This window comes from Capra hircus, chromosome 15 (assembly GCF_001704415.2).
Source record: "Capra hircus breed San Clemente chromosome 15, ASM170441v1, whole genome shotgun sequence".
In the NCBI taxonomy this organism is placed as follows: domain Eukaryota; kingdom Metazoa; phylum Chordata; class Mammalia; order Artiodactyla; family Bovidae; genus Capra; species Capra hircus.
In genome coordinates this window covers 3,994,491-4,066,579 of record NC_030822.1, presented here as the reverse complement: position 1 = coordinate 4,066,579, position 72,089 = coordinate 3,994,491, and the positions used below count along the sequence as shown (strand labels likewise).

The window sequence follows — 72,089 nt, the reverse complement described above, 5'->3', positions numbered from 1 at the left end:
TGGAAAAGACTTTGATGCTGGGAGGGATTGGGGGCAGGAGGAGAAGGGGACAACACGATAGAGGATGAGATGGCTGGATGGCATCTTGGACTCGATGGACGTGAGTCTGAGTGAACTCCAGGAGTTGGTGATGGACTCGGAGGCCTGGTGTGCTGCAATTCATGGGGTCGCAAAGAGTTGGACACGACTGAGTGACTGAACTGAACTGACCCTATCTGTCAGATCATCGTCTTTCCAGGGAATTGTGATCTATGCTGCTACTGTGTACTGTTACTTAGGTCCCTAACTCCTTAGATATTCTTTCTGTGGAATCTGTTGGAATGAACTGGAAGGACTGGCCCCAAAAAACACGAGGTCAGAAATCACTTTTTCCACCCTGGCTAACCCTCACTGTCTCTTTGCTATTGCTTATATTGGTGTGGTGACGCTTGGAAGGAACATCTCAGTTTTATGTTCATACCAGTCTTATTGTGGCCAGGAATATACTCAGGATAGTTCACAGGCACTCAGGTAACAAATGTTTCCCCCAGCATTCTTAGCTTGGAAGGCATTCCAGAAGGTTACTCTGATTGTATCCTGGATAGCATCAGAGGCAAGCAAGGTTTTAATGGTGAGAAATTGGACATCAGTCTGGGATGCCATCAGGTCTACCCATGGAGCATCTCCATCCCATGGTAGAACTGGGAGGGACAAGTACGGCATCCGCATCGATAAGGGACAGGAGGAGAAAGGGATGACAGAGGATGAGCTGGCTGGATGGTATCACCGACTCCATGCACATGTGTTTGAGTGAACTCTGGGAGTTGGTGATGGACAGGGAGGCCTGGCATGGTTTGATTCACGGGGTCGCAAAGAGTCGGACGTGACTGAGTGACTGACCTGAACTGAAGTCTGATCAGGGAAGGAAAGCGTCAGTGTAAAGTTTGTCTACACCCCCATCTAAGGGCAGGGAGGCTTGCCTCTGGTAGAAAGATGTCGCTGGTGTCTTTTTTTCTCTCTCTTAGATAGGAGCTAACAATTCCAGCCTCACTCCTTTGAACTGTATCCTGAAAAACGGATAGATTTGATCCCCAGAGCTTAAAGAAGACACGCCTGTCTTCCTATGTGATACTGCATCGCCACAGTATCCATTGGAGGATGGCAAATGGTGGCCAGTTGGAGGGTCTCTTATTTATAATACTGTTTTACAATTAGACCGGTTCTGTAGAAAACAAAGGAAATGGGTAAAAGTAGCATGTGTGTTGCTCTTTTTCTCTCTGCAAAATATGCCAGACATATGTCCTAAGGGTATAGATTTGGGTGTGACACTTTCAGCTTCCTCCTGTCCTCCTATTTTGCCCCCATACCCAGGACTCCAAACTGAGCAAACTGAAAGTCAGGGACCAACCCCATCCCCCACCCCGGCCCCAGGAAGTGTTGCTTTTGTCTCAGTAGAAACCCAAACTGAGATTCAAACTGCCCAAGTAGAAGTCCAAACAATTCCTGTCTCAGTATGACTTCAGACTACTCTGGTTTCAATAGAAACTCAGACAATCAAAGTAAGAGAAACTCAGGCAGCAAAAACTAAAGGTGAACTATAGGATGAGATAGAGAACATGAAACAAAGAGATAGAGAAAAGCAGGTTTTTCCAATCTATCCCTGGGATCGTATGTGCAGAGCAGCCAGAGAGGCTGAGGAACAGCCACCCAAGCTATTGCCTCTTCATGAAGCACCCACTGGGAGACATAATCAGTCTATGAGAGTTAATAAGTCCTTTTCTTATCAAGAAATACAAAGAATCAATGAGGATCTGGGAGACTAGAAGCCTCAGAAAAATATATTAGAGCTTTTTAAGGTGTTACTCTGCATTATGACCTTCCTTGTAAGGATGTGATGTATATCTTGGGACAAACGCTGGCCCCCTACTCAAAATCTCAAGTTTTAGGGAAAGTTGTTGCTTAAGGAGATGAAAGTCTTGGTAATGCATCAGTAGGGAAGAGGGAAGACAAGATAGCCATCCTCCCCACTGGGAATCAGTTGGTCCCAACTATAGAACCAGACTGGGAGTATAACACGACTAAAGGAAGATGGGATGAGAGTTGTTTTGTCAGATGTATTCTTGAAGGACTCACATGCTAAGACTTTAAACTATGCCAAATTGGCAAAATCAGAACAGGAGGAGAAGGAAAGCCCCTGGTTAATTCCTAGACAGACAGAGAAACCCTTCCCAGATTCACTGAGACTGATCCCAAAGGTGAAGTGGGAAGAGTGATTTTAAAAGATAGATTTCTTACTCAATTGGTTCCAGATATCCACCATAAGGTATTAAAACAGGCATATGGACCAAATCAGTCTTTAGGTAATCTGCTTGAAATGGCTCAAACAGTCTATTATAGTTGGGAATATGAGGAAAAGAAAGAAAGGGAGAAAAAGAAAAAGGAACAGGTGGAAGCCCTTGTAATGGCTGTCACAACCGTTCTTAAGCAGCCTGAGAAAACTGCCCAGAGAGACCCAGGTAAAAAGGGATGGGCTTGCTATTACTGTAAAGGAGGACACCTCAGGCAGGATGGCCCACAGGCATCTAAGCTGCCCCTGGCTCCATGTCCGATCTGCAAAGGCCCACACTGGAGGAGAGACTGCCCTCAGAAGCATAGGTTTTAGGGGTCGAACTCTCAAGACAATCAGGGCTGAAGGTGCCCGGGAGTCCCCACACAAGCTCCCATCCTAATTACACCGGAGGAACCCCAGGTATTAATAACTGTGGGGGGCTAATCCATTGATTTCCTTTTAGACACTGGGGCAACTTTCTCTGTGCTTACTAAGGCCCCTGTCCCACTTTCTTTCTGATCCGCTTCTGTAGTGGGACTGTGTGGACAAGCCAAAAGGCATTACTTCAGTTCTTCTGTAAGTTATAACTGGGACTCTGTGCTATTTTCACACGAGTTTCTGATTGTGCCACAGTGTTCTTCACTCCTTTTGGGGAGGGATATACTGAGCAAGGTCTATGCCTCTGTTTTCATTAATATGGAGCTCTCCATTTCTCTCCCTTTAATTAAAGAAAACGTAAATCCTAGAGTGTGGGCTGATGGAAAATCTGTGGTTCGAGCACAAAATGCTATTCCTGTAGTTGTCAAACTCAAAGACCCACACTTATTTCCACATAAGAAGCAGTATCCACTGAAACCTGAGGTTAAGGAAGGGTTAAAACCCATCATTGAGAATTTAAAGGAGCAGGGGCTACTAATTCCCTGTAGCAGTCCATGCAACACTCCTATTTTGGGTATAAAGAAACCAAATGGTAAATGGAGACTAGCTCAAGATTTACAAATAATAAATGAGGCTGTAGTTCCTCTACATCACATGGTGCCTAATCCTTATACTCTATTGTCTGAAATTCCTGAACGAGCCAAATGTTTCTCAGTAATTGATTTAAAAGATGCTTTCTATTCAGTGGGCTTCCCTGGTCGTGCAGAGGTTAAAGCGTCTGCCTGCAATGTGGGAGACCTGGGTTCGAGACCTGGGTTGGCAAGATCCCCTGGAGAAGGAAATGGCAACCCACTCCAGTATTCTTGCCTGGAGAATCCTGTGGACGGAGGAGCTTGGTGGGGCCTTTGGTGGAGGAAAGTCAATTTCTATTTGTCTTTGTAGACTGTACACAGCAAGCTTCTCAGTTAACCTGGACAGTTTTGCCCCAGGGATTTTGTGACAGCCCTCACCTATTTGGGCAAAGTTTGTCACAGGATCTTCAAAACTTTAATAGCTCCAAAGCAGCAGTGTTACCATATGCAGATAATATTCTGCTCTGTGCTGAGACAGAGGAAGCTTGTTCACAAGCCTCAGAAGATTTCTTAAACTTTCTGGCATGCTGTGACTACAAGGCATCAAGAGATAAGCCTCAGCTTTGTTAACAATCTGTTAGATTTCTAGGCCCAATCATATCAGAAGGGACTAGGGCCATAGTCCCATAGAGAATTAAACCTATACTAAATCATCCCTTACCTATGACTTTAAGACAATTGAGAGGATTTTTAGGAATTACAGGTTACTGCCACATTTGGATTCCGGGTTATGGGAAACTTGCCCGGCCATTGCGTAAACTTATAACTGAGACCCAGCAGGCCCAAACTGACAAACTTGTTTGGTCTCCAAATACTCAAAAGGCTTCTAAGGCTCTTCAGACTGCTCTCCTGCTAGCCCCTGCTTTGAGCTTGCCCACAGGGTCAGAATTTAATTTGTTTGTCACTGAAATAAAAGGTATGGCCTTGGGAGTTTTGACACAACCCCAAGTGCCTCAGCAGCAACCTATTGCTTATTTAAGTAGAGAATTAGACATAATTTCACATAGGTGGTTACACTGCCTAACAGTAATTGGGAGAACTGCTTTATTAACACCTGAAGCCTTAGAATTAACTAATTATGTAACTCAGCTCTCAGCTTTTCAACAGGCATTAATAGAACTCCAAGAGCTGACTCCTGACCCAGCCCCTGCGTCAAGCAAGCATCTGTTTGAGCCAAGAACAGAGGTCCTGATAAAGACATTGGGATCTGGGGGCCAATCCCTCGAGCCCTTCTGGGAAGGCTCTTACCAGGTTATTCTTTCTTTTCCCACAGCTGTCAAGGTGCCAAGAATTGATTCGTGGGTGCATCACACTCAAGTTAAGAGGTGGCACCCTGACCAGAACTAAGTGACATCATTTTATGTCTTTACTTTCTATGCTCTGACTTTGTACTTTCCAGAAGGGCCTGATAATCTATGTGAGCCTACTTATTCTGACTCCAAAAGCCCTGAGTCTGCCTTTTGACCCTCAAGACAACGCCTGGGCTCACTCCTGCACCTCATTCCACAATCAGTCTAACTGATGGGTCTGCGGAGCACTCCCTTCCTCATCAATTGAAGACTTCCCATGGTGGGTTTCTCTACTTCAAGAAAAGGACTTTCTTCAACTCTGTGATGACATCTAACAATCCTAAGATGGACTGATGTAACTATGGATATAATGCGACTTTTAATTTTGATTTTAATTTGGTTTAATGACTATTTTGCCTTACATCTAGTAACTGTATAATGGGGTTTGTTTCTAACCATCTGAAAGCTTTTAAATTACAAATGACTGCCCAAGGTCCTACATCTGCAGCAGTTTCCTCCAACTACTACTTGGGATCCCTGGATCATAGACCCTCAATATGATGATTAGGAGAACATATTTCATCAACAATTTAGGGACCATGTCCCTCAACAACAGGAAGTAGTTATGGAACAAAAAAGATGACCATTTCCCTTGGAAACATCATTCTCCTAAAAGAAAAGGGGGGAATCAGAGAGTCAATAAATAGGCAGGTTGATAAGAAGTCCGGGGGTTCCCAAGGAGAGAGGGTTTTCGAATTCTCAAGGAGGAGGAAAGGACAAACATTTTTTTCCCACTACATTCCTTAGTCTTAGTCACATAAAACATTTTTATCTTTAAGCCTAGAAATGATGATTACACAAAAACCAACTCAGTTTAAACTCTGTACTAAGGTTTATATAATAGCAATGTATCCGACTTGAGGACAGTTTCTCCTTCCTGAAAACCTTCTGGCTAATCCTGATATGTTAAAATGTAAATTATGGGGGGGGGGTCTAGTAAGATCTTTGCAAACTCCAGACATAATTTTGATGCATTGTAATAACTAATTCAGTTCAGTTCAGTCACTCAGTCCTGTCCAACACTTCACAACCGCATGGACTGCAGCGCACCAGGCCTCTGTGGTCATCACCAACTCTTGGAATTTACTCAAACTTATGTCCACTGAGTCAGTGATCCATCCAGCAATCTCATCCTCTGTCATCCCCTTCTCCTCCCACCTTCAATCTTTCCCAGCACCAGGATCTTTTCAAATAAGTCAGCTCTTTGCATCAGGTGGCCAAAATATTGGAGTTTCAGCTTCTACATCAGTCCTTCCAATGAACTCTCAGGACCGATCTCTTTAGGATGGACTGGTTGGATCTCACAGTCCAAAGGACTCCTATAAGTCTTCTCCAAAACCACAGCCCAAAAGCATCAGTTCAGTGCTCAGCTTTCTTTATAGTCCAACTCTCATATCCATACATGACTACAGGAAAAAACATAGCCTTTACTAGAGGGACCTTTGTTGGCAAAGTAATGTCTCTGCTTTTAAATATGCTGTGTAGGTTGATCATAACTTTTCCTCCAAGGAGTAAGTGTCTTTATATTTCATGGCTATAGTCACCATCTACAGGGATTTGGAGACCCCCCCAAAATAAAGTCCATCACTGTTTCCACTGTTTCTCCATCTACTTGCCATGAAGTGATGAGGTCAGATGCCATGATCTTGGTTTCCTGAATCTTGAGCTTTAAGCCAACTTTTTTTACTCTCCTCTTTCACTTTCATCAAGAGGTTCTTTAGTTCTTCTTCATTTTCTGCCATAAGGGAGGTATCATCTGCATATCTAAGGTTATTGATATTTCTCCTGAAAACTTGATTATAGCTTGTGCTTCATCCAACCCAGGTTTTCTCCTGATGTACTCTGCACATAAGATAAATAGGCAGGGGGACAATATACAGCCATGACGTACTTCTTTTCCTATTTGGAACCAGTCTGTTGTTCCATGTACAGTACTAACTGTTGCTTCTTGACCTGCATACAGATTTCTCAAGAGTCAGGTTAGGTGGTCTGGTATTCCCATCTCTTGAAGAATTTTCCACAGTTTATTGTGATCCACACAGTCAAAGGCTTTGGCATAGTCAATAAAGCAGAAATAGATTTTTTTTGAACTCTCTTCCTTTTTCAATGATCCAGCAGATATTGGCAATTTGACCTTTGATTCCTTTGCCTTTTCTAAAACCACCTTGGACATTTGGAAGTTCATGGTTCATGTGTTGTTGAACCCTGGCTTGGAGAATTCTGAGCATTACTTTACTAGCATATGAGATGAGTGCAATTGTGCGGTAGTTTGAGCATTCTTTGGTATTGCCTTTCTTTGGGATTGGAATGAAAACTGACCTTTTCCAGTCCTGTGGCCACGGCTGAATTTTCCAAATTAGCTGGCATATTGAGCACAGCACTTTCACAGCATCATCTTTTAGGATTTGAAATAGCTCAGCTGAAATCCATCACCTCCACTAGCTTTGTTCACAGTTTTGCTTTGTAAGGCCCACTTGACCTAACATCCCAGGATACCTGGTCCAGGTGAGTGATCACACCATCCTGATTATCTGGGTCATGAAGATCTTTTTTGTACAGTTCTTCTGTGTATTTTTGCCACCTCTTCTTAATATCTTCTGTTTTTGTTAGGTCCATACCATTTCTGCCCTTTAGGGAGCCGATCTTTGAACGAAATATTCCCTCAGTATTTCTAATTTTCTTGAAGTGACCTCTCATCTTTCTCATTCTATTGTTTTCCTCTATTTCTTTGCACTGATCACTGAGGAAGTCTTCCTTATCTCTCCTTGCTATTCTTCGGAACTCTGTATTCAAATGGGTATATCTTTCCTTTTCTCCTTTGCTTTTTACTTCTCTTCTTTTCACAGCCATTTGTAAGGCATCCTAAGGGAGCCATTTTGCTTTTTTTGCATTTCTTTTTCTTGTGGATGATCTTGATTACTTTCTCCTGTACAATGTCATGAACCTCTGTCTACAGTTCATTAGGCACTCTGTCTATCAGATCTATTTCTCACTTCCACTGTATAATCATAAGGGATTTGATTTAGGTCATACTTGAATGGCCTAGTTGTTTTCCCTCCTTTCTTCAATTTAAGTCTGAATTTGGCAATAAGGAGTTCATGGTCTGAGCCACAGTCACCTCCCGGTCTTGTTTTGGCTGATTGTATAGAGCTTCTCCATCTTTGCTGCAAACAATACAATCAGTCTGATTTTGGTATTGCCCATCTGGTGATGTCCATGTGTAGAGTCTTCTAATGTGTTGTTAGAAGAGGGTGTTTGCTATGACCAATGTGTACTCTTGGCAGAATTCTATTAGCCTTTGTCCTGCTTCATTCTGTACTCCAAGGCCAAATTTGCCTATAATTCCAGGAGTTTCTTGACTTCTACTTTTGCATTCCTGTCCCGTATGATGAAAAGGACACCTTTTTTGGGTGTTAGTTCTAAAAGGTCTCTTAGGTCTTCATAGAATCTTTCAACTTCAGCTTCTTTATCATTACTGCTGGGGCATAGAGTTGGATTACTGTGATATTGAATGGTTTGCCTTGGAAATGAACGGAGATCATTCTGTCAGTTTTGAGACTGCATCCATGTACTGCATTTCAGACTGTTTTTTTGACTATGATGGCTACTCCATTTCTTCTAAGTGATTATTACCCACAGTAGTAGATATAATGATCATTTGAGTTAAATTCCCCCATTCTTGTTCATTTTAGTTCACTGATTCCTTAAATGTTGACATTCACACTTGGCATCTCCTGTTTGACCACTTCCAATTTGCCTTGATTCGTGGACCTAACATTTCAGGTTCCTATTTAATATTGCTGTTTACAGCATTGGACCTTGCTTCCATTACCAGTCAAATCCACAACTTTGTGTTCTTTTTGCTTTGCCTCTGTCTTTTCATACTTTTTAGACTTATTTTTCATTGATCTCCAGTAGCATATTAGGAATCTATCGACTTGGGTTGATCTTTCAGTGTCCTATCTTTTTGCCTTTTTTATGAGCCGTGAGACATGCTGTGTGGGGCCACCCAAGCAGATGGGTCATAGTGGAGAGTTCTGACAAAATGTGGTCCACTGGAGAAGGGAATGGCAAACCACTTCAGTATTCCTGCCTTGAGAACCCAATGAATAGTATGAACAGTAATAACTAATTGAAAAATATGTAACTACCCTGCTAACACTAACAAGGGGGCATTCTCCATCCCTCTTTTAATGTCTATGTCAGAAGCTTTCTCTATATCTCTTATACTTTAATAAAACATTATTACACAAAAGCTCTGAGTGATCAAGCCTCGTCTCTGGCCTGGATTGAATTCTTCTCCTTTGGAGACCAAGAATCCCAGCGTCTTTCATGGTTCAGCAACAATCTTTCACACTGGTCAATATATATTCATTATATTATAACTAGATTTATTTATCATGTCTTTAAATTAGACATGATCACAGGCAGCTAAGGCCCTGAAACTTTGGTATTCATTAAAATTGTTTTTGTGACAATTCTAGGCTTTTTATTTTTTCTTTCCAAATGGACTTGGTGTATGTTTTAGGGGAAAGGTGCACTATCACAGCTTTCTTCCATGTTAATTGTTCTTTAATCTCCTCTGTGTTCCCTTTTTGACAATCAATATTCTCTTAATAAAAAAAAAATCTAATTTCATTAAGTTCTCAAATACATTTGGATATTGTTGATATAAATGTTCTCTTATTTTAAATTTTCTTTGCTCCCCAGTATTATTTTTATTGATAAGCTGACAAATTATGTATCCATTTTGTTGTTATTTTTAGCTTTGGAGAATGAGTTCTTTCATTTATTATTTCTGTCATTTATGGGGTTTTCAACATCAATTAAAAATAATTACTACTCTCTTCTCCTTTGCTTAACATTATTTTCTTGTGCCTTGAAATGTATACTTACTTAATTTATCATTATTTCCTATTTATTAACTCAAGTAATTATGAAGTTATAAAATTTTATTTGAACACCCCTTGTAGTTTGTAATGTAATGGTTTGTAAAATATTATTCTATACATATTTGCCAATTTTGTTTTAATCAACCAAAAGGTTGTTTAAATGAGAATTTCAGTTTTAAGTGGTGGAATTTTAGGTGTTTTTGACTTCAAACTTTACTGTTAAATTCTAGATCTACTTCTTTAGATCAGAGAATATTTTCTACACTATTCCTGATTTTGGAGTCCATTGTATTTCTGTAATTCTTCCAGGAACATATAAAAAGGACATAGGAAAGAAGTTTTTGAAAAAAAGGAAAGAAAGAAGAAAGGGAGAGAAAGAGGAAGGAAAGAAAGAAAGAGAGAAAAAAAATGAGGAACAAAGAAAGATTTGTCTGATTTCAAGTTAATTCGAAGGGGAAAATCAGTTCTTTCAATAAATCAGGCTGTAATGTGTCTAATACAGTATCGATAACCACAAAAAACCAATAAGAAACAGTGTTTCTAACTGGACTCCCCCAGTCTGCAAGGAAACTATAAAAAGACTAAGAAATCTCTAACTATCTGCTACTTTCTCACTATAGGTTTTCCTACTTTATTCCTTGCACCTCTTGAGCACTGATTACTGAGATGCCCAGTTGCTGATCGTCTTTTTGCCAGTAACTAAATCTAGAGATAGTACCTGCTTCCTTAATTCATACTTGGATTCATTCAGCAAATCATGTATTCTATAAAAAGCCCATTCCCACTTATTGAGGTGTCCACAGCTTCTGTGGAGTAGGCTGAAGCATCCAAATAAACCTAAATTTTGATTTTAGGCATGTTTTATTGGGTAGGCTTCCACAATATAGAGGTTTTGTATGTGTTTACTCTCACTAATTATATCTAATAGTTTTTCTGTAACTTTATTTAATTTTTTTTCTCAACTTGATCTTTCATGAACTGGGTGAGGTAAGTTTAACATTTACTATTACAGTACCATTATGCTTTTTTCACCCATGCAGTTTGTGATATTTCACTTTATAAATATTAAGGCAATATTATTTAATATATATCTACACAGTCAAAGTTCTCTATGCAGAGTATTTAAAGATATTACATTAAAGAATGTTTGTATAAGGAGACTTATCAAAATAGTAAAACTTAGAATTGCCTCTGTCTTCAGAGATGATTCAGGGTGGTAAATATAAACATCTCTCCTTTCTTCTCAGAAGAGGATTTGCTTACACTTCAGGTGAAAATAAGGTTTCTCTCTGCAAAGCAAATATGAGCAGGTCACCAGAAATCTTAACTAATATCAGAGTTTCATAATTTTGGGCTTTCTCTCCCAGAGTGCAGAAAAATGCACCCTATTGAATGGGCTGGTATCATCTGGTTTCTTTTGATACTGTTTGTGTTACAATTGAATCCATATCGCTATGCTTCTATGCTCATAATTCAATTCACAATTTGGAACTCCTGGAAATTTTGAAGAGGGCAATGAACTTTCATCCTGCCAATCCTCTCAATTACAACATCCTATGGTTTAATTGACTAATGAGATTGAAATAAGTATAATAAGTAATCTCGGTCTTTTTGTTTTGTTTTTTTTTTTTTTTTTAGACATGCTTGTCAACAGGATGGGTGTGTGATTAATCTTTTTTTTTTTCTTTTTTTTTCTCAAGTCCAAGCCCTGGTATAAGTTCTTCTGTTCAACCTCAACTGCTCCAACCTCAAGGCCTCACTTTTGGGTAAATGAGTCCATTCTATAGCACCAAATTCTGCACTGCATTTTACACATGTGAAACATGGTATTGCTGGAGATTCAAGTTATATTTAAAATATACTTTTACCAAAATAAACTGATGTAATCTGCATTTGCCTGACTCCTGTGTCAGTTTCCTAGCTGGTTAGAAAACATATACAGAAAGGAGGGGTACTGCTTCATAAAGTCTGCATATGTCTGCAGATTCACTGAAGTGTTTTTTTTTCCCCCTTTCCTTTTTGTATGTTTTCTCCAAAAATGGCCCTTTCAATTATTCTTTATAAAAGTAAAATAACTTAGCTATAGACTCACAGCTAGAGTAATAGTACCAGACACCAAAAAAGATTTTTGCCCTGAGACTTTTTATATTTTACATTTAGTGGGTATTTAATAATGGGAGGGGGGTTCATGTTTGGGAACACATGTAAGAATTAAAGATTTTAAAATTTTAAAAAAAAAATAAAAAAATAAAACATTAAAAAAAAAGATTTTGTACTTTAAAACTGAAAAAAAAAATAAATAAAATTTAAAGGACAGAAATGGTATGGACCTAACAGAAGCAGAAGATATTAAGAAAAGATGGCAAGAATACACAGAAGAACTGTACAAAAAAGAGCTTCATGATCAAGATAATCACGATGGTGTGATCACTCATCTAGAGCCAGACATCCTGGAATGTGAAGTCAAGTGGGCCTTAGAAAGAATCACTATGGACAAAGCTAGTGGAAATGATGGAATCCAGTTAAGCTATTTCAAATCCTGAAAGATGATGCTCTGAAACTGCTGCACTCAATATGCCAGCAAATTTTAAAAACTCAGCAGTGGCCACAGGGCTGGAAAAGGTCAGTTTTCATTCCAATCCCAAAGGCAATGCCAAAGAATGCTCAAACTACCACACAGTTGCATTCATCTCACACACTAGTAAAGTAATGCTCAAAATTCTCCAAGCCAGGCTTCAGCAGTACATGTACCGTGAATTTCCAGATGTTCAAGTTGGTTTTAAAATAGGCAGAGGAACCAGAGATCAAATTGCCAACATCCGCTGGATCATCAAAAAGGCAAGAGACTTCCAGAAAAACATCTATTTCTGCTTTATTGACTATGCCAAAGCCTTTGACTGTGTGGATCACAATAAACTGTGGAAAATTCTGAAAGAGATGGGAATACCAGACCACCTGACCTGCCTCTTGAGAAACCTATATGCAGATCAGGAAGCAACAGTTAGAATTGGACATGGAACAACAAACTGGTTCCAAATAGGAAAAGGAGTATGTCAAGGCTGTATATTGTCACCCTGCTTATTTAACTTATATGCAGAATACATCTTGAGAAACACTGGGCTGGAAGAAGCACAAGCTGGAATCAAGATTGCTGGGAGAAATATCAATAACCTCAGATATGCAGATGACACCACCCTTATGGCAGAAAGTGAAGAGGAACTAAATTGCCTCTTGATGCCAGGTGGGAGGGGGGTTCAGGATGGGAACACGTGTACACCCATGGCGGATTCATGTTGATGTATGGCAAAACCAATACGGTATTGTAAAGTAAAATAAAGTAAAGAAAAAAAAAAGCTAAAAATAGAAATCCTCACTAAGGAAAAATAAATAAATAAATAGCCTCTTGATGAAAGTGAAAGGAGAGTGAAAAAGTTGGCTTAAAGCTCAACATTCAGAAAACTAAGATCATGGCATCTGGTCCCATCACTTCATGGCAAATAGATGGGGAAACAGAGGAAACAGTGTCAGACTTTATTTTGGGGGGCTCCAAAATCACTGCACATGGTGATTGCAGCCATGAAATTAAAAGATGTTTACTGTTTGGAAGGAAAGTTATGACTAACCTAGATAGCATATTCAAAAGCAGAGATATTACTTTGCCAACAAAAGTCCGTCTAGTCAAGGCTATGGTTTTTCCAGTGGTCATGTATGGATGTGAGAGTGGGACTGTGAAGAAAGCTGAGTGCTGAAGAATTGATGCTTTTGAACTGTGGTGTTGGAGAAGAAGACTCTTGTGAGTCCCTTGGACTGCAAGGAGATCCAACCAGTCCATCCTAAAGGAGATCAGTCCTGAGTGTTCATTGGAAAGACTGATGCTGAAGCTGAAACTCCAATACTTCGCCACTTCATGCAAAGAGTTGACTCACTGGAAAAGACCCTGATGCTGGGAGGGGTTGGGGGCAGGAGGAGAAGGGGACGATAGAGGATGAGATGGCTGGATGGTGTCACCATCTCGATGGACATGAGTTTGAGTGCACTCCAGGAGTTCGTGATGGACAAGGAGGCCTGGTGTGCTGTGATTCATGGGGTTGCCAAGAGTCAGACACGACTGAGTGACTGAACTGAACTGACCTATTTTCAAAAATTACAAAAGATAACGATGACTTTTTTAAAGTTTAGGGGAATAAATGGCCTTTTAAAATCAATGAATCTAAATAAAAATAAAGAAGTTAAAAATAGTAACAGGAAAAATCAAGAAAAATAGAAATCCTAGGTGTAAATAAGTCCAAAAGCATTAGTAAGGAAAATAAAAATGGACTAAACTCATCATTAAAATTCAAAGATTGTGTATGTGGATTTTATAAATATAAATCAAGCCATTTGATATAATAGACAAAGATGGAAAAGAAATAAAACAAGTAAAAATTAAATAAATAATGTCATAGAGAACATCGTGCATTAATGAACATGAATTCACAAGAGCTACATTTTTCAACCCAAATTAAAAGAAATAATATTGAGGGAAGGAGCTTATTAATTATAGTACAGTATAATACTGAGGCTTTACTGGTACTGGTGATGGTTTATATTTGGTGGTTATATGTGTTGGTTGCATATTCTGTATGTCTTTTGTAATATAAAATATTATTTATACCCCCAAATTGCCTTTAAAGCACAAGTTACAGATATACCACCTCTCTCAGCAAGTCAAAATGCTGCCAGTTTTACTAAATCAAAGTCACATCTCCTTTGCTAGACATTAAAAGGCATTACCATTTTCAAAATTAAAAGACAAGTTCGTACTAAAACATATTTGGGATTATATAAACTAGAGATGTGAACAACCAGTGATGGTAACTCCAAACAGGACGCACAGGACTGCTGTCCCACAAAGTAAGGGCAAGAGGCGCAGGCACTCACATATGCAACTATGGAGCGTTGTTCTAACTGGCAGTAATTTCTATATTAACATACAACAGATTTTTCTTATATTTCTTTCAATGATATTCTTTGTTTTCCCAGATTTACTGATATATAACATGCAAGTCTAAAGTGCATAATGTGATGATTTGATACCCAAATACATTGCCAAATATTTATAGTAAGATTAGTTGACACATCCTTCACCTCACATAACTGCCACGTTGTCTTTGTTATGGTGAGAAGGTACAAAATAAACATTTACAGCAACTTTCAATTATATGGTTAACTGTAGGTTAGATCCTCAGAAATCATTCATCTTATAACTAGAAGTCTGTGCCCTGTGACCAACATTTCCTTCACCCTCTGTTCCCTGGCAACCATTGTTCTACTCAAAGATATTCTTAAGTAAGGTAAATTATGGTTCTATAATTTACCCCTTTCCCCAAAGTGTTAACTGGTAACTAAGATGAATTATTTCAATTGCAAAAATTCCAGAGTATTGGCAATATCTGAGGTATTGTTTTAAATACTAATGTTCAAAGTGTTCCCAACTGTCCTGGTCAGCAGATCCTGCTACTCATTTCCACTCCTGATTCTCTGGAAGAGGATTCTTCTGGAGTCTGCAAAGAATCAAAGAGAAAATTCCCGGTATATTTTTCTGATATATAGGCTTGGATTTTCCCTCCAAGACATACAGCACGTGTCTGCTTAGAAAAATTCGACAAGAATTATTATTTTAGGAAGTCCCATTTATGTTAGAATATCCCTCTCTATATGTGTGTAAAAGCGATATTTTGCTTTTTCTACAAATGGGTGATTTATTTTTAAGAGCTGTTTGATTAAGGGTCATTCTCATGAAGAATCTTAAACACTGGGGACTAAGTTGAACATAACCAGTATTGAGCTTCCCAGCTGAGACCGTTTAATTTTTTTTCCAAGTCTGTCCATTAGGAAATTTGCACTCCTTTACTTCCAAGAGTTTGAGGGCCATCTGTTCCAACCTGTAGCTGATCTTGGATTTTGAAACCTTGGCTCTGCATCCTGGATTTTCCACTTACTCTAAATCTCAGTTTCTCCCCTTACGCAATAGAGCTAATGACACCAGACATCCCTGCCTCGCTGTTGCTGAAAGGGCGAGTGTGCAATGCACATACATGTATACGCCTTTTGAACTGTGGAGGGTATTGCCATGAAAGGATTATCAGAATTATTCCTGTTAGAAGACATCTCCAAATCTGGGTGCTCCTCTATCTTCTTTCCCTGAATCTGTCACCTACCTGAATGACTCTTGGGGCCTTACACAGCCAGGATCCTCAACTTGAACTCTGTTCCCATCATGAGGGAGATTCACATGCCTCAGTTTATTAACATGATTAACTTCTTGCCTCATTTTATTAATGTTGCCAAAATCTTGGCACTGCTTCTGAATAGAAATATGGGGACAGGTTTTGGAGAAAAGACATAGAGTAACTTTATTTCTTTGCCAGGTAAAGAAGGAACATAGAAGGCTAGCACCTCAAAAACTGTGCCTTTCTCTCAGGGAAATAGAGAGAGGTTTTGTAGTCAGGGCTCCTGGTCTGGAGTAGGTGAAAAGGATCAGAGGGATGAGAGTTGCATTTTTCCTTTCTTCTGCAAAATCCATGGTCAAGCCAGCATCAGTAACAGTCTAGTGCCTCTGAGGTTATCTGCCTGTGACCTTTCTGTTTTGAAATACAAGACTGTTACAAGGGAGCTTAGGGGGAGAAGAACGTTAGGTGCAGAACATAATTCATACGGAGTCAGACAGTAATTAGCTTTGTTAAAGACTTGTCTACCTACAAGTGTTTGTTAGTAGCAACAGCCAAATAACAACCCAGATTGTTTAACTCTTGCAGACCTGTTTGACTGGTTTGTGCTTAAGGCCATTTATTCATTTCTATTTTTGCTGCAACATTATTCTTGCGGTGGTCTTTAGAAGAAAGCTCACCAGCATTATCTTACGGTTCTAGATTCACTGAAGAGGGTGAAGCATGGTAAGTAATGCTGGTCACCACTCACTGGTTCAGTGTAAATTATTGGTTAAGTATAGTGAGGATTTGGTCAATCAAATTACGACTACTACAGTGTCTGCTTGCTGCTGCTGCTGCTGCTGCTGCTAAGTCGCTTCAGTCGTGTCTGACTCTGTGCGACCCCATAGATGGCAGCCACCAGGCTCCTCCATCCCTGGGATTCTCCAGGCAAGAACACTGGAGTGGGTTGCCATTTCCTTCTCCAATGCATGAAAGTGAAAAGTGAAAGTGAAGTCGCTCAGTCATGTCTGACTCTTCACGACCCCATGGACTGCAGCCTACCAGGTTCCTCTGTCCATGGGGTTTTCCAGGCAAGAGTACTGGAGTGGGGTGCCATGGTCTTCTCCCAGTATCTGCTTACTTGGTAGATATTCAGGCAACAGCTTCACCCTCTCTCACTGAATTCCTTTCATGACTCCTTATTCTTTGGGGATAAAATTCAAACTCATTTTAGTGAGCTGTTTTCATGTTCTTGAGCTCAACTGCTGAGTGATTCTACAGAATTCAAATCCTTTCTCCTCCAGGCATTAGATGCCTGGCAGGGACTCTGGCTGCACAAAGAAAAGTTGTTATACATTCATATTTTATTGCCTCTTCTTACATTTGGTAATCTCCAGGATTAAATGGTTGTATTCATCTTTTACCTAGGTGGATGGGCAATTCTGTATGTCACATGAATTTTTAAAGTAAGAACTCTCAGAGACATTCTGCCTGTGCCCAAAGCCTAGCTTTGCTACCCATTAACCTAGTGAATGTGGGCAAGTTCCTGAACCTCTTAGATACTTTGGGGTTTGTGGGCTTAAGGATTCTATCATACATTAAATGATATAATCCATGTTTACTGAAGCACTCAAGATATTTGAATCTGTTACCTGAATAACTACCAAGTCGGCAGACACTGTAGTAGTTGCGATTTGATTGGCCAGATCCTCACTGTACGTAATGAGTAAGCTACACTGAACCTGCGAGTGGCGACCAGCATCACTTACCACGCTTCACCCTCGTCAGCTGTCCCCCTGCATCTTGATCACTGGCTGAGGCCACACCAAGAGTCAGAGCTTGCCAGGAGGGAATTGATGCTCTCAGTCTGAATAGGAACGAGGCCCACAGTTCCTTTCCATTGGCCATATTTGGGTCCCTCAAAGTGGTCTTTTGTTTGAATGTCTCTTTTAAAGCCCAGTTAATTCTAATTCTCTTCCATAAGCTCCAAACTTTCCATCTTCATATCTATTGCCTTAGTTCATGCCTTTGCTCCATTAGCTCAGGATCACAAGAATAACTTCCTAATTGACCTCCCATTAGCTACTCTCATCTTCCACAAATCCTATCTTTCTTAAAGACACTTCCAGTGATGCATTTTCTCTCACTGAGTTCCTTCCATGACTCTTCATTCTTTCAGGATAAAGTTCAAACTCCTTGGCTCAGCACACAAGATTCTCCCCAATTTGTCCACTAGACCGTGAGGCTCTAGCAGTGAATAAGAAGATAAATTTTTGGCCCATAGGTAGTGGAAATTCTGTTGGGGAGATAGATTAAATACTACTGAAAATATTAATAAAAACTTTGAGGGTATGTTAAAGTTTATACAGATAGGTGCAGGATAATCTACCTAGTCATGAAAACTATTAGAATATTAGAGCTGGGTGAAAACTTAAATATCATCTTAACTCCCTCATTTAATTTACCACATGAGTGATTCAAGGAACAAAGGCCAAAGCCCAGTAGACATTATTACCAGTGCTTTATTTTTCTGGAAGACTACACTTACTCCTTAGAGTCTTAATTATTGCTATCTCTATTGGTATTTTTGCTCTATTTTTTAAAAGAATTCTTATATTTTATATATTTTGAAATATTTATGGATGAAATGATATAGTATCTAGGAACTGATTGAAAATAATCAAGGATGGGGAACGGAAAGGGCTACAGAAAACAAGACTGGTTATGAATTAAGCATTATGAAGCTGAGTGACAGTTACATGGAGGTTCATTATGGAAGCCTTTTGCTTTTGCCTGTGGAAAGTTTTCCACAATGAAAAGTAAAAAACAAATAAACAAAAAAGAGTATGAGAATCCTTTGGTAAAACTTCTCTGGGTTCCATACCAGTTCCCGGGATTCTTCCCAGGAGACATCACCCTGTATGTCTTTCAATGAGTCTACAGAAAGCTCTACAGACTCCCTTGAAAAGGAGGCCATGTCTGCTCTGCTGGATTCATGTCCAAGAGGCTTGGAAAAAATCAAACCAACAAACCCCTGGAGGTAAAACTGAAGAAGGACCAGAGGATGAAAGAGGAATCCCAAAGATGATGTTGGTCCTCGCTTGCTGCCAGACTATCTTCTTAGGGCCAGCGCCTAAGCAGTACTTGGCTAGTCAGTACTTGCGGGCCTGTGGGGGGGGGGGGGGCCCTTCTCCAGCAGGCATTCTGGTTCTAGTACTACCTCTGTTGCCTACTATCTGTGTGAACTTGAGCAAGTTACTGAACTTCTCTGTGCCTCTGTTTTCTCAATTATAAAATGGGAATACGAATATCATTTCTTTGGTGAGGATTATGTGTTTATGCCTGGCATAAAGTAAGTGCTAAATAAATGTCAGCTGACATTAACATTATTGCCTGAGCTTACCAATAATCGGAGTGGGAGCAAGAGCAACTGTGAAAATGCAGCCCACCGCCCTGTCCTGAGCACCTCAGCACAGTAACTAACACAAAGGCTCCACTGCTGCTGTCATGGGACATAAGCTGGAGTCCCCAGGTTGGAGGGGAGGGCTGTGCTGCAGGGTGGGGAGCAGACGGTTTCCCCCCACTGCGGGCCCACCAGCACCTCCCCCTCAACCCCCCGGGGGCCAGGCCTCACTGGGTGTGTGGTCACCAGCAGCCCCCCATAGGCAGTGGGCTTCCTCGTATGGGACGTGGTCCTCCCAAAGACCCAGCACCAACCTCAGCTGGACAGGTTTCTGAGGGCTGAAGAGGGTGATGGAGGAGCAGCAGGGACGCCCTGGAAGAGACTCCTTCCCTTCCAGCTCAGCCACAGGCAGCAGAAGGTTCTCAGCCAGGTGGCTGGGGCCTGGGGGAGGCCCTTCTCCAGCAGGAGCCCGTCCGGGTCCATGGACAGAGGGTGGAACGTCTCACAGTCACCTGGCAAGGTCTGCTTACAGACTCGCCCTTGGCTTTCTCAGCCTGTTCTTCCGCCAGCTTTTCCTTCTCTTTATCGCGGCGCGCCTCAGGCGGGGGCTTCTCCAGCAGCTTCTCCAGGACCAGTGAGAGGGAGCCAGGTCGGCCTCTGGCCCTGGCTGCGCACCTGTGGCCTCAGGCGGCTTCTCTTCGCGCCGCCTCCTGGGGACGGAACCCCGGACCCTCCGCTGTTGGTAGGTACTGCGCAGGCGCGGCCTTCCGCCCCTCCCCTCGGTGTGTCCGACGTCGCTCTGGAGTGTTAATTTTATCTTTCCAATAAATTTATTTTAGTCTGGGAATAAAGCTGTCTGCTCTTTGAGGGCAGAACACTAGCGTGTCCGCAGTCCATGTGTCTGCAGTGCACTTTGGCCCCGATACAAGGTTCTCCACGGTTGCACATTGGTTCTCTGAAGCGGGACTGGGAAGTCCTCCAAGTTCGACTCCCTTGGACAGGGCTGGGATTAAGGAGTCCACGCTTGTTCTGCTTGTTGCTCCAGGCCAACGAATCCGGAGATGAGTTGTTGGAACAAGGGATGAAGACTCTCGTCAGAAAGCTAGCTGACAGGGAAAGGGCAATCTCACCTGTCAGAGAGCCATCTTCCATCCGACGCAAAGTGGGCGCCTTTATTTATAGAAGGGGGCGGGGCTTACTGTGGCACTAACCAATGGCCGAGTGGCCACTTAGGGTCGCTGGTCGTCAGTTACTCATTAATGGCCTCCTGCCTGGGGGAGGGGTTTACTGAGGCGCCAGCCAGCGGTGGAGTCTGGCTACCCCAGCTTGTGCCCGCCTCCTGGCCTCCATGCCCAGAGCAGAAAAGTGCCAGAGAAGAAAGCAGCCAGTCAGAAGTACCAGCGGCTCCGGCAGTCATCCTCCAGGTCTCAGTGGAGCAAGTCGTGCAGGCGGGAGAGGCAACAGTGGCCGCTTAGAGACAGCAGAGGTGCCGTCAACTGGGATCACCGTCTGAGGAGGCGGGTGCCAGGGGCTCACCCCACAGCCAGCCTGTGACCGCCAGGGTGGCCCCGGATGGGCAGCGGGAGCAGCTGGCATGCCTGGTGGCAAGGGGGGCTCCAGGCGGAGAGGTGCAGGGGAGCGGCCTTGGCCTCAGCGGAAACGAGTAGGACGGTGCAATAGAGGTAAAAGCCCACCACGTCTCAGGTTCGGAGTACGTTGGCCACCGCTACACTGGTGGCTTTTTCCCTCAGAAATTCCAGCCAGGCCTGGACCTTGTACCCTCTGCAGGACTGCTCTGAGATGTGTTTGGTGGCTTGAAGAGAAGATAAAAACAACAGCCCTTGAAAAACAGGTATTTACTGAACAGGCCCTCAGGGCAACTCTGGTGCTAGAGTTGTAACAAAACCACTGCTTTCAAGGAGCTGATGTTATTTTCTGGTTCTCCTTAAATTTTATGAAGAGCAATGATATACTTATTCATTTGGTATGTTTCTGTGTTAAAACTTATATCCCAATGAAAGGAGATAACAAATGATTTCGGATAGTGTTGAATACTGTGAAGGAAATAAAAGAGGTTAGTGTTTAGGGAACGACAGACTCTCATAGGGAGGGAACAGGGATTTCGTGCATCAGTTCGATTAGATAGCAGGGGGCCAGGATAATAAATAGGTACCCATCGTGCAAATATCTGGGAGATCCAGATAGCTAAGATATCAAGTTCAAAGCTGTTGGTGAGGGGAAGAGGGTAAACAACAAGAACAGTTAGAAAGCTCATGCAGTAGCCCACAAAAGCTGACCATTTCCAGGCCAGGTACTGAATTCCCTAACATATACTGCCTTTTTATAAGCCTCAATAATGCCTTGTATTTAAATCGATATTGAGAGTCCCTTGGACTGCAAGGAGTTCCAATCAGTCCATTCTAAAGGAGATCAGTCCTGAGTGTTCATTGGAAGGACTGATGCTAAAGCTGAAACTCCAATACTTTAGGCACCTCTAGCGAAGAGTTGACTCATTGGAAAATACTCTGATGCTGGGAGGGATTGGGGGCAGGAGAAGGAGATGACAGAGGATGAGATGGCTGGATGGCATCACCGACTTGATGGACATGAGTCTGAATAAATTCCAGGAGTTGGTGATGGACAGGGAGGGCTGGCGTGCTGCGATTCATGGGGTTGCAGAGTCGGACATGACTGAGCGACTGAACTGTACTGAACTGAACCTATGAATAAGAGGTAATCTCTAGAAAGTAAGGAGCAAGCTCATGGTCAGAGAGTAAGTGAGGAATAGATATAGAACTATTAAGAGAATCCAAATCTAGGGCTGAAAACTCTGGTTTAGGGCAGCCTTACTCTCTCATCTCTTCAGCTCTGCCTATTCCTTCCACCAGAAAACATGTATCAGCATGCAAATTCAGTTGGTGTGAGTCAGCATTTGAGTTTGTTCCACTGAGAGATAGACCCAAGTCACTCTTGTGCAGCCTTTTTCAACTGACTGAGCAAAAGGGTTCCAAGTTGCAGGCTTTAACAATTCATTTCACATAGGAGTGTTATTATTATTTTAAAATCTCCATATGGAACAGAGAACATCAGGATTGCAGCTGGATTCTAGGCAGCAATTACAAGGAATTTTTGGAATGCCTGTCATGAGAAGAACGATGAATTATTCTTGAAAACATTTATTTTTTCAACACATCTCAGAGCGGTCCTGCAGAGGGTACAAGGCCCAGTGCCAAACATTGGACTGGGCCTGGTGATAGAATGATAACAACATACAGGGTGGTCACTACCCTCTGGTGTTTTCAGTTTTCAGTGGTTGCACAGACAGAAATAAATTGTATAAGTGAGGCACACAGGACACAGAGCTCATGAAGGGAGATTTAACCTAGATTTCCCGAGAAAACTGTGCTTGTACAAATAATAGAAAATACTTTTATTATTTTTTATTGGAGTATCATTGATTCACAATATTAATTTTATTTCCAGGTGTACGTCATGATGATTCAGCATTTTTAAAGTTTATACCCCATTAAAATTATTACAAGATAATGGCTATAATTCCCCGTGCTCTACAATTTATCCTCGTTGTTTATCTGGAAAATTATTTTGGAATGCCTCTGAAAAGCCAAGGCAAAATACACTGAAGAAATGAAGTAATATTGAGGAAAAAACTGGGACACTATTCTACTGTCATTCAGGCCTCCTGCTGTGTTCTTTGAACAGAAGTTGATTCCTGCCTTAGGGCCTTTGCACTTGGCTGATGCCGCTGCTGCTGCTCCTTAGAATCTGATTGCAGGCTCCTTCATATTCTTCTTACGGTCAATTTTCCATGACCCTCCTTATTTTGATTAGTCCCTGCTTATCACTCTCAAAACACCCTTTTGTTTTCTTCAGATGTGATGATCTTGGTTTTTCTTCCATTTATTTATTAATTTTTTTTTTCTACTAGATTGCGAGCTTCAAGAACCTGGGCTCCTGGATCTCTTGGTCACATCATCTGGTCCAAGTCTGACATATGGTAAGTGCTCAATAAATATTGAAAGCTCAATAAATAATGAAGGATAACTGTTTGCACAAGAAGGTTTATACTGAGTTAATTTATTTTCCACAGTGTTAACCATGTTATATTCCCTTCACATAGCAACATTCTGATAAAACCCCCTTAAAGATGAAGCTGCTACACAATTCTTTACTGAAGATGAGAAATGAACTTTGTTATTTGCATAATCTGAGGTTTAATTTTATAAATAAGGCCCTGAAAATTTAGAGATAGATTAATGGATAGAGAGACAGATGGTTAGATATAAAATAAAACAAACTTACCAAAATGTAACATCAAAATTTGGATGATAGCTGTACAGATAGATGTTCACTGGTAAATTCTTTCAACATGACTGTCTTTATGCAAATTTTCATAAATGAATGTGGGAAAGAAAAAGTACCTGTGTATATTCCTCCTCTGGGTAGAGTTTACTTTTAATCTATATTTTTATGTCCTTCAGGTAGATGATTAGCAGGGAAATAGTTAAGAAAATACTTTATAGTATATTGTTTAAGCAGCAAGTGATATATTTGGTATGATTTCCAGTAGAGAGTTGTACACTCACATGGTTAATTAGAAGTTGGGAAAACTAGAGCCCATGACTCACTATTCCCCTGGCTTAAGATCTGGCTGCTGGTTCCAGGGGACTGAGTAAAGTCAGAAGTGGAAGGTGACTCCCAATTGTTACCTGTTGTAACAGGAGAAATCATTGTCTCACTTGTAACTCATAACGCTCTCATCTAAGGAAATGTGCCCTTGGGATCATTAAGATGGTTCCCTGTCTTTCTGTCCTGTAAATCTTGTTGACCTTGGGGCCACTCTTGCTTTTGATGGGTCCAGGATGGGAGGAACCATCATTACAGTAATAACAATAACCAGCATGTGAATGAGTGTTCATGGCTTATGAAAGTGTTCTATTTGCCTTACTTTATTTGGTTTTCCCAACAATGCTATGTTGCAGATAAGCCAGGTAATAGTATGTACCCACCTATTTTACAGATTGAGGCAATGTGTGAGAGACATGGGCAATTTCACAGTTCGGTATTGAGGAACTGAAATTAGGACTGAGGCTCCTGACTTCTAATCCAAGCAGTTACCCTTGTCTAATGCCCGACTGAAAATATAGGGAATAGTTCACTACCTGATTTTATGAAAAGGAGGGAGTCTACTTCAAGGAATTAGAATATCAGAGAAAAGCCCAAGGAAGGTGAACTCTTCCCAGGCTGAATCATGCTACATAATTGCAAAGACTCAAATCCAGTTCTCCATTCTGTTCTTCCATGTTTTTTGCAGTGTCTGTCCCTTCTGAAAGGAGAAATCTCTGCTTGATTCTCTCCCAGTGAGTTTCTCTGAGGTGAATAATGCTCTTTTAGGATTAGGGAGTAGAGACTAGCCAACAGGCATCCTTACTATGCTGCTGCTGTGCCTGTCATATGTTCCGTGCATCCTCCCCTGCCCAGGTGGCTGATCCTAGTGAGGTGGAATGATAACTCCTTTAATACTTATTCCATCAGCTTCTGAGAAGCTATTAGAGTTCAAATGTGCCCACTGCTCATGACTTGTAATGCCATTTAATTCCCCTTTACTTTTGATTTGTTGAAGGTTAATGAGTGTTGACTATGGAGTCAGACATCCCTGTCTCTGAGACTACACTCAGCTCACCTGGGCCATCAGGCAAGTCGCTCAGCTTCCCTTAAGTCTCATGTTTTTATCTACAAAATGAGATGAATTATAAAACTTGCCCTTTGGAATTGTTGTGAGGACTAAATGGAATAATACATATGAAGGGTAAAACTCAGTACTTGCTGCTTAGAAGATGCTCATAACTATTGCTAAGAGTTTTAATAATTCAGAGTTAGAATATAGAAATGCTCTTCATAAACTTGATAAAATTTATCTTACTCTCTAATTAGAAGGAATGCAGATGATACCACCCTTATGGCAAAAAGTGAAGAGGAACTAAAAAGCCTCTTGTTGAAAGTGAAAGAGGAGAGTGAAAAAGTTGGCTTAAAGCTCAACATTCAGAACACAAAGATCATGGCATCCGGTCCCATCACTTCATGGGAAATAGATGGGGAAACAGTGGAAACAGTGTCAGACTTTATTTCTTTGGGCTCCAAAATCACTGCAGATGGTGACTGCAGCCATGAAATTAAAAGACACTTTCTCCTTGGAAGAAAAGTTATGACCAACCTAGATAGCATATTCAAAAGCAGAGACATTACTTTGCCAAAAAAGGTCCAACTAGTCAAGGCTATGGTTTTTCCAATAGTCATGTATGGATGTGAGAGTTGGACTGTGAAGAAAGCTCAGCGCTGAAAAATTGATGCTTTTGAACTGTGGTGTTGGAGAAGATTCTTGAGAGTCCCTTGGACTGCAAGGAGATCCAACCAGTCCATTCTGAAGGAGATCAGCCCTGGGATTTCTTTGGAAGGAATGATGCTAAAGCTGAAACTCCAGTACTCTGGCCACCTCACGCGAAGAGTTGACTCATTGGAAAAGACTCTGATGCTGGGAGGGATTGGGGGCAGGAGGAGAAGAGGACGACAGAGGATGAGATGGCTGGATGGCATCACGGACTCGATGGACGTGAGTCTGAGTGAACTCTGGGAGATGGTGATGGATAGGGAGGCCTGGCGTGCTGCGATTCATGGGGTCGCAAAGAGTCGGACACGACTGAGCGACTGAACTGAACTGATACTTACAGCATTTTGCCAACAAACATCCATATAATCAAAGCTATGATTTTTCCAGCAATCATGTACAGATGTGAGATCTGGGCCATTAAGAAGACTGAGCACCAAAGAGTTGATGCTTTTCAATTGTGGTGATGGAAAAGACTCTCAAGAGTCACTTGAAGATCATGGAGATTAAACCAGTCAATCCTAAAGGAAATCAACCCTGAATATACATTAGAAGGACTGATGCTGAAACTTCAATATTTGGCTACCTGGTTTTGAAGAGCTGACTCACTAAAAAAGACCCCGATGCTGCGAAAGACTGAGGGCAGGAGGAGAAGGGAGGAACAGAGAGTGAGATGGTTAGATGGCATCCCTGACTCAATGGACATGAGTTTGAGCAAACCCTGGGAGACAGCAAAAGACAGGGAATCCTGGTGTGCTGCAATTCTTGGGTCACAAAGAGAGTTGGACACAGCTTAGAGACTGAACAACAGCAACATTTACACACAGCTTTTTCTTTCTGCCTCCTCCCTCCCTCCCTCCCTTGTTTCTATAGACTGAAAGAAAGGCCCAGTATGAGAGCTGTGAGTTACGTTCTGTTGGGGCAAAATGAGGACTACAGCCTGGGAGACAGGATTTCTGATAGATCTGAGAAACTGCTCCAAAGAGGAACTTCTGCCTGACTTACAGTTTTGTTCTCTTATCTCTGGAAAAAGTTCAGTGTCTTGTTACGGGATAAGGTAAGTGTCATTCATGATTTTAGTGAAGGGGTCACCTGCAGTCATGCACACATTTTGGCAGAGGTTTGCTGCTAGTCATGAGCAAATTCGCCATTAATGAGTTTAGTGCTTTTCTGGATATGAAGAGATGTAATAACTGGCTCATAAAACCTTCTGCAAATATCTAACTATCTGAAGACCTGCCCTGCCAGTTTTTCCAAGAGTACAGAGTGCCTCATTCCTGTTCTCCACTGTATATTCCTTTCAGAGGGTATTGAATGTCAGCAGCTGCAGCGGCACTTGATTTATTCCTTGTAGAGATAGCTGTCAAGTGCCAATTTGTGGTTGACAAACTCCTTCTCTCCCCCCTTCCTTTCTCCTCTCCAGCTCCCTCCCTCCCTCCCTTCCTTCTGCACGTTGTCATTGAGCATCTCTGTCATGTTAGGCAGTCTCTACTCTTATGGATATTGCAGGTTACAGTGGAAAACTAAGGAATCACATAAATGGATGTCAAATTATACCTTTAGTAATTACTACAGAATATATCAAAAGGAGGCCTTGAATTAATGGGGAGGCTTCCCTAAAATCTTTACCAAGCAAAGGGCTCACTACTTGAAGTACGTAGAAACCAATACTATGGCACCAGCTTTTGAGAAGAGTTCTATTTTGAGGCCAGCTGGTGAGGAGACGTGGGGAGGGCTCAAATCTGTGTCTTTGATTTGAGATTCAGTCAAACATTATGAGTTGATGGAGGATGTATTAGTTGGCAGACATGTTGGTGAAGCAGGTTTCAATTAGTGGATTTTGTAACTTGTCCATTTATGATGGGATATGGTTGAAGCTTCAACATGGGATCTTCTAGGATGGAGAACCCTTCGCTTCTAAAAGGATTCTGGCATTCAAATTCCAGTCATGTCCTGATCCTTTGGTTCCCTGGAGGTGGTATGGAGACTTAGTTTTGGGGTGTTATTTGAGGTCAAAAATTCTTCCCTTGTGCCTACTTTGGCTGCCTGGGGCTGAAGCTGACGGAGGGACAATACAAGGTGGGGCAGGGTTCCTGGAGGAGGGCCAATGCTGGTAGTCTGTTGGCAATCACCAGGTTGCAGATTGCAACTTTATTCCAAGAGCAATGGGAATCCATTGAAGAATTTCAGGTAGGACTGTAACATAACTCTCATGAGTCATTTAGTTTAAATGGAAGGCTGCCCAGTTAAGCCATCTTTATCCATGTGGCCAGTGAGCAGAGGGCAGACATGATCCACAGGATTGATCATCTGAATTCAAACGCCATGCTCAGTGATCTGGGAAATTGTGAAAGTAATAGGCCTTCATGTCTTCCTCTGGGAAGTTTATTGAACAAGCTGTTAAAAAAAACTTCAGCTGAGTAAATTTGAAGACTTCATTGGCTTTATTCAATGACTTATGAATCAAGCAGTATCCCAGTTATTAAGCAGAAGGGAGTTCTGAGGGGTTGTGCAAATGGAAGGTTTTTATAGGAAGAAAGGAAAGGCAAGGAAGCCATCAGCAAAGTATATTTGGGGCAGACACCTTTTTTTTTTATGAGGGGGGAGGGATTACAAGGGTTTTATCATGCAGATAAATCTTTCCCTGGGCCAGGGGCAGGAATGGAGAAGGGGTAAAATGCAACAGATTATCACCACAGTGCCTACCCCAAATTCCAGACTAGTTGATTAAGATTGTATTTCTGGGGAAGGCTTTAAGTGCAATTCTGTCAGGTATTATAGAGGTTTGGTATCATGGGCTTTAGCACAAGTGACACTTTTGGGGCCTGTGGTTTTTCTCTTTAGCACCAGCACATCTGGATTATATTTCTGGATGTGTGCAGTAAGCCTCCTTCCAGAGGGCTCCGTACTTCTTCAGGGCCCTGCAAGAGGAGCAGACAAAATCATGAGTAGGTGAGATTCGGGTCAAAGGAGCTACTTCCTGGAACATTTGCTCTTTTACTTAATACTTTACAACGCTGTCATTTTCAGCTATATCTGAAAGGCCTCTTTCTATCTTACCCGGTGGAGGGAGTCAAATACACTCTGACTTATGTTTTAGAAGGTGAGTTCACATTTTCTATATGGAGGAGATTGAGATTTTCTTTTGTTGCATGCTTTTCTGTACCCCAAAGCATCATTTCCCTTTTCTCCAGCATTAAAAGAAAAAGCTCTGCTGAATCTCTATAAGATAAATCATATAACTATAAACCAACTCATCCTGTACCCACCTACCTCACCTACTTTATAAAGGGAAATATTTTTCTAGGCTCTGGTGATACAGGAGTGAATAGGAGTGATGAGAGTCTTATCCACCTGGAATTCCTGGTCTGCACTGGGAAACACGTATTACCCAATATGCTATTGAATCATGATTGTGATAAAGGTCAGACATGAAGAGAACCAAGCATTTCTCTTCTTCTCTACAGGTGTAGTCTTGGGGGCAAGGGAGGACTGAGATGAAGAAAAGACCTTTCAGGTGAGCTTTGGAGAGTGAATGGAACTTGAGAAGGTGACAGGAGGCGGGTGGCAAGTTGGAAGATATTCCGGTAAAAGAAAGGGTGACCAAGGATGGGTCATGGCAAGGGGCAGGGAGTTGTGTGGCAACTGTAGGGAGGTCAGATATCTGGAGGGCAGGAAAGGAGGAGGGCAATGGTAGAAAGTGAAGATGGATCACTCTTCAGGGATCTGATATGACTAGGTCTAGCCTTGCTGCATTATTTATTCATATTAATAGGATACTGTTTTTCTTTTTCCTAATCTTAAAAAAAAGTTGCAACCAAGGTTTTGGCAGTTAATTTGACAAGCACAGGATCCTCCAGGGAACTGTGAATGCTTCAGGATGAGTATGGATTCTCAGTTCCTGTAGGAAGAGTCACCCCTGTCTGTCCCACCAGACCCTGCAAGCATCTTAGTTTGCAACCCTGGACCAGATGATTTGAGAGTCCCTCCCACCGGATAAGTTCTAAAGCTCTGTGGGTGATACAGACAAATAACACAGAACCCTAGTTTATAAGAGGCTTGAAATTTAGTAGGGCATCAAGGTTATTTTCGCTAAAAAGTACCCAGAAGGCAGCAGGTAAATGGTAGGAATGACTGTTATCATTTCTGTGTTAGTGTTGTTCCGTACAGAGCCTCATGTCCATGCTGGGCACATGAATGCTCCTTAATAAATAGCTACTGGCTGAATGATTCATAAAGCAGTGAAGAGTCTGGTGACCAACAGTGAAGGGAAATGAGAGCTGTGGGTTGAGGGACTGTTATTACCTGAGAATATCTCCAAATGCCTTCAACATGGGCTTATTCACATATGGTAGTCCATGCTTGGCACACAGTGACTTCACCAGAGGTGCCACCTTGTGATAATTATGGCGTGGCATTGTGGGAAATAGACTAGGGAAACAGAGAAAGGAGATATAAAACTTCTCAGACCTAAGGAGAAACCCAAAGTTCCCTTTCCCCTTTTACAAAATAAAATGGTATCAGCCACACAGACCCAGCCTTGACCTTGCACAATACATTTGTTCTGGGAAATTAAACTTGCTGCCAGGCTCATCTCATCCCTTAAACCTCTACAAGCCTTGTGGGTGGCAAATGTTTAGGAAGAACTAAGAGAATATGTTTTAGCTCCATCGACTTGTTATTTTTGACCTGATCCAATGAAAGTAAATCATTTAGAACTTTCTACCATTTAGAACTACCTAGAGAACTGGAAATACTGAACTGCCCACCCTGCCCCTGCTAATCTCTGTCTTAGTCTCTCTTTCTACCTTCCTAGCAAGAATAGATTAATGTTTATTAAGTAATGGGAAATAACTAAAAGTCCCAGGAAAGGAATAAGAAGTGAGGAGAGATGATTTTTAATCCCAAGTTTTCATTAGTCTCCCAGATGATCGTCTCAGATGGAAACCTCTCCTTTAATGAAACTATGAGTAATAATCTTTTTGTTTTGTTTTGCTGAAATTTTCAAGCCCTAATATGAGAGATAGAATGAAAAAAAATTCCTTGTACAAATAAAGGTCTTGTTCTTTCTTTGACTATCATAGACTCACATGGTTAGACAAAGAGATGTGGAAAGCCTTTCCCCTGACACTCTGGGGAAATTGACTCTCAGTGTTTTAACTTGCATCAAGGTGTGAACTACCCATTTTCTCTCTGTAACTGACCCATTGGCAAAGTATTTCCAGATACCATGTATAAATTGCAGCAGGGACTCCACTTCATTAATTATTTTGTAAACTTGGCTCTAAAGACACAGATAAATAAATATTTGAATTATAGCATAGTTAAGTTTGAACACAAGTTGGTTACTCAAGTGTCCTGATTTTTCTTAGGTTTTGCCAACAAAGAAAATGCAAAGACATCACCATTTCCTAAGCCCATAGGAATCTGGAAACTGAGTCACTGATACTTTTCCAAGATTTCACTCCATTTACTTGCAATTGTGACACTTCCTTCATTTCTTTCTTCCCTTATCTATCATTGTCGTTAATTGAAAAATAGCATCCTTTAGAGAATCCTGGTTCATTTTTTCCCCTTAAGATTGTGAGTCTACTGCTCCTTTCTGGACTCTATAGAGGGCAGTTATTAGTAACAGCTCTTGCCCTTTATCATAAACTATTTCTGTTACTCACTGGTGCTCTATTTGGAAGTTCAAGTGCCCAGTGAACCAGTCATTGAAAAAGGAATGTTCAGCATTACAGGTGGCCAAGACCTGCGAAGAAAAAGCTTACATAGATATAAATGAACCCGTATCAAACAAGATATTTAGTTATTCTTTTGTTTATCCATCATTCAACAAGTGCTGATTGAGTACGTATTTTATGTAACAAACCATGCGGGATAAAAATAAGTCCCAGGTCTCAGGGACCTTACAATTATAAAGAAAATAGGCATTTTGCTAAGAAGTATTGATAAGGCAACAGATATGAAGAAGTGAATAGGATCTGACAGGACTAAGTCACTATCAGCCCTCAAAATCAGAAGACTAAGGTATCATGGGTAAGGACTTTGGCAGATGGAAGCGGGATTGCAGGACTCGTAGAAATTATAGGAGTTTGAATATTATTACCACAGAATAGACGTAAAGGACTTCTAAATGGGGAATAAAGCATGCAAGGGCTTAAATCAAGAGTTTTGGGCATAGAAATACATTTATTAATATATACAAGTAGCTTCCTTTTTAATCTACTGTATTTTATTTTGTACAAAGTTCATAGGATTCTTCAGACTACTTAGAATGCTTATGAATGTGACTTTTATTCAGTGCCTTTCTAAGATTTAATTTTTGTTAGGGTTGTTGCCATTTTGAATGGTATTTTTGCAGCTGCTTTATGTCAGGGTTCCTTGAGTGTACTTTAGAGCACCTTGGGGTCCCTAAGACACTTTCAGGGGATCTTCAAGGTCAAAATGATCCCCATAATACTTCTGAGACAGGATTTGCCTTTTTTATTCTCATTCATGCACGCTTATAGCATGGTTTTTTCCAGAGGCTGTTAAACATGGGATGATGTAATCACTCTGATGTTAACCTTTATCGGCTTTATCGTGTTATTTTAAAATTAATTAATAGATATTTAAAAACTCTCAGTTTCAATTTCAAATACAGTATCAGTGGATATAACCTCCAGCAACGAAAGCTCTTTTATGTTCTCAATAAGTTTTAAGAGTGGTTTCTTGACCAAAAAGATTGAGAATCACTACTGTGTGGAATGTCCACTGAATTTGCAAATGAGCATGGAGAAGGAAGCAGTATGATGACTGGATTCTCCAGTTAATCATGGCATAGCCAGTGTCAGGCTTAGGAGGCAGTGGTATTCTGCATGGGTCATGAATCTTTTAATCGTTAACAGCATGCTTGCTGAGAATACTGAGTCTCCTCTCTGGGCCCCACTATCTGTACAATGAAATGAGGGGGATTCCAGGGTTCTCCCTTCTGTTATTCTAGGAGTGTGAGATTCATTGAAAGATCATATCATGTTGAGGCAGGTTTAGTAAACCTTGCCTGTAAAGTGCCGCCCAGTAACTGTTTCAATTCTGCATCACAGCTACGCAGTTCTGCTGTTTTAGAATGAAAACTATCATAGAGAATACGTAATGTATGAGTGTGGCTGTGTGCCAATAAAACTTAAAAAAATAAAATAAAAACTGGGCTAGATTGTCCCTTGGACTGTAGTTTATTAAGCCTTGGTTAAAAGCCAAGGTTCTGAAATCAAACTGCTAAGGTTTTAAACCTGCTTCTAGGGAATTTCCACTGGTCCACTGGTTAAGACTGTGCTCAACACAGGTTTGATCCCTGGTAGGAGAACTAAGACCCTGCCTGCCGCACAGTGTGGCCAAATAAATAAACAAAACCTGCTTCTGCCACTTAGCTGTGTGACCTTGCACAAGTTGTGCAGCTTCTTCATACCTCAATGTTATCATCTGCAAAGCGGGAATATTCCGAGCATGTAGGTACATGTAGCTACATCTCATGTAGCTACGTGCAAAGCAGTTGACAGTGCCTGGCCCCTGGCAAGCCTCCAATAAACATTATTTGAGGTAAGCAGACAGTAATCAGAGTGCTTTGGTGGATGTTTTCCCGGAACAGCATTATTACCTGAGAGCTGAACCAGTCCCGCTTCTCCTCTTTGCTTATTTTCATTGGTATGTGGCTCATCTGGGTAACATATGCAATCCAGGGACTTTCCAAAAACCTTAAGAGAATAAGAAGATATGATCACTCCTTGGGGAGTCTAAGTTCCAGTCACTGGGCTTGCGTAACCACGGGCAGATCTGGCTGAGCAGTAGAGGAAATGGCAGTGACTCAAAGGTTCCATCATGTGGTGGTGGTTTGTTCTTCATTTTTGCAGACCTTTTATATCTAAAGATGGCATACTAGGCATTCAGTCACACTACCTGTCTTGCAGCCTACTGGACCAGAGCAGTGTCCCCAGTGTTTTCTGTAGGCATTGGTGCTAGGCTCAGAAGATACCTAGATAACTGAAGGTCAGGCTTCCCTGGTGGCTCAGTGGTCAAGATTCCATCTGCCAATGCAGGAGATCCAGGTTTGATTCCTGGGTTGGGAAGATCCCCTGGACAAAGAAATGGCAACCAACTCCAGTATTCTTGCCTGTAAAATCCCCAGAGCAGAGGAGCCTGGCAGGCTACAATCCATGGGGTCACAAAAGAGTCAGACATGATTTAGCAACTAAAGCAACAACAAATTAAAGATATATGCAAAGTGATTAACAGCTTGGCTGTTGTCATCAGATAGAACTGAGTATAAGCTCTGATTTGGCACTGCCACTGGCCCTTATTTGCTCTTGAGTAAGGGATTTAATTTCTCTGAACTTTAGTTCTCTTATCATAAAAATGAAATTGATACTATCTACATTGCCTGGTTGTGCATTTTTGATTACATCAAATAAGATAATGCATGTAAAGTGAATGAAGTTGCTCAGTTGTGTCTGACTCTCTGCGACCCCATTGACAGTAGCCCATCAGCACTTCCATCCATGGAATTTTCCAGGCAAGAATGCTGGAGTGGGTTGCCATTTCCTTCTCCAGGGGTTCTTCCTGACCAAGGGATTGACCCGGGTTTCCCACAATGCAGGCAGGCGCTTTACTGTCTGAGCCACCAGGGAAGCCCACAAGGTAAAGCCTTTAGCAAATTGCCTGATGCATAGTAGCTACCGTTATTTTATTAATAGTAATGCAAATGAATGAGGAAGGAATACATTGGGAAGTTGAAGAGGGTTATTCAGTTTAAAGTCATTTTGATTTGGGGAAAATCTGTAGTTGTAAAATAAATTTAAAAAGATTGGCCTCCTGTTATCTTTGGTAAGAATTATGATGTCCAGCTCGATTACAGTTTGAAGGACTTGGTGATCAGGCAGAATACAGTTGACCTTTAAGAAACATGCAGGTCCACTTAAATATGGATATTTTTAAGAAAACACACAGTACTACAAGATTAGTGGTTGCTTGAATCCACAGTTGTGGAACCACATATATGGATAGATGACTATGGGTCTTGAATATCTTTGGATTTTGGTAACTGAGGTGGGTCCAGGGACTAATCCTCCTCAGATGCTGAGGGACTACTATATTGTAATTGGGAATTAATCACATGGGAAAAAAGGCAAGACTGGGCAAATGCAGTTTCCCAGAAACTCATTCAACTATTTCAGCTGTTTTATCCCACATTTTCTTGAAGTGTCTCAGCTACAAGAATGCAGTCTGGTGTCATAAACTGCAAACCTTTGCTAATCATAAATAGATCAAGTAAGAAAGGTAAGAGGACCATCCAGGCAATAAGTGTAGGATAATATTATTGTTTTCTTACTTGACTAAATATATGAGCATCATGGTTCCGAAGATTCCACAGAAAGGACCGAATGTGATGAAATAGCGGATATAAAATGAGATGGCCCAGGCAATGTCCTGCAGAAAGAAGTGCTTGAAAGTTAAGCTAGTGGAAATAAAACTGGTTAAGTCTTATATCCTTATACTCAAGGAAGCTGCATCTGGAAAGGATCAAGCAGTTACCCTTCCCCTTTTCTACCAGCCTGATCTAGCTCTAGAGAAGGAATCGAGTTACTCACCTCCCAGTGCCTTCTGCGGCACATCTCTAGAATAGACCCCAGGTTGAAATATACTGGTATGACAAAGGGGGAAACTGAAAAAAAGAAGAAGAAAAAAAAAAACAGCAAGAAGATAGTGAACACATGAGTAGATTGATCCCTAGTGGGAGGTGATCTCCTAGCATGCTGCCCCTGGAGTATTGCCCCTGAGAAGGATGCATGGTGGAGATCCACAACCACATCCTGGATTCTGCTGGGCTTTCAGAGTCTCTGAGGGTGAACTGGGCCTTCGGTTCAAGCTCCCTTAAGGAGACTAGGGAAGCTTTGAAGATCTGAGTCATTCCATGAAGGCATCCTGGAAGGGCTTCTGCTGTGAGCTTTCAAGTTTTCTCAAGGTCCCTGGAATCCGTCAGTTCTTCACGATCCTTCATGTTGGGCCCTGTCACAATATGTTGAGGTGGCAGATGCAGAGCATACCTGCATCTCCCCCAGGACCAGTGAAGTTGCCTGGAGCAGGTAGGAGTAATATGCAGACCCTTCAGGTTTTGACAACTCTCTTCTTAATCAAAATTTAGTCAGATGCTCTGAGTCCCCGTCCTAGCTAGGCTTCAAACGTGACCCATAGATTTTCAGAGTCTGCAAACTGTCAGCACAAATGATTTTCTCCACCCTACACGCTAAGAAACTCACACAAATGCTAGAAATAGTTTCTAAGAACAATTTAAGGCCGTGCTCCTGGGATGTCACTGACACCTTAAAGTCCCTGCCTGAGAAAGTTCAAGACTGTCTAAAGAACTTAATGCTTGTTCAGTAGGCTTCTGACCTTTTCTTCAATCATTTGTTAGAAAACTTACAATTATAAAATTCTTAATCTGTCCCTCTGAGATGGATCTTCTCTGACCCAGAAATGTTTTTCTCAAGGACTTGGGAGTTATCCCTTTGATATACAATCTTTGAAGATTGGGCTCTGTCCTGCAGCCTCTGGGAGGGTGGGAGTTTGACTTTGATAAGCACCAGTGAGAAGCCACGGGTGGCTTAACCACTTGACCAGCTTCCCCTCCCTTTATCCTCTTTCCCTGATTCCCATTAGCATGTCCCAGTGTTTTAAAAGTCTCCCGCCTTTCATTTCTGGAGAGTTGAGCTCAGCCTATACTGAATTACCTTTCCCTACTACAGGAATCTGTATGAAATCTGTCTCGCCACCTTTATGAAGTGTCAAGCCTCATCTCTCTCTGACAGGTTGAGTATGACTCATTTGTACCTGTCATACTACGTTGAAGACATTTGAAAGAAAATGACAAAATGAAACAGCTCCTGAGGATGATGTGGTTTGTAAGCTGGGCATTCTGCAGCGAGCTACAGTATTTATCCATTCCTCACAAGCTAAGGCTGTTTACTACACACAGGAGGAGAGTTCAGACAAGAGATTCCAACAGTTTTTTCTTATGTGAATATACATCTGTCTGGCCTGAAAGAGTTCCCTTTCAAACTGGGGCACCAATGTCCTCCACATCCTTTTTGATCATGAAAGGGAATAACTGCATTAGGAGAAGTCCTCAGAATTCTAGCCCTGGAAGAGGCTACAGTGGTGGTTGAGCCTTGTGTCTCAGAAAATGGACTTACAGGCTATCCTGGTCAGGCACGAGACAGATGACCCTTGGTGGCCAATGTTTGGGCAAGCCAGATCGTCTGTAACAGTTTCTGAATCTTAACACTGTTGGCATTTTAGGGTCAGATAATTCTTTATTGTTCAGGGCTGTTCTGTGTACTATAAGACATTTCATAACATCCCTGGCTTCTGCCCCATGGGTGTCAATACCATTCTTCCCTCTTTGTTGCGATAATCAAAAGAGTATCTATACGGTGTCAAACGTCCCACTGGGGGCAGCAATGCTCTTAGTTGAGAGCCACTGATCTATAGGAAATGTTTGGAATCTTTCCTAATTTGGGTTTCTTTTCCAAATGAGTAAGCGTGTTTCAGATGAGCATATTTTGGGGTCCTAAACTTTTCTTCGTGAGCAATCATGAGTTTGACTTGGTTAAGAGCAAAACACTTTTGCTTCTAATATTTGTATTGTTATTAGCATTATTCAGCTACTCTATTTTCTCTCAAGCCTAGAACATATCCCGACCTGTCTTATTAAATGTGTGTGTGTGTGTGTGTGTGTGTGTGTGTATCTGTCCACTAAAATACCTTCTACAGCTGTATGTAAGCTGTGGGAATAGTCAACTTTCTTCCACACAGAAGCTCTATAGCTGACTTTTATTCATGAGACTCTGCTTTTCCTGGCACCTACTGTCAGTGCTTGAGCGTTCTTTTCCTGTTTTTCCTCCCTATCCATATACCACTGTCATTTTCTTCTTGATAAGTATTGCATTTAGTTTATCCAGGACGAGAGTCACAGACACCAGACCCCTCGATTGGCATCCTGCCTCCCATCCTTCTTGGACCATCACCTTCCCTGTACAGTAGCCAGAGTGATGAGATGCCCATTAAGAATGCTTAATCTCTCTTCTGTTTTCCTCTTCAGATTCCACCCAAGTAAGTCTGAAATAAAACAGGCTGCTTTTTCGTGGCACAAGGCCTGGGATCGTCTCTCTGTGGGAGCATTTCAGTCATGCCTTCTGGCTCGACAGCTGTTTGCTTCCAGGAAACAGGGTGATAAGGATTGTGGCTCTCTGGTGACTCACCCAGGCAGAAGATCAGGTGCTGCTTCTCGTAGTCGAAGAATTTGATTCTGTTCTTGCCATACTGAGTGGAGAGAGAATAGAATGCAAGTAAGAACAATATAGACTTCTGTTATACTCAAGGTTGTGTGTATGTGTGTGTGCGCACGTGTGTGTGTCTGTGTGCATGCATGAGTGTCTGTATGTGTGAGTGCGTGTGTGTGTCTGTGTATGTCTGTATGTGTGTGTGTGCATGTGTGTGTGCATATGTGTGTGTGTCTGTGTGCATGCATGTGTGTCTGTGTGTGTGTGTGTGTGTCTCTGTGTCTCTGTGTGTGTGTGTGTGTGTGTGTGTAGAATCTCTATGGAAAGAGCCATCTGTTCAGAGTTCATTTACTGTCAAAGTGAAGGCACTGAGGAACCAGAACTGAAGGGGAAGGAAATATTGTGGTGCCTTTTTCTTTATTTAAATGTGGGCAATTCTTGCAGGGATGGTTTATTCCACTTGCAGATGACACCACCCTTATGGCAGAAAGTGAAGAGGAGCTAAAAAGCCTCTTGATGAAAGTGAAAAAGGAGAGTGAAAAAGTTGGCTTAAAGCTCAACATTCAGAACACAAAGATCATGGCGTCTGGTCCGATCACTTCATGGGAAATAGATGGGGAAACAGTGGAAACAGAGTCAGAATTTTTTTTTGGGGGGGCGCTCCAAAATCACTGCAGATGGTAACTGCAGCCATGAAATTCAAAGACGCTTACTCCTTGGAAGAAAAGTTATGACCAACCTAGATAGTATATTCAAAAGCAGAGACATTACTTTGCCGACTAAGGTCCATCTAGTGAAGGCTATTGTTTTTCCTGTGATCATGTATGGATGTGAGAGTTGGACTATGAAGAAGGCTGAGCACTGAAGAATTGATGCTTTTGAACTGTGGTGTTGGAGAAGACTCTTGAGAGTCCCTTGGACTGCAAGGAGATCCAACCAGTCCATTCTGAAGGAGATCAGCCCGTGGGATGTTCTTTGGAAGGAATGATGCTAAAGCTGAAAGCTCCAGTCCTTTGGCCACCTCATGCAAAGAGTTGACTCATTGGAAAAGACTCTGATGCTGGGAGGGATTGGGGGCAGGAGGAGAAGGGGATGACAGAGGATGAGATGTCTGAATGGCATCACGGACTCGATGGACATGAGTCTGAGTGAACTCCAGGAGATGGTGATGGACAGGGAGGCCTGGCGTGCTGCGATTCATGGGGTCGCAAAGAGTCAGACACGACTGAGCGACTGAACTGAACTGAACTGATTGTTTATTATTATTCTCATGGGAGCCATTTTAAAATTTTTGTCCTGGTATAAATAGAATGGTGATGGAGGAGAAATATTTCTGAGATGTTTTCAAGGTCTTCTTCAACCTATGTGCTTAAAATTCTGTTTGAAGCTCAGTCTGCTTGTATCCATTTATCCATTTAACAGATATTTGTTGAATAGTTACATTATAAAGCGCATAGTCATAACTCTGTTATCTACTTCATCTTTCATCCTTTAATTCCATCATGGATCTCATGCTGTGGTTTACTCATTTTAAGGCTTGATAATATATAATCTTACCACTGGGAAATTGATTCATTTCCTAGGAGTCTTCTTAGTTAATTTAGTCTGTGCCCAAATGCACAAAGGCAGCAAATATCTTGAGAGGAGGCATAGAAGTAATGGTTTATCTCTATAACCTAAGAGACGCTTGATAAACGTTAGTTGAAGGAATTAATGAATAAATGATAATTCAACCCCCCTCTATAATTTTACCTTATGTTCAGTTAAAATACTGTGAGCCATGTTTAATTTTTTGCTTTTCCCATTCTTTTGATAACTTCCCTTCTATATATTTCTTCTGTTATTTAGATATTAGACTTGACCCTTGGTTCTCTTACTATCATAAATAAAAATAAATGTCATGGTGATAAAGTAATGATAGTTATTTGCAGTTACTCCCAAGCTTCTGGATATTTAAGTGGTAGGAAACTTGAAAGAGGGAGTTGGTGGAGAATTTTGGAGAGTTGGCAAATGTAGGTGAAGGATTGATTTATGAGTATGGTTCCAAAGGAGAAGTCTAACTTTTCCAGAGAATGAGCACAGGACCTGGCCCTAGAGGATTTAAATAATACTTGTCAAAGGAATGAATGTTTGAAGAAAGTGGTAGAAAGACTGACAGTAAAATGGGAAGAACAGAAACGTCTAAGGCTTATCAGGATTAGTTGTGCTGCAAAACAGCTGAATTTAGAGATTAACTGATTGTAAGTAATGTGGTGTGCATTGGCTTTGAAATTACAGTAAATAGAAACCTAAGCCTCAAGGGATATGTCTCTCGAATGATGGAGAAGTGATGATGTCTCCATCCTCTGTGAAGAGGCAGCATGTGAACTGAATACAGTTCTACAGAAGGGACTTCTGGAGGGGGCCAGGCTGCCTCATGAACTCCAGTGAGACAAATCTCCATTGCTGTGAGGGAATGAGGAGAGAAGTCAAAATGTCATAAGTTTAGTGATCAGCCAAGGAGTTCACAGGGATTCCCTGGTGGCTTCAGCCTGTAAAGAGTCTGCCTGCAATGTGGGAGACCCAGGTTTGATCCCTGGAGAAGGAAATGAAGAATACTCCAGTATTCTTGCTTGGAAAATCCCTACAGTCCATAGGGTCACAAAGAGTCAGACAGGACTGAACAACTTCACTTTAGGAGTTTGCAAACTTCGGAGAGCTCTGACTTGTTTGTGGAGTCATTGTGAAGAACAACTGACTGAAGAATGCAGTCAAGGTTTCTTTCTTTCTCTTATTTTCTTTATATCTTGGCAGGAGACTTTTCCTAAATTTGAAGAATTTCCAAACTGGGAAAACCTATTTTGAGAAAGTTGCACAATTCTGGTTACGACAAAGTCCGCACAGCAAGTGACCAAGCTACACTCCTTTGTTTTTAGAAAGCTCCTAAATTCTTCCAGAAGGAAACAGAGCCTCTTCCTAAGCACTTAATTCTCAGGATCCATCATTTCTTCTCAAGGAAAGATACCTTTCTGTGGTTATCCTTCTGCCTTCTATCTTGAAAGCAGACTCTAAAAATCTTGGTAATAATCCTTACGTGCTGGTTTTTAAGCTGAGGTTTAAGAAAGTCAACAGCTGAGATATCCTGGAGTTTGCCTTCCTTTTTCTTTTCCTTAAGAAATCTGAATTAGAGGCGAGGTCCTGTGTATTATGAAGCATTTGAGCTGAGTTTCATGTATAAATGAACCAAAACGAACCTAAACTAAAAATAACAGCTTAGTTTCCTCCAACAGCTTGAATTAGTTGACATAACTAGATATATAGATGTTTCATGATTTAGCACTTGTTGAATGTACTGCCATGCCTTCTATGTGATTTAGCCTGAATGACTTTTAAGATCATTAAGTCATTCATTCCACATTTTCTTCTTTTCGTACAACACCAGATTCACTTATTTAAAATCTATATCCTGCAGATGAATGGATAAGAAAGCTGTGGTACATATATACAATGGAGTATTACTCAGCCATTAAAAAGAATACATTTGAATCAGTTCTAATGAGGTGGATGAAACTGGAGCCTATTATACAGAGTGAAGCAAGCCAGAAAGAAAAACACCAATACAGCATATTAACACATATATATGGAATTTAGAAAGATGGTAACGATAACCCTGTATGCGAGACAGCAAAAGAGACACAGATGTATAGAACAGTCTTTTGGACTCTGTGGGAGAGGGCGAGAGTGGGATGATTTGGCATTAAAACATGTATAATATCACATATGAAATGAATCACCAGTCCAGGTTTGATGCATGATACTGGATGCTTGGGGCTGGTGCACTGGGACGACCAGAGGGATGGTATGGGGAGGGACGAGGGAGGGAGGTTCAGGATGGAGAACATGTGTATACTTGTGGCAGATTCATGTTGATGTATGGCAAAACCAAAACAATATTGTAAAGTAATTAACCTCCAATTAAAATAAATAAATTTATATTAAAAATAAATACAATCTATATCCTGGACTTAAAAAGAGATGCTCTGATAACATACTTGAAGCCAGAATCTCCAGCCTGATCTCCTCAAGACAAAGGCGTAGAGCTTTCCAAGAACTACTTCCTGAAACATTTCTCTAGTGCTTAGGATTTCTAAACATACCTCGACAGGTTGTAAGTCTCCAAGAACAAAAAGTGGGCCTGTGTCAATATCTGGGTCTTTGGGGTAGATGTTTGTTTTTACATGGTGTAGGGAGTGCCGGTGATTCCACCATTTTGAAGATAAGCCCTAAGGAGAAAAGAACATTCATTAGATGCAAGATTTCTCTCCTGAAATATCTTTCATTATCAGAGTTTTCCAAAACTAAAGAAAATCAACCCTGAATATTCATTGGAAGGACTGATGCTGAAGCTGAAGCTCCAATACTGACCACCTGATGGAAGAGCCAACTCACTGGAAAAGACCCTGATGCTGCGAAAGACTGAGGGCAGGAAGAGAAGGGGACGACAGAGGATGAGATGGTTGGATGATATCACCCATTCAATGGACATGAAAAAAGCAACTTTGTGAACTGGTGATGGACAGGGAGGCCTTGTGTGCTGTGTTCATGAGGCCGCAATGAGTCGGACCTGACCAGCATCTGAATAGCAACAATCAGAGTTTTCTGCCTACATCTCCAAAGTTTAATTAGGATATGGATTCCTGGAACATGCCGCCACCCCTCATTCCTGGGTCACAGAATGATTCATTGCCTAGAGGCTCTAAACGCTTACCAGCAAATAATTATCTTACCCAGGAACACAAATTCCAGGTTAAAACAACTCCTGATAATGAAGAAGAATAAAAACCATTGAAATGAAATGTTTTTCCATCTTTCTTTTTTTTTTTTTTTGTCCTCCTTTTAAAAAGTAACATGAAATAGGTAGAGCAGATAGAACACTTCTTATTTTATAAATAAAGAAACTTCAGCTCTAAAACTAATTAGTTCTGGGGGGAAAATGGCCCCAGGGTTCCTACTTCAATGAATATTTTAAAGAAGCATGGATCTGAAGTCATCTCCTATGGGGGCTTGCCTAAGATCATCACTTGTTCAAGCTTCAATGATCTCATTACATATGAAAGAATAAAAGTATTTTAGTTGATGCTGAGCTCATATCATCTCTGATTAAGTTGTTTGGGACTTTTTTCTCTTTCAGTGAAAATCTTAAGGTTTTAACAGAGAAAAGGATTTGAAGCACATCAACTTACTTGCATCCACTGGATGTATAAATGCATCTGTGTGGTTTGGGGAAATTATCTACCCTTTGATGTTCAGTTTCATCTTCAGTAAATATAGTATAATACAATGACATTTACCTGCATGGGTTGTTTAAGGAGACCTGAATTGCTGTATGTAGAATACTGGCATATTGAGATATTAAATTTCTCTTCCCTTCCCATATTATGTTAATCATTTATAAAAGAATAAGCAATAGTCATAGCTTTTACTGAATATATGACATCTCTCAAAAAATGATTAATGTGTATTTTAGATCTCCAGTGCTCAATAGAGTAGCCCTTATCTATGTGTGGCCACTGAGCACTTAATAAGTGACCAGTCAAATTGAGGGGGCTGTGTAAGGATATAATACATACTAGATTCAAAGCCTCAGAATGAAAAAATAATTTTTATATTTCTTTTGTGTTAAAATGAAAATATTTGAAATATATACAAGAATAATAAAGTTGGAAGAGGTTATTTGCTGTGACCAGTGTGTTCTCTTGGCAAGATTCTGTTGGCTTTTGCCCTGCTTCATTCATCCTAAGGTCAAACTTGCCTGTTATGTCAGGTATCTCTTGATTTCCTACTTTTACATCCCAGCCCCCTTTGATGCAAAGCACATCTTTTTTCAGTTTTAGTTCTAGAAGCTCTTGTAGGTCTTCATAAAACCATTCCACTTCAGCTTCTTCGGCATTAGTGTTTGGGGCATAGACTTCGATTACTGTGATATTGAATGGTTTGCCTTGGAAATGAACAGAGATCATTCTTTAATTTTTGAGACTGCATCCAAGTACTGCATTTAGGTCTCTTGTTGATTATGACGGTTACTCCATTTCTTCTAAGGAATTTTTGCCCACAGTAGTAGATATAATGTTCATCTGAATTACATTCGCCCATTCTGGTCCATTTTAATTCACTGATTCCAAAAAGGTCGATGCTCACTCTTGCCATCTTCTGTTTGACCACTTCCAATCTGCCTTGATTCTTGGGCCTAACATTCCAGGTTCCTATGCAATATCGCTCTTTACAGTGCTGGACTTTACTTCCACCACCAGTCACATCCACAGCTCACTACTGTTTTCACCTTGGCTCTGTCTCTTCATTCTTGCTGGAGTTACATCCCCACTCTTCTCCAGTAGCACATTGGGTACCTACTGACCTGGGACTTCATCTTTCAGTGTCATATCTTGTTGCCACTTCATCCTGTTCATGGGGTTATCAAGGCAAGACTACTGAAAAGGAGTACAAAATGAAGCAGGGCAAAGGCTAGCAGAGTTAGCTCTGCTTGGATTACTGTGATTCTAAATGGTTTACCTTGGAAACGAACAGAGATCATTCTGTCATTTGGTTTCTCACCAAATCCTAGAACATCATAGAAAAGCTGATATCCAGTTGAAGTGCTAGTTTAGACATGAGAACACTGAGAGCCAGAGATAGAATCTGACTTGTTCAGGGTTGCACAGTGAGCATTATCAGAGCCTGGGCTAAAACCTACTTTCATCAATCCATGTCCTGTTATCTAGCATCTGTCCATCTATCCATCCATCATTCCATCCATCCATCCATTCCTTCATGCATTCAACAAATGCTTATTGAAGGCCTACTGTGTGTTAGGCACTCTGTTAGGTGCTGCATTTCAGGGGTGCATAGGATAGTGTTCCTGTCCTTCTGGAGCATATCTGAGGGGGATAAGACCAACTGCCCCTGCTTTTTCCAGCAGTCTGGGTTTTGCAACCCTCAACTCTTAAACTGAGCCATCTAACTTTCCATGGTTTCTCTCTTCTGTTAAACTTTTATCTATTCTGCATCATTTCTTTTATTTGTACATTGTCTTCCCAGGATTAAATGGTTTGCTGGATTCCCCTAGCCTTCTAGAAGTACAGGTCCAGATCCCTTCTAAGAATATCTCTACTCATGACTTTATAGGGTATACATCCTGAGAAGTGGTTCTTTAATGGTGTACCAGGAATTGGGCCAAATAGTTTGTTGGCTAAGAAAAAACAGAACTTCTTAAATAAAATTAACCATTTCTCCTAAACATTTAAAATTCTAATTTTAGCATATATGTTATAATGTGTGTGTGTGTGTGTGTGCGTATAGTCACTACATTGTTAGTATATTTACATTTACTTGTGGGGTGTGTAGTAACATTTTTTGCTGATAAGTGTATGTAGAAAGCACTGCTTAGTGAAATGACTTTCAGAATCCCATCATACTCCTGGAACATTCTGTACCTTGAGATGACCCATCACAAATTTTTGCATCAGGAGGTTCCACTTGGACTTCTTAAATATGGAAAGGTGTCCCATGTCATGTTGCAGAAATAAACCCTGAGCCTAGAAGAGACAGGATTACTGTCAGAGAAGTTGACAAGCTAAGAAGAAAGTAGTAAGTGAGCCCTCTGGTAGACTTGGGAACCCCTGGGAATATTGAGAGATCTCTGTGTGTATCTGTCTCACTTGCTGTGTTCTTTCCCATCTCTGTGCCTTTGCACAGGTGGTTCTGTTAGCTGACAATACTCTTCTCTCAACTGTCACAATCTCCAGTGTGAAATGGAAGGAGGATGCCTTTGGAGTCAGGTTGACTAGGGCTCTAAACTGTCCTTCACCACTTTACAAGTTATACAACTCTTGGCAAGCTAGTCAGTACCTCTGAACTCAGTTCTTTGTTTGAGAAGCAGGGATTATAATATACCTTGCTCATTCAGCTGTTTTGCAGCTGAATACACGTAAAATTCCTGATAATGCTAAGCAGTCAAATATTGTTTCCTTTCTTGATTCCAAAAGTTGTTTTTCAAAGAATAAAGCAAGTTGACTTTTCAAGAAAAAAATGAGCAGATAAAATTTTGTAATTAACACTTATGTTAATTCTCCATGAAATCATCCCCAGTTGCCTCAATTAGAATTAGATAGCTCTTTCTGCTCCAACAGCACATGCTTGTTTCTTTTCCTTCTGCCTTATATCATATCTAGATATTTCAATGACCAGCTCCTCCCCTGGAAGACCATTTCCCAAGTGCAGGGTCAGGTGTGTTTCCCTTTGTGTCCACAATACAGTGTTGTGGTCATAGAATGCCACCTTCAGAGATCTGTGCTTCATTCGAAGGACTTATCAATTGCCCTGCTACATGCCAGTTGCTGATTGCCATTTCTGGTAGAATACATGATCCTTCAGTTCAATTCAGTCGCTCAGTCATGTCCAACTCTTTGCGACCCCATGAATCGCAGCCTCCTGTCCATCACCAACTCTCGGAGTTCACTCAGACTCATGTCCATCGAGTTGGTGATGCCATCCAGCCATCTCATCCTCGGTCGTCCCCTTCTCCTCCTGCCCCCAATCCCTCCCAGCATCAGAGTCTTTTCCAATGAGTCAACTTTCAGCATGAGGTGACTAAAGTAATGGAGCTTCAGCTTTAGAATCATTCCCTCCAAAGAAATCATCCCAGGGCTGATCTCCTTTAGAATATACTGGCTAGATCTCCTTGCAGTCCAAGGGACTCTCAGGAGTTTTCTCCAACACCACAGTTCAAAAGCATCAATTCTTCGGCCCTCAGCCTTCTTCACAGTCCAACTCTCGCATCCATACATGACCACTGGAAAAACCATCCTATTAACATGTAATAATAAATAGACTCTCTTCATAGACTGGTGTATTGATAAGTATTGGTGAAATGAGGCTTTTGGCCATGGTCTCAGGTAATTTTTTAAAAAAATACAGATATATAACTTCTTTTTAGTAGAATCTTTTTTTTAAAGTAGAAGAATGTTTAAACAGCATGTATAAATAGTGATATATATATATATATATACACACACATATATACACACACACACACGTATAGGTATAAATTAATGTGGGGCTTCCTTTCTTCATGGTGGCTAAGACAGTAAAGAATCTGCCTGCAATGTGGGAGACTCGGATTTGATCCCTGGGTCAGGAAGATTCCCTGGTAAAGGGAATGGCAACCTACTCCAGTATTCTTGCCTGAGGAAATCCATGGACAGAGGAGCCAGTTATATAGTCCATGGGGTCAAAAAGGTTGGAAACAACTGAGCGATTAAAAAGAGAACAAAATAAGCTCATGTGTGTGCCTATAATCTTAACAAAATCATTGAACAACCATGAAAAATGTTGGTTGGTTAATGAATGAAAGACAAAGGTGAAGGTTACGTGGCCTAGAAAGAAACTGCAGTTACTGACATTGTGCGGATTATGTCGGGCAAAGAGCAGCAACTGTCAAGGATATTTACCACATGCCAGTCTCTGTGCTAAGTACTCTACAGAGTAACTTGTTTAGTTCTCCTCAGAATATTTCCATAAAAAATTGTTACCCCATGTTACAGATAAGAGAACTGGGGCCCTGTGGGTTTTGATAACTTAGCTTGACAGGAAGTGCCAGGCAGCCACTGATACCCGTGTAAAGAGAGAAGAAAAATTCTGAGGCTTCCCATAGAGCCACTGCCTGGGCTTAAGATACCTACTTACCTGAGCAACCATGAGAAGAAAAGAAATGAATATTGTGATAAGCCAGCCACTGCCAAAATGCCACACTATTACCCAAGCCAGGGCCTCCAAAATCAAGATCTGGGCGAGGTGAAGGAAGAAGAACCCCAGGTTGGCATTGAACATATTCAAGGTCTCTAATGTCCTCCGCAGTTCTTGGAAATCTTCCACCAACCGGGACTGTGAAATAAGCATGCAAGAAAGGAATTAGTTCCTTCAGTGGAAAGGGAGCACAGATGAGCACATATTATTAATCTATTTTATCAATGTATGATACCTTAATTTTATGAATAGACATTTATTTATTTAATAAATTTAATTAGGCATAATTTAAACAAAACGAAACCTTAAAAATTTAACAGAAAACAAAATGCTTAAAACAAGTTATGATAATATATATATATATATATATATTTTTTTTTTTTTTGGAGAAGAGACAAATGAGTAGTGATTTGTAAACTGTCCTCACATTGTAATGGGACTTATAACTTACTTCTTTTTGGGGGGATGGAGGAGGTTCAGTGAACAGATACATAACTTTAACAATTCTTTTTAAAACTGATTAATTAAACAAATTTGATGCAGATAATTTCTTTTGAGGTCTTTATTGAATTTGTGGCAATATTGCTTTTATTTTACGTTTTTGTATTTTTTGGGGCTGTGAAGCATGTGAGATCTGGATTCCCTGGCGAGAGATCAAAGCTGCAACCCCTGCATTGAAAGGAGAAGTCTTAATAACTGAGCTGCCAGGGAAAACCCCTTAAATTAATTTTCTACTTTTCCAAACCAAAAGGTTTATTGAAGTATAGTTGATTAACAATGTTGTATTGGTTTCAGGTGTACAGCAAATCATATATATATATACACACACATATTGTTTCCTCAGATTCTATCCCGTTGTAGACCATTATGAGATATTGAATATAGATCCCTGCCGAACAGTAGGTCCTTGTTGTTTGTCTGTGTTGTATGTAGAAGTGTGTAGCTATTAATAATAATTGCCTTTTAAAATCAATGTGTTGTTTGATCTCTGATTATACTTTGGGGAACTTTGCTATCTATACGGATCTGTGTTACTTTCTATGTTATCATCTGTTTAGTGTGTGCAAAAGACTCCTCTATGAAAGATAGCGTTCACTTAGATTAGCTCAAAGGATGAATTTCTTGTGAGATGCTCAGAAGCTCTGCAGGAACGAGGCAGGGTGTCCTGTGGTATTTGTGGTGTGTCTATTGGCTGAAGGAGTCCTCACTCTGTGTACATGTACTGTGCTTACGTATGTACGTCAAGTGCTAGCATGGATTTATGAACTTGCACATACTCGAGAGTCAGCAAAAGGCGTGGGAAGAAATATCTCCTTAGCTTAATAACTATAGTGGGTTTGAAACTCAGACTGTTGGGAAAAGTGACCAGGGTGTGAGAATGAAAACTTGATTGTTCAGATGTAAAAGAAAAGAGTAAAATTTGAAATATTAATTAAAAAAAAGCTATGACCAATCCTAGAAGCAAGAAAATTCATTTCAAGATTCACTGATACAACTTTTAAATGATCCAATACCTGGGAAGGGTCTGGATGGGCTCATCTCTAAAGACCCCATGAACATCAGAATGCTGGTGGCCACAGATAACTTTAATAGATCACACAAGTGTGCTAGTCAACAAAAGGTTCAAAATATAGTACTTAGGTGCAAAATCAAAAATGAAAGATGATCTCTGTTCATTTCCAAGGGAAACCATTCACTAGCAGAGTAATCCAAGTCTGTGCTCTGATCACTAATGCTGAAGAAGCTGAAGTTGGATGGTTCTCTGAAGATTTACAAGACCTTCTAGAACACCAAAAAAAGATGTTCTTTTTATCATCAGTTCAGTTTAGTCGCTCAGTCGTGTTTGACACTTTGTGATCAAATGGACTACTGCATGCTAGGCTTCCCTGTCCATCATCAACTCTTGGAGCTTACTCAAACTTATGCCCATTTAGGTGGTGATGCCATCCAATCTTCTCATCCTCTGTCATCCCCTTCTCCTCCCACATTCAATCTATCCCAGCATCAGGGTCTTTCTAAATGAGTCAGTTCTTCACATCAGGTAGCCAAAGTATTGCAGTTTCAGCTTCAGCATCAGTCCTTTAAATGAATATTCAGGACTGATGTCCTTTAGGATGGACTGGTTGTATCTCCTTGCAGTCCAAGGGACTCTCAAAAGTCTTCTCCAACATCACAGTTCAAAGGCATCAATTCTTCAGCGCTTAGCTTTCTTTCATCATAGGGGATTAGAATGCAAGGGAAGTCAAAAGGTACCTGGAGTAACAGGCAAGCTTGGCCTTGGAGTACGAAATGAAGCTCAGCAGAGGCTAACAGAGTTTTCCCAAGAGAACAGACCGGTCATAACAAACACCCTCTTCCAACAACATGATAGATGACTCTACACATGGACATCACCAGACAGCCAATACCAAAATCAGACTGATTATATTCTTTGCAGCCGAAGATAGAGAAGCTCTATACAGTCAGCAAAAACAAGACCAGGAGCTGATTATGGCTCAGATCATGAACTCCTTATTGCCAAATTCAGACTGAAATTGAAGAAAGTAGGGGAAACCACACGGCCATTCATGTATGACCTAAAGTAAATCACTTGCAGTTATACAGTGGAAGTGAGAAATAGATTCAAGGGATAACATCTGATAGACAGAGTGCCTGAAAAACTATGGACCTAGGTTCATAAATTGTACTGGAGGTGGTGATCAAAATCATCCCCAAGGACAATCACTGCAAAATGGCAAAGCAGTGTTTGAGGAGCCCTTACAAACATCTGAGAAAAGAAGAGAAGTGAAAGGGAAAGGAGAAAAAGAAAGATATACCTATCTGAATGCAGAATTCCAAAGAATAGCAAGGAGAGACAAGAAAGCCTTCCTCACTGATCAATGCAAAGAAATAGAGAAAAACAATAGAATGGGAAAGACTGGAGATCTCGTCAAGAAAATTAGGGAAAATTTCATAAAAAGATAGGCACAATAAAGGACAAAAACCATATGGACCTAACAGAAGCAGAAGATATCCAGAAGAGGTGGCAAGAATACAGACAAGAACTATACAAAAAAGATCTTAATGAACCAGATAACCATGATGGTTTTGTGATCACTCACCTAGAGCCAGACATGCTGGAGTGTGAAATCAAGTAGGCCTTAGGAAGCATCACTACCAACAAAGGTAGCAGAGGTGATAGAATTCCAGCTGAGCTATTTCAGATCCTAAAAGATGATGCTGTTAAAGTGCTGCATTCAATATGCCAGCAAACATGGGAAACTCAGCAGTGGCCACAGGACCTGAAAAATCAATTTTCATCCCAATCCCAAAGAAAGGCAATGCCAAAGGATGTTCAACCTTCTGCACAATTGCAGTCACTTCACATGCTAACAAAAGAATTCTTAAAATTCTCCAATCTAGGCTTCAACAATACATGAACCAAGACCTTCCAGATGTTCCAGCTGAATCTAGAAGAGGCAGAGAATCCAGCAATCAAATTGCTAATATCTGTTGGATCATAGAGAAAGCAAGGGAATTCCAAAAGACATCTACTTCTGCTTCACTCACTATGCTAAAGGCTTTGACCATGTGGATCACAGCAAACTGTGGAAAATTCTTCAATCACTGGGAATACCAGACCTCCTTACCTGCCTACTGAGCAACCTGTATGTAGGTCAAGAAGTAAGAGAATTGGACATGGAACAACTGAGTGGTTCCAAATTGGGAAAGGAGTACATCAAGGCTGTATGCTGTCACCCTGCTTATTTAACTTCTATGCAGAGTATATCATGAGAAATATTGGGCTGGATGAAGCAGAAGCTGGAATCAAGATTGCCAGGAGAAATATCAATAACCTCATATATGCAGATGACAGCACCCTTATGGCAGAAAGAGAAGAGGACCTGAAGAGCCTCTTGATGAAGGTGAAAGAGGAGAGTGAAAAAGCTGGCTTAAAATTCAAGATTCAAAAATGAAGATCATGACAACTGGTCCCATGATTTCATGACAAATAGATGGGGTAAAGAATAAAAACAGTGACAGACTTTATTTTCTTGGGCTCCCAGATCACTGCAGACTATGACTGCAGCCATGAAACTGAACCTGGCTTGCTCCTTGGAAGAAAAGACAAAACTAGACAACATTTTAAAAAGCAGAGACGTTACTTTGCCAACAAGTGACTGTCTAGTCAAAGCTATGGTTTTTCTAGTAGTAATGTACGGATGTGAGAATTGGACTATAAAGAAGTCTGGGCAGCGAAGACTTGATGCTTGAACTGTTGTGTTGGAGAAGACTCTTTAGAGTCCCTTGGACTGCAAGAAGATCAAACCAGTCAATCCTAAAGGAAATCAGTCTTGAATATCCATTGGAAGGGCTGATGTTGAAGCTGAGGTTCCAATCCTTTGACCACATAATAGGAAGAGCTGACTCATTGGAAAAGACCCTAATGCTGGGAAAGATTGAAGGTATGAGGAAAAGGGGACAACAGAGAATGAGATGGCTGGATGGCATCACAGACTCAGTGGATATGAGAGTTTGAACAAGCTCTGGGAGATGGTGAAGGACAGGGGAGCCTGGCATGCTGCAGTCCATGAGGTCACAAAGAGTCAGACACAACCTAGCAACTGAACAACAGCAACAGGGTGTTTCCAAGCTTGGCTGATTTTACCATCACAGTCACTGTACTTTTGGGGATCGCTAAAGCCCAGAAGAGTGATTAATGTGAAATCCTCAGCAAGCGATGGAAGCTGGACTTTAGCCTGTACTTCCTGACATTCAGTTTTGTGCTCAAACACTAATTGTCTATATACATATCTCTGGGTAATCACAGATGCACAAAGAAAATTCATATCAGCTCTTTACCCTCAGGGATCAACACTGTTTTAGATAATGAACAATTATAGCTCTCAACCATGAATAGGATTATGTTTTCCTTAGAGAAAATATTTAGGGGAAACAACAAAGCTCTGCATCATTTCCTCTTATTACCCTAGTGCGTCCTGCCCTAAATGACTCTGTAAACTTAGAGGCTTGCAAGTTACTTGCGTGACTGCTGAGTTTATGATAACTGTAGTCTCTAAAGTTTATTGAACATTTTCTACATTCCGGGCACTGTTCTAAGCACTTTAAATGCGTTTAACTCTTTCAGTAATCTCTCAATAACACTTATATGGTTGATTCTATTGTTGCTATTTCACACAGAGAGACACTGAACCACAGACAGGTTTGGTAACTGGCCTAGACTCATATCCCACAGTGTCAAGCCCTACAGAGTCAGGGTCCCAAGACGGATGGGCCATGGTGGAAAGTTGTGACCAAACATGGTCAGAAGGGAATGGCAAACAACTTCAGCATTCTTGCCTCAAGAATCCCATGAACAGTATGAAAAGGCTAAAGCTATGACACTGAAAGATGAGCCCCCCCAGGTAAGGAGATGTCCAATATACTACTGGGAAACTGTGGAGAAATAGTACCAGAAAGAATATGAGACTAGGCCAAGGCAGAAATGACACCCAGTTATGGATGTGTTTAGTGGGGAAAGTAAAGCCTGATGATGTAAACAACAATATTGCATAGAGACCTGGAAAGTTAGGTCCATGAATCAAGGTAAACTGCACGTGGTCAAGCAGGAGATGGCAAGAGTGAACATCAACATTTTAGGAATCAGTGAACTACAATGTAAGGGAATGGGTGAATTTAATTCATATGACCATTGTATCTACTACTGTGGTCAAGAATCCCTTAGGAGAAATGGAGTAGCTCTCATAGTCATCAAAAGAGTCTAAAATGTAGTACTTGGGTGCAGTCTCAAAAATGAGAGTATGATCTCTGTTCGATTCCAAGGCAAACCATTCAGTATCACAGTAATCCAAATCTATGCCCTGACCCCTAATGCTGAAGAAGCTGAATTTGAATGGTTCTCTGAAGTCCTACCACACCTTCTAGAACTAACACCAAAAAAAAGATATCCTTTTCATCATAGGGAATTGGAACACAAAAGTAGGAAGTTAAGAGATACCTGGAGTAATAGGCAAGCTTGGCCTTGGAGTACAAAATGAAACTAGGCAAAGGCTGACACATTTTTGCCAAGAGAATGCACTGGTTAAAGCAAACACCCTCTTCCAACAACACAAGAAACGACTCTACACATGGACATCACCAGATCGTCAGTACTGAAGCCAGATTGATTATATTCTTTGTGGCCAAAGATGGAAAAGCTCTATATATCAGCAAAAACAAGACCGGGAGCTGATTATGGCTCAGATCACGAACTCCTTATTGCCAAATTCAGACTGAAACTGAAGAAAGTAGGGAAAACCACTAAGCCATTCAGGTAGGAACTTGCAGTAATACAGTGGAAGTGACAAATAAATTCAAGGGATGGGATCTGATAGAGCGCCTGAAGAACTACGGACAGAGGCTCATGACATTGTACTGGAGGTGGTGATAAAACTCATCCCCAAGGAAAAGAAAAGCAAAATGGCAAAGTGGGATCTGAAGAGGCCTTACAAATATCTGAGAAAAGAAGAGAAGTGAAAGGCAAAGGAGAAAAGGAAAGATACACCCAACTGAATGCAGAGTTCCAGAGAATAGCAAGTAGAGATAAGAAAGCATTCTTACACAAACAAAGCAAGAAGTAGAGGAAAATGATAGAATTGGAAAAACTAGAGATCTCTTCAACAAAATTGGAGATGTCAAGGGAACATTTCATGCAAAGATGGGCACAATAAAGGGCAGAAATCGTAAAGACCGCACTGAAAAGAAGATAGTGAGAAGATGTGGCAAGAATAAAGAGAATTCTACAAAAAAAGTTCTAATGATCCAGATAACCACAATGATATGGTCATTCACCTAGAGCCAAACATTTTGGAGTGTGAAGTCAAGTAGGCCTTAGAAAGCACTGATGTGAAAAATGCTAATGGAGGCGATTTAACGCTAATGGAGGTGGTGTAATTCCAGCTGAACTATTTGAAATCCCAAAAGATAATGCTATTATAGTGCTACACTCGATAAGCTAGCAAATTTGGAAAACTCAGCAGTGGTCACAGGACTTGAAAAATCAGTTTTCATTCCAATCCCAAAGAAAGGCAAGACCAAAGAACATTCAAAATACCACATAATTGCTCTCATTTCACATGCTAGCAAGGTAATGCTCAAAATCTTTCAAACTAGGCTTCAACAGTGCATGAACTGAGAACTTCCAGATGTACAAGTTGGATTTACAAAAAGGAAGAGGAATCAAAAAATCAAATTACCAATATCTGTTGGATCATGGAAAAAGTAAGAGAATTAAAAAAACAAAAACAAAAACAAAACCTGCTTCACTGACTACTCTAACATTCCTCTGGGTTTATTGTTTCTTCTGACCCTTTGTGGATCGCAACAATCTGCAGAAAACTCATAACAAAATGGGAGTACTAGACCATGTTTCCTGCCTCCTGAGAAACCTGTATGCAGGTCAAGAAGCAACAGTTCGAACCAGACTTGGAACAATGGACTGGATCCAAATTGAGAAAGGAGTATGTCAAGGCTGTATATTATCACCCTGCATATTTAAATTATATGCAGAGAATATCATGTGAAATGCTGTGCTGGATGAAGCAGAAGCTGGAATCAAAATTGCTGGGAGAAATATCAACAACTTCAGATAAGATCATGCCGCTCTAATGGCAGAAAGTGAAGAGGAATTAAAGAGTCTGTTGATGAAGGTGAAAGAGGAGGGTAAAAAAGCTGGCTTCAAACTCAACATTCAAAAAATGAAGATCATGGCATTCAGTCCAATCACTTTATGGCAAATAGATGGGGAAAAATAGAAACAGTGACAGACTTTATTTTCTTGGGCTCCAAAAGTCACTGAAGCTGGTGACTGCAGCCATGAAATTGAAAGATGCTTGCTCCTTGGAAGAAAAGCAGTGACAAACCTAAATAGCATGTTCAAAAGCAGAGACGTTACTTTGCCAGCAAATGTCCATATAGCCAAAGCGATGGGTTTTCCAGTAGTCAGGTATGGATGTGAGAGTTGGACCTGAAAGAAGGCTGAGCATCAGAGAATCGTTGCTTTTGAACTGTGGTGTTGGAGAAAACTCTTAGGTGTCCCTTGGACAGCATGGAGATCAAACCTATCAGCCCTATAGGAAATCAACCCTGAATTTGCATTGAAATGACTGATGGTTAAGCTGAAGCCCCAATATATTGGCCACCTGATGGAAAGAACCAACTCATTGTAAAAGACCCTGGTGCCTGGAAAGGTTGAGGACAGGAAGAGCAGAGGGCGACAGAGGATGAGATGGTTGGATGGCATCATGGACTCAATGGAAACTCAAGCAAACTCTGGGAGATAGTGTAGGAACATGTAGGCCTGGTGTGCTGCAGTTCACAGGGTCGCGAAGAGTCAGGCATGACTTACTGACTGAACAACAATATCTCGACTCCTATACTTTGTCATAGGAACCGGGCTGTGTCCAGGCTGTGTGCCTGATGGCCCACTCGTCTCAGTACCGTGCGTTGCTTCCTGACACACAGCCTTGAGGGAAGCACATGGACCTCAGGAGTGAGCCTAAGTATTCGTCTTGGGCCTGCACTTAACCAGTCCTCTTTCCTCAGATTCCTCCTATCGCCTTGTGAGTTTGTTTCTTCATTTCTTAAAATGGAAATATAATTCATATTCTTTCTGCCGCACAGTGATATCTGGATCACTACCTTGTACAAAGTATTTCAAAAGAATGGTACAATTGTAAGCTGTTTTAAAACATGAAGTGCAAAAAAAAAAAAAAAAAGTGCTTAATATTACCTAAAATCCCTTTAAGCTTTGTGTGCAACCATTCTAGTGAATTCTAGTCTTATGGAGGCCCTGCCCTTTGAAGACAGTTTTTCAGTCAACCAAAGTCTTGGTGAAATAAAAAAGTGGTGCTTTTCGTGGGGAATACCCAAAGGTCTGGAGCCAGGAAGAGGTGAACTGGAGTTCCTGTCTTTGCTTTACAGAAGGTAGTTTATTCTCCTGGAACTGTAATTTCTCCAATTGTAAAAAGAACTATAATTAGGATATAGTCACATCATTGATTCAACAGCTATTTATGGAATTCCTACTACAGGTCCAATCCTGCACCGGTAGGTACTGAGGACTGAGGGATGAGCAAAATTTACATAGTCTGTGCTCTCATGGAAACTGGTTTAACAGGGAACATCAAACAATTGTAAGCAGTCATGGAAAAAGAAAAGTTACTTGTAAGTTGTATGGCAAGAAGTAGGTAGTTAGAAGCATGGAATTACCATTTGGCACAGGGCCAAGCATCCCATTCCTTTGTTTCTCAGAGGCTTAAGATGTCTGAGGATCTCAGGAGGATGTCATTATTTTGAAATATTTGGAATCCACTCATTTATGCTATTTGGAGAAGGCAATGGCAACCCACTCCAGTACTCTTGCCTGGAAAATCCCATGGACGGAGGAGCCTGGTGGGCTGCAGTCCATGGGGTTGCTAAGAGTCGGACATGAATGAGTGACTTCACTTTCACTTTTCACTTTCATGCACTGGAGAAGGAAATGGCAACCCACTCCAGTGTTCTTGCCTGGAGAATCCCAGGGATGGGGGAGCCTGGTGGGCTGCCGTCTATGGGGTCGCATGGAGTCGGACATGACTGAAGTGACTTAGCAGCATTTATGCTATTGCAGGTCCTCCCAGGCAGAATGGCTGGTTTCCCATAGAAAATGATAAGTTGGCCCTGAAATATACCTCTTCCTCATCTCTCCACATACTCTTGGGTCCCGAGACCTCACTCACATTTTTGTTTCTCTCCTGATTGGGCTCTTCTGGAGCAAGCTCTCCAATAAGCAGTGGTTTAAGGTACAACCGCACAATGTCAGGGTCCGGATGCATGGCTCTGAAGACGTCCTGTGAATCAGAGAGAACTGTTAGAGGCTTAAAAATGACATGCTTACTCACAGATATCTCCCCTTTCTTACCTCATTCTGTACCGACCTTAGGAATCAGCACAGACTATGTTATAGAGCATTTACTTCTAACTCTAGGTTGACACTTCAAGTTCACTGATCAGAGTTACCCTTGAAATTCTTCTATGAGAGCCTCACACTGGAGATCCACCCACTGAGTGCATGGCTTACTAGGCAAGTCCTGGGTAGAAAATTGATCCTCAAGCATTGGAAGAGATTGTTGTTTATTTTATTGAGCATGAGAAGAAGTAGTTGGCTTTGAGATTGTGGGCCATGGTGAATTTTTAGAGTCAAACCTCAGGCTTGTTGTGGAAGTTGCCCACACCGTTTAGAGCGTGCAGCAACCAAGACTGCCTATGCAAACCACATCTATCAGTTTCCCTTTCAGTTCTTGGTCAAGGACCAGGGGACAGAGGCTCTTGAATTGAGTTATTTCCAAGGAAAGACAAGTTAAAGTTGATGATGATAATAAATGTCTAAGAGAGCATGGGAGCAAAGCCCTCGAACCCTTAGTTGTCTAAAGTGGCACTTTCTTGGCTAAGTTTATCACTGAAGAAGCCTTAGCATTCTTTCTAAAACAAAAACAAAAACAAAAAAGCACCATAGCATTCTCTGCAGGGGCTGGAGACAGGCACAAAATAGAGCTGACCCACTATATTTTTCCAACTCCATTCCCATGTTAAGTAGTAACTCCAAGTGGCTATGAGAAGCTGTGTTGATTCTCATGTCCTGCTTAAGTTTGGAAATAAGACAGACTTTTTTTTTTTTCCCTCCAGGGATTTAAACTGCTTTGGGGGAAGGAGGTTTCTCCAAGAGTAAGACACTGGACTTCTTGCTATTATGGTTTTGAGAATAGGAATGGTCAATATGAAGAAAAATAACCAAGGTTTATTAATTTGAATATGTGGAATCCACACACAATACCCTGGAGTGGTGGTGTTGCAGAGTGCTGATTAAGAAACTGGATCCCCGAGCAGCCTTCCTACACATAAGTCTATGCTTGCTGTGTAATTGTGGACAAATCTCTTGACCAGTCCATGCTCCTGTTTTCTCTTCCCTAACATGGGAGTGAGGGTAATATCTACTCAATTTATAAAGTTATAAAAATTAAGTGAGCTGATTAGAATCTGAGTGGTTTATAGTAAATTCTCAAACATATTAGCTCTCTTTCCTATACGTGTGCCTCTGGGCTTCCCTGGTGGCTCAGATGGTAAAGAATCTGCCTGCAATGCGGGAGACCCCGGTTAGATCTCTGGGTTGGGAAGATCCCCTGGAGAAGGGAATGGCACCTACTCCAGTATTCTGGGCTGGAGAATTCCATGGACAGGGGAGCCTGATGGGCTACAGTTCACGGCCTTGCAAAGAGTTGTACACGACTGAGTGACTAAGATACACAGGATAAGAGCCACCTGCCTTCCTTCTCTTCAATAAAATATAACAGTTCAGAGAGTTTCTTTCCATACTCCACTCGGAGTGAGCTCTGAATTGTTTTAGTGAAGACAATGAACCCTCCATCTTCAAAACCTAAAGCAACTTTAGATACATCTAGAACTACATACAAACCTACACATAGAGCATTTTCATGTGTATAGGCTTGTATGTATATATATAACATGAATGAGGCTATTCAGAAGGCTGCAATATCAACTCTTTAGACTCCCTTTTCTAGATTCAGTGATGTAAGAAGGGATTTGCATCTGTGAGAACCAGTCCAGGATCTGCTGTTCCTTCTGCCTTTGTGCACTTGCTCTGACCCCCTTGGGAAACGCTGCTTTCAAAGATGTGTTTTCGTTGTCACATTCAATGACTCTAAAGTTAGTTTACCTAACCAGGATGAGAGTCATTCGGTGATTAACAATGTGACTAAAACATTTCAGGGTGGCTGGCCCATACTGGAAAATCATATTCTGCCTGCTGTTAAGGAACAGAGGAGGGCGAGAAATGCTCTGAGGGATCAAGGTCAGGGTGTAGGGCAGGGGAGAGGCCCTGGACTTGCATCTTATTCTGAGAAATCGCCCAGAGCCCTGGAACAGTGTGCTGAAGCTAATATTCCTCTGGGTTCACTGTTTCTTCTGATCTTCAGCAAGATTCACAGGTCAATACTGCGACAACAGAGCCTGAAGACCTACAGAGTTTTCCAGAAGAGTAAGAATTGCCCTGCTGTGTGGAACTCTTTTCATTGCATTAATGGGCAGTGCAAATATGGCTCAGGCAGTCTTAGAATATTCAGTTTGAAGGAATCCACTATTAGAGTCTAGATACTGAGTAAGTTGTGAAATCTTCTCAAAAGACCTTCAAAAATGAGTTGTTGTTTTTCTTAATTAACTTTATTTGACAAGGATGCTCCTCCTGGAGAAAGTCCAGGGGTAAATGAAGGGGAGAGGGAGTAACACCATGTTTTTAGTGTATCCTGTGTACAAGGCGCTCTGTGGGCCAATTCATCATCATCAACTTACTTCTGTGAGGTTCCATCATCTTTGTTATACATATAAATACTCCAAATTTCAGAACATTGCCACAGTAAGTGGGAGAGCTGGGATTTGAACTCAAGGCTATGTGGCTTTAAAGCCAGGAAGCCATAAAGGTCCATTCCAGTCTTAACATGTACGGTTCTTTTCCTGAAAGAAGGGTGACACAAGATTGTTTTGGGAGGATGTTAAGATCAGTATGTGCATGCTGGGCAGTTAGTAAAGTGTTTCCCCACCTTAGGTTTTAATCACGTGTGTCACTTTGTCTGTGGCCCCAACCTACTTCTCCAGGTTGACCTCTCACCATACGCTTCATGCCTCATCCTGTCCAGTGGAACTCTCCCTATTCGGTAAACACTCCAGGACCCTGCACAGTTCTGAAGCTTTTAATACATGCTGCTCCCTTTGGCTTGACTGCTTTCCTCCATTTTTTTTTTTTCTACTTAAAAGTTCCTTCTCATTCTTGAACATCCAGATGAAATATGGCTTCTTAACACAGGTAGGAAAGTTATTTATGATCTCTTCTGGGCTCCCATGACACTTTGTTCCTGAAGCTTTTCAAATGATGCTGCAGTGAACCTGTGTATTCACAAAGGCCTTCTCTAGTGGCTTTTGACTTTTTTGAAGACTGAGACAATGCATTATTGATTAAATTATACATGACGTTTTTCGCTGTGCCTGGAATATGACATGTGATCAAGAGATGTCGGATGAATAAGGGGAAGGGTGAATGAATAGAGCAATGTATGACTTCTCTAAAAAGGAGAAAGTTGAGACGTATTGATTTCAAAGGATATGGGTCTTAAGCACTGCTGTCTCTTCCCCTCCCTCAGCATCTCTATTTTCTGATCTCTTAACTACTTTGTCATCTCTCATTTTCATCTGTTATCTTTTGATTCACTTCTCAACCATCATCTCTATTTACTAACCCCTTCATAAATTAACACTGTAGCTACTCTTAAAACTGATCATTTCCCAAACAGTATCAGCAGAGGGGAAAGATGTGATTATCTTTGCTTTCACAGTGACTTTGAAACCCTGCTGATTTTTTGCTGATATTTAATGGGGGCTGGAAGTGTGTCCATTATTGGAAGCGCAGTATGATCCCTAGTGGGAGGGACAAGTATGTAAAGTGAGCAGGCCTGAGAAGGATCATGTCCTCATAATGTAACTGCTGTATACAGGCTGTGCCCGCATCAAGGCACTTGGCCTAGAGGGTATGTGTGGGTTGAAATTCAGGAGACACTCCATTTGCCAAATCTTGTTCTGCAATCAATCAGTGTGTGCCTATTAAATTTACACCAAAATACACTATAGGGAGCAGTGCAGCATGTTGTTTATGTGGGAAATTTGCTTAATCTCTGAAGCTTCGATTTGTTTTCTAACTGTGGATGCTGCTTAGTCTGCTCCATGGGCTCATTCATCCCTTCATTCATTTATTCTGTCATTCATTTATTCTGTCATTACAAAACCTTGCCGAAGACTTAGCCAAGCATCACAAAGCTTAAGCTTTGGAATCAGATGCTATTAAAATGGTGATGTTTTTATATTATGATTATTATTCAGTTCCTCTGAAGTGGGTTGAAATTTCCCAAAATTCAGAAAAAAAAAAAAAACCCACCCATGGCGAATTTATGTATATAGTCACAAAACAATATAACTAGAACATAGATTTTGATTTACTTATCTCAAAAAGCTCACAGGGGACTTCCCTGTCAGTCTGGTGGTTAAGACTCCATGCTTCCAATAGAGGGTGTGCGTTCCATCCCTGTTGAGCAACTAAGGTCCCACACGCCTTGCAGCACAGCCAAAAAAAAAAAAAAAAAAAAAAAAAAAAAACCACCTCACCAGAATATTCAATACCCAACCACGGACACCCATTCCTACACCTTTGGGTAGTTCCTCTTCTGGTTCCTTCTCAGATCTCACCTGTTTCAAGGCAAATGCTAAATCAAGGTCCCTTGTATTTCTGGGAGATCACAAGTTTTGAATAGGCTGATTTATCTGGAGAATATAGTCTTTGCCTTCATTTGGGAAAAGAGCCACTTTGGAGTGGGGAATGTTTACATGAAGTCACTAAGATTCCCCTCCACCCACACGGATAAACAGAGTGGTATTTATTTATCTATTTATTTTTGCCATAACTCACTCTATTATTTGAGAATTTTCATTGTTTGAGATTTTTTTCCTGTGATATACTTAACTAAGCTCCAGGCCAGACTCTGTCTCTATCTCCACTGCCCCCACCAAACCTGTTCATCTTTCTGGCTTCATTATCTCGTAATGGCAACTGCCACCCACCTACCTACATAAGGCATCCATCAGACAGTTTAGACTCCTTACCCCTGCTTACTTACCCAGCCACTTATCCCCTATTATAAATTATGTCTCCAGGTTATCCACCCCTCTTCCTCATTTCTGTTGTCAGTGCCTTTCTCAGGACTTCAGCATGTTCCCTGGACTCTTTCCTTCCTTTTGATTCTTTAAAAAAAATGTATATGGGGCCGTAGCCTATTAACAATGTTGTGATAGCTTCAGGCGGACAGCAAAGGGACTCAGCCATACAGATGCCTGTATCCATTCTGCCTTGACTAACGCTTCTTGATCTTCAGCCTTTACTTCACCACCGGCTGACGTTTGAGAAAGAGTCCCTCTTCGTGGCCTTTGCCGCCCATTAGCCCTTTAACTGCGCTTGTCCCTTTACTCTTGCACCTTGTTTTCAACTTGAACCATCATTCAAATGAAAATCTAATTTTAAAGTAAAAACTGTTGACAGCCCACAAAAGATGCAGTTATGACTCATGACAACTTTCCTTTTACAAGCAGCTAGAATCCTGGTTGGTTTCCCTGTAGGACTGGGTGTAGGGAGGGACGCTGGGCTAGAGAAGTGTCATTACCTGCAGTGGGAGGAGAGGAAGACCTACAGCGATGGTAAAATCCAGAGGCCTTTGCTCAGAACTCAAGACCCTTTCTCCCCCTCCTCCTTCTCTTGTCTCTTTCTTTACCTCGCACACCCTTCATCCTCTCTTCCTCCTTCCCCTCTTCTCACCCTCAAGCCAACATATCGACCAGGATTGAGCTGAGCAAAGGATGTGGCCAAGCCGGGAGACCTATTCTGCTGGTGCTTACTCGTGACGTGAACCTGATCTGTATGCCACCTCTGCACACCTCCTCTCTTGCCCCACCCCAGCCTTGCCTCTGCTGATTCCACATGAGTCTTTTGGACCTGCACACAGCTCTATCCTCGTCCACCTTGCAGTCTTCCAAGCAGTTGAAACAAATTTTGCTATATTTCCTCCAGGCTTTTGTCAACTTTTTCCTGTCATATTGGATTTTTATTCCGATGAAGAGCTTGAGTTTCTCAGTGTCCCTCTCAGACCCTGATGTTCAGACTTGAGGTGGCTTAGCATGCAGCTTTGGTAATAACCATGACTCCTTTGTTCTGAATTGTCTGCTCTTGTGCATACCTCACAAGAGGTGTGTGTTTACTTCTTTTGTGGAGCCCGGAAATATAGTTCACTTGCTTGTATAAAACTTGGGACTTCCCAGGTTGTGCTAGTGGTAAAGAACCCACCTGCCAATGCAGGAGACATAAGAGATGCAGGTTCGGTTCCTGGTAGGGAAGATTCCCCTGGAGGAGAGCAGGACAACCCACTCCAATATTCTTGCCTGGAGGATCCCCAAGGACAGAGGAGCCTAGTGGGCTATAGTCCATAGGGTCAGAGATGACTGAAGTAACTTAGCCCAACTTAGCATGCAGGATGCTTCATACGGACATGTTGTAATTTATGTGATTAATTCCTCTTGTTGGACATATAGGTTGTTTCTGGCTTTTCATAGGTAAGCTTTTCTAGGTGAGAAGGTCCTAAGCCTTGACTTTAGTTATTAGCATTGTGCATTAGTTTTAAATCATATATTTTGAAGAAACAATCAAATAAACAATATGTTCTATAATAGGAATTGATGTGCCTGTGTCTTGTATAATAGACTTACCCTCTTCCAACAACACAAGAGAAGACTCTACACATGGACATCACCAGATCGTCAACACTGGTAAAAAGATATATTATATTTCTGCAGCCAAAGGTGGAGGAAGCTCTATAGAGTCAGCAAAAACAAGACTGGGAGCTGACTGTGGCTCAGATCATGAAGCTCCTTATTAGCAAATTCAGACTTAAATAGGAGAAAGTGGGGAAGACCATTATGCCATTCAAGTATGACCTAAATCAAATCTGTAAGTATTCATTAAGTGGAACTGAGAAATAGATTCAAGGAACTAGATCTGATAGAGTGCCTGATGATGCTATGGATGGAGGTTCGTGACATTGTACAGGAGAAAGGGAGCAAGACCATCCCCAAGAAAAAGAAATGCAAAAAGGCAAAATGGCTGTCTGAGGAGGGCTTACAAATAGCTTTGAATAGAAGAGAAGTGCAAGAGCAAAGGAGTAAAGGAAAGATATATCCATTTGAATGTCGGAGTTCCAAAGAATACCAAGGAAGTGATAAGAAAGCCTTCCTCCAGCGGTCAATGCAAAGAAATAGAGAAAACAATCAGAATGGGAAAGGACTAGAGATCTCTTCAAGAAAGTTGTAGATACCAAGGGAACATTTCCTACAAAGATGGTCTATAAAGGACAGAATGGTATGGACGGAACAGAAGCAGTAGATATTAAGAAGAGTTGGCAAGGATACACAGAAGAACTGTACAAAAAAGATCTTCACTGACCCAGATAATCATGATGGTATTGTCACTCAGCTAGAGCCAGACATCCTGGAATGTGAAGTCAAGTGGGCCTTAGGAAGCATCACTACAAACAAAGCTAGTGAGAGGTGATGGAATTCCAGTTGAGCTATTTCAAATCCTAAAAGACAATGCTGTGAAAGTGCTGCACTCATTATGCCAAAAATTTGGAAAAACTCAGCAGTGACCATGGGACTGGAAAAGGTCAGTTTTCATTCCTATCCCTAAGAAAGGCAATGCCAAAGAATGTTCAAACTAGGGCACAATTGCACTCATCTCACACACTAGTAAAGTAATGCTCAAAATTCTCCAAGCCAGGCTTCAGCATTACGTGAACCATGAATCTTGCAGATTTTCAAGGTTGATTTAGCAAAAGGCAGAGGAACCAGAGGTCAAATTGCCAACATCTGGTGGATCATCAGTAAATCAAGGGAGTTCTGGGAAAACATATTTTTCTGTTTTATTGACTATGCCAAAGCCTTTGACTATGTGGATCACAGTAAACTGTGGAAAATTATGAAAGAGATAGGAATACCAGACCACCTGACCTGCCTCTTGAGAAATTCATATGCAGGTCAAGAAGCAACAGTTCGAACTGGACATGGAATAACAGACTGGTTCCAAAGAGGAAAAGGAGTATGTCAAGGCTGTATATTGTCACCCTGCTTATTTAACTTGTATGCAGAGTACCTCATGAGAAACGCTGGGCTGGAAGAAGCACAAGCTGGAACCAAGATTGCCAGGCAAAATATCAGTAACCTCAGTTATGCAGATGAACGAAACTAAAGAGCCTCTGATGAAAGTGAAAGAGGAGAGTGAAAAAGTTGGCTTAAAGCTCAACATTCAGAAAACGAAGATCATGGCATCTGGTCCCATCACTTCATGGGAAATAGATGGGGAAACAGTAGAAACAGTGTCAGACTTTATTTTTGGGGGATCCAAAATCACTGCAGATGGTGATTACAGCCATGAAATTAAAAGACATTTACTCCTCGGGTGAAAAATTATGACCAACGTAGACAGCATATTAAAAAGCAAAGAGGTTACTCTGCCAACAAAGGTCCATCTAGTCAAGTCTATGATTTTTTCCCAGTAGTCATGTATGGATGTGTGAGTGGGCTATAAAGTAAGCTGAGTGCTGACGAATTGATACTTTTGAACTACGATGTTGGAGAAGACTCTTGAGAGTCCTTTGGACTGCAAGGAGATCCAACCAGTCCATCCTAAAGGAAATCAGTCCTGGATATTCTTTGGAAGGACTGACGTTGAATCTGAAAGTCCAATACTTTGGCCACCTGATGCGAAGAACTGACTCATTTGATAAGACCCTGATGCTAGGAAAGACTGAAAGTGGGAGAAGGGGATGACAGAGAATGAGATGGTTGAAGGGTATCACTGACTCAATGGACATGATTTTAAGCAAACTCTGTGAGTTGGTGATGGACAGGGAGGCCTGGCATGCTGTGGTCCATGGGGTGGCAAAGAGTCAGACATGACTGAGCAACTGAACTAACTAACTAACTCTTAGTAAAATCTTTGGACAAAATGACAACTTATCTCAGAATAACTAAGGAATAATAAATGCCATTTTTTCAGTGTTTAATCTGTGCCAGGTATAAGAAGAAAACCTTTATTTTATCTCTGATGACTTTGACATCCATACTAAGATAAAAGTATCATTATCCCACTTTCTAGATAAAGGAGCTGAGGCTCCAAGACTTCAGCAAGCTCCTCAGGACATTCCTAGTAAGTAGTGGAGACCAGATTCAAACCACACCTCTTTCATGCCCAAATTTGTACTCTTAATCATTAGACTGGAACCTCAAAAAGTTTTGGAATGATTGACCATGCGAATGAATGAATGAATGAATGAGTGACCCTATGGAACAAGCTACCTTGGTATCATTATGTACTTTTCATGAGAAGGATGGACGCTTGGAGAAGAGTTTCTATGTAAATAGGGAAAGATGCCCCCCTCTGGGCAGGTGCAGCTATGGTCCAGGGCTTGTGCACAGAGATCATATTTGGTGCACATTTGCCTTTCAGGGCACCACCTGCAAACACTTCTTAGGCTGTAGAGAGACAGCATCTGACCTCAGGTTCTCTAACTAGAGTCTCGCCGTTTCCCCACCACATACTCCTCTGTTCCCAAAGAGTTGGCAGCAAACAATCAGGATTTCTAAGCAGTTCGTAAACAGGAAATGTTAAGCACACCTCTGAGTCTATGGACGTGTGATACAAATTACAATAGCTATGGTTTAATGAAAAGTGTGTCTGGCATTATGCTAAACACTTTACAAGCTTTAGTCTCATTTACTAATTAGATGGGTAAGGTCACTCCCATTATGCAGATGATGAAGCTGAGTTCCAGAGCATTTCAGGGACTTTCCCAGGCTTATCTAACCAGTATACCGCACCTCAGGCTCCATGGACTCTGAGTGGCCATGGAATACCGCGGTTGTCAGAATTCTCCTGGCACCCTTCCATCTTCTCTAGCCATCATCCACTGGGGACATTCCTCTGAACATTCTGGATCTGCCTTCTAAAAGTCTAGGGTACATGACTGACCATGCTCAGGGTGTTCATCCTTAAGACACAAATCCTGAGGTGTCATGGGTATTTTCCCACAGGTTCTGATTGTTTCTATTTTATTAATCAATTCTTCCTTGTTGACTAGAATTGGATGCAGAATCGTGGTCTTTCTCTAACTTCTGGGAGATTAAAAACTCACCAGCAAATTGCAAATTCATCAGCTGACCTGCTTTCTGCAAGCTACATCTACCAGTTATATTCAAGGTGGTTGAAGGTACATATTTTTCTAACACATCCTCTGAGCTGATTCTGTGGCTTGTGTTAGAAAAGCATCGTCCATATTTTCTTTGTGTTGTGGAGATGAGATCTGTGGTATTTTTTCCCTCTTTTTTTGCCACTTTATTTTTTTTTTAATTGAAGTAGAATTGCTTTACAGAATTTTGTGGTTTTCTGTTATTCATCAACAAGTATATTTTCCCTTTATTTTTGTTAATTTTTCTCTCAATTCTTACACAAATGCCTGTCACTTGGCTTCTTCTATCCTCAGCTCTCTGGCTTCCTAGGGTTTTCCTGACACATGTGAGACTCCCATCATGGACTACAAGCTCATGCACACTTTCCCAGGAAAAGGTTGAGCTTTGCTTTAAAAATATCAGATCAGGTTGGAGTGGTGGAGATGTGGAAGGGTGTGTCCATAAAGGCATTCCTCTGACTACAGAATCAAGACAAGAAGATGGTAGAAGACCTTGATTAGACAGAGAAGTTGAGAAATTTGGAGAAAATGAGAATTGGGGAAAGAAGATGTTGCTAGTGTCAAAACCCAAAATCTTTCTTACTTTGCAAACTTGCCGTATGCTTGTGTATTCTGTTTTTATCAGTCAGGTAACACTCACAGAGCAGAGCTTCATGAATCAATATTTTTAGTCCTATGCTTTGAAACCAGTTGGAAAAATTATATACTAACATGAAAACAATAAGGGTAACATAAAAATAATCTGTTTAAATTTCTACTCGATAATACGCTAATTTTCTGATCTTGAATTAGTTTATTTAACACCTTTTATTCTCCATTTCTTTGTGTGTATAATATGGAGAAAACGTTCCTAATTGGGCTAAAACCAACTTTCTTATAGAATATTTTAGAAGGGATTCCTAAATATATTTAAGGATTGAGAAACCTCCTTCTTCAATATTAAATGGAAATTTTATTTTTAAGATCAGCTCTCAAGGGCTTTATGGTAAAAAACCTATTTGATTTTAAAATTTGTCACTGTTATTTGTGGACTGTGAGATACATTATTTTCATGTGTTAGCATCAGTGTTTTTCATCTTCAATATGGGAATACCATTCACTTTCCTTATGGTGAGGTTTAAGTGAGGCCATGCCTTTGAATGTGTATATGGTATCTTAGGGCTTCCCAAGTGGTGCTGATGGTAAAGAATACTCCTGCCATTGCTGGAGAGGTAAGAGATACAGGTTCGATCCCTGGCTCAGGAAGATCCCCTGGAAAAGAGCATGGCAACGCACTTCAGTATTCATGCCTGGAGAATCCCAAGGACAGAGGTGCCAGGCAGGATGTGGTCCATAGGGTCGCAAAGAGTTCAATGTGGCTGTATGGATGTGAGAGCTGGACTGTGAAGAAAGCTGAGGGCCGAAGAATTGATGCTTTTGAACTGTGGTGCTGGAGAAGACTCTTGAGAGTCCCTTGGACTGCGGGGAGATCCAACCAGTCCATTCTAAAGGAGCTCAGTCCTGGGTGTTCTTTGGAAGGACTGATGCTAAAGCTAAAACTCCACTACTTTGGGCACCTCATGCGAAGAGTTGACTCATTGGAAAAGACTTTGATGCTGGGAGGGATTGTGGGCAGGAGGAGAAGGGGACGACAGAGGATGAGATGGCTGGATGGCATCACCAACTTGATGGACATGAGTTCGAGTGAACTCCAGGAGTTGGTGATGGACAAGGAGGCCTGGCATGCTGCAATTCATGGGGTCGCAAAGAGTCAGACATGACTGAACGGCTGAACTGAACTGAAAGCTACTTAACATACATGATGTTAGGCATCCATTGAAAGTCTATTTTTTTCAGCTATTTTGGTGGAGGAGAGTCATGAGGAAAACCAGTGAAGGAAAGTGGTTAAGACTAAAAGTTAAGAAAGATAAGTGTTTTGAATTTGAGATCTGCTGGCTTGGTAAACTTGAGTCAGTCACTTAACCACTCTGATTTCAGTTAGTTCTTCCATAAAAGTGGGCTGTATCACCTGTATCCCACTGAATGAACTGCACGACTAAAAAGAGCTCTACAAAGTCTGAAAGCCTGTGTCACTGTACGCTTCAAACACCGCTCAACACTCTGATGCTCGCCAGATGGACTGCTGTCTACTTCATGCACTCCAGTTGTAGGAGTCGGAGAAATTTCTACTTGGGTCATGATATTTTTTCCAGAATTTACTCACCTATTTGTAATTTTCTTCTTATGAGACAATAACTACATTTCAAAACCAAACAAATAAAACAAAAAACATAATGCCAAGAACAAAAACCAAAACCTGCAATACACATAGTATCTACTGTCAGCATCTGAGCCCACCCCAAACCCAGTGCAAATAATAGCTAGACCTTGAGGCTTAATTAGCTTTCAAGTTTTTGCTGGATAGGAATACTGAAAAGTTGGTTTGGGAGATGAGTGATCATGGAGCTTGAACACGTACTTGAAATGGTTTTGGAAAGACAGCCAAGGTCCCAGCCACCCAGCACCTGGAACAGAGAGAGAGAGGGCAGGCTTTGAGCTCCTTACCGTGGCATCTTCCCCAGCGTAGTGCTTGAGGACTTGCCGCCCACCAGGATGCCTGTCCGCCCAGCCAGTAACATCGTAGACCTTGCGATTGATCACCAGCCACTGATCAGTCTTCAGATTGTGTCTCTGGATCTCCTGCCAGGTGTACCTGTTGAGGCTTTTTCTGGGCAGGTCGCACTTTGCATTTGCCTGCTGCCTTGCAGAGAGCTTGGCTTTCCCACTTGCTCCTGGTTTCCTGTTTGGCTGATGCTTCGCACCTAGGTCCAGCTGGTTCTCATCTACGAGGCTCCCATTGCCCTCAGGCTTTTCTTCAAACTCCATTGTCTTTGTACTTTTAGAATTTCTGACTTGACACCTGGAATTTCTAATTCTCACCTGATTGAACTACAGAATGACCTTTTCCCTCTCCTGTGAAGTAAGAAGCCTTCAAAGAAAACTGTTTAGCCTACTTGACTCTTGGCAAACCTGATAGTGAGTTCCTTCCCAGCCTCTCATTTCTCTGTCCTGAGTCTTTTTTATCCTGATGAAGAATTTCCCCGCACTCCAGAATGTTGGTCTACCTTTCTCTCTTCTCTCTGCTGGCTGATCTTTTAGCAGAGTTCTTATTCATCATTGTGTCCTTTAGTCAAGAGCTGGAGCCAATCACAGCCCAGGGAATGGTGTGGCCTGACCCCTGGGAGGAGGGGCTGGGCTCCTTCTTTGCTGTCTGCACTGGCATCATGCTGGGTCAGGCTCATTAGCTCTCCCCCATTGAAAGGAAGAGTTGTTTTAACTCAACACATGAGCAGAAGCTTGCAAAACCTCTAGGAGGCTATGAACGCCTCCTGGAATTGGGAAATGTTCTTTCTTTGTTGTTGTTAAGATTGGAAATTTTCCTTTTCTTCTTCTTTTCTCAGATTACTTAAAAATTTTCTTTTAAAAAATCTGAACTGAAGGATAATTGCTTTACAGAATTTTGTGGCTTTCTGTCATACATCAACAAGAATCAGCCACAGGTACGACCATATCCTTTGCATCTCCCTCCCCATCCCACCCTTTCAGACTGTCATAGAACCCCTGTTTGAATTCCCTCAGTCATACAGCAAATTGTTCTTTTGACAGCTGTTATTTCTCCTTAAGGGTTTTAAACTTCTGAAAAAAGCATTTTTGACTTTAAAATGTTTGTAACACCCTATTAAGGTTACATGGTTTACAACATTATATAAATTTCAGGTGTGGGAAATTATAATTCAACTTCTGAAGCAGTACAGCGTGCTCACCACCAAAAGTGTTATTTTCCATCAGTCGCCATGCAGTTGACCTTCTTTACCCATTCTACCATCCTCCCCGCACTCCCACTCGAGGAGCCGCTGCACTGTATGTTTGCTTTTAACATTTCACGTTTGTATCCAGAAAGGAGTGAAGTCATATGGTAGCTGTCTTTCTCTGCTTGATTTTTTTCACTTAGTATAATATTCTCAAGAACGTGAAGTTGCTCAGTGGTGTCCAAGTCTTTGCAACCCCATGGACTGTAGCCTACCAGGGTCCTCTGTCCATGGGATTTTCCAGGCAAGAATACTGGAGTGGGTTGCCATCTCCTTCTCCAGGGGATCTTCCCAATCTAGGGATTGAACCTGGGTCTCCCCCACATTGTGGGCAGATGCTTTGCCATCTGAGCCACCAGGGAAGCCCAAATTCTCAAGAGCCATCCCTATTTCCAAAAGTGTGAAGATTTCATCTTTCAGTCATTTTAATTATCTTTTAATGATTTCTGATAATTTTTGTCTCTTTTGTTTTCTTTGCTTTATTCTTCAGTTGGCACTCTACTTTGGTTTTGTTTTATTTATTTATTTTTAGCTTTTAAAAAATTGTTTGATTTCTTTTTTGGTTTCTTTAGTTTCTTTAGGTCTCTTGTGTTTCGTTTTGTTTTTGGTTCTGTTTTCGTTTCTTTTGTGTATATGTTACTTTGTTCTTATTTCTATTTACAATTTGAG

The 72,089-nt window shown here is 41.2% G+C and overlaps 1 protein-coding gene across 1 annotated transcript; it reads right to left on the bottom strand.

The window, feature by feature from the left end:
• LOC108637647 (fatty acid desaturase 2-like protein FADS2P1) lies at positions 28,107–70,671 on the bottom strand. Its single transcript, XM_018059082.1, has 12 exons — positions 70,117–70,671; positions 57,409–57,519; positions 47,591–47,788; positions 45,340–45,441; positions 42,007–42,132; positions 37,850–37,910; positions 35,180–35,253; positions 34,921–35,018; positions 33,193–33,289; positions 31,229–31,308; positions 29,862–29,987; positions 28,107–28,477 (listed from the first exon to the last, which is right to left on the bottom strand). The coding sequence occupies exons 1-12, from the start codon at positions 70,435–70,437 to the stop codon at positions 28,417–28,419; spliced, it is 1,455 nt and encodes a 484-aa protein (XP_017914571.1). The 5' UTR covers positions 70,438–70,671; the 3' UTR covers positions 28,107–28,416.

What these genes read in the sequence shown, in the direction of transcription:
- LOC108637647 (XM_018059082.1), bottom strand. Translation starts at nt 70,437, where the DNA reads ATGGAGTTTGAAGAAAAGCCTGAGGGCAATGGGAGCCTCGTAGATGAG. An exon ending in GCCGCAGAAGGCACTGGGAG is followed by an intron (nt 35,019 to 35,179) that starts GTGAGTAACTCG and finishes TTCTTTCTGCAG; the next exon opens with GACATTGCCTGGGCCATCTC. An exon ending in ATGCTCATATATTTAGTCAA is followed by an intron (nt 33,290 to 34,920) that starts GTAAGAAAACAA and finishes TATTCTCTTAAG; the next exon opens with GTTTTTGGAAAGTCCCTGGA.